Raw genomic sequence first — 60,948 nt, 5'->3', positions numbered from 1 at the left:
GAGCAGTCCCGCCGCCGCTGCGCGCAGACCGGCCGACCACGTGGTTGCAGCCACGCCGCTGCAATCCACCTCTATGCAGAGCTCACGAGGACCTGCGCTGCCACCCCGCGACGCCCGCTACCGCCAGGGACCAAATCCGCGCGGATCTAGCCGGAGGCGTGCCGGCCCGCCACCGCCCGATCTGACCCGCCGCAGCCGCCGCGCCGCGGCCGCCCATCAGGTCGCCGCCAAGGCAGGCCACCCCGACGGAGCGCCGCCGCGCCGCTAGCCCCCGCCATAGGCTAGCGCCCCCGCTCGGGAAGCCGTCCCGCGCCGGCCATGACCATGGGCGGAGGGGAAAGGAAGGCCCCGCCGCCGCCCCGGCCGGCCTGGCTTCGCCCGGCGGCGCCACCGGGCGGCGGCGAGGGAGGTGGGCAGAGGAGGGAGGAGAGAGGCGGCGGCCGGGATGGGTTCCCCTCGGGGCGCCCACGGGAGCGCCGCGAGAGGATGACCCGGAGAATGGAAGTTCTTTTGCGTTGGAGCTAGAAACTCGTAGCTACGCACGGGCTTTTAACTCAGATTCAAAAGCTAAGAAAAAGTAACTCTCACTTCCAGAGCAACCAACGAAGCGCGACGTGTACTACCTGTTACTGCCAGTAAGAGCATCTCCAGTCGTTGCCCCCCCCCCCCCCCGAGGCTTTAAAATCGCCGCCTGGGGGCGAGCCGGCGCTAAAATCGGCTCTGGGGAAGATTGGGTTCCCAGCCGTCGCCCCCAGGCGCCGGTATCGGCCCATTTTTGACGCAAATGTGCCCCCTTTCCGGCCCACGTTCGGCGAAAAACCGGGCCATATTCACCGTGGTTCGGCGCGAATTCAACAAAAGTAATTTATTTATCACATAGTTCATCATAGAAAATCAATAGAAATCAAATAGTTCAACAACAAATAGTTCAATGCAAATTATATAGTTCAACAAATGAAAACTCATATTTCATCACCAGATCCTGCTGCAGTTGTTGATGTACCTGTGAGTCTTGGATCTCCTGGCGCGTATTGAGAAAGGCAGTCCAGACTGCCGGTAGCTGGTGATCAACTTGCGCAAGAGGACCCTGCCTATAATATGATTCAGTGTCAAACACTGGCTCTTCCTGCTCGCTCTCAATGATCATGTTGTGCAAGATGACACAGCAAGTCATGATCTCCTACATTTGATCTTTCACACAGGTCTGAGCAGGGTATCGGACAACAGCAAATCGAGAGTGGAGCACACCAAATGCCCATTCGACATCCTTCCTGCAAACCTCCTGAACCTTCGCAAAGTGGGACTTCTTGCCTCCTGGCACAATGTTTGAGATAGTCTTCACAAACGTAGACCATCTCGAATAGATGCAATCGGCTAGGTAGTATCCCTTGTTGTAGTGCCGCCCATTGACCTCGAAGTTCACCGGAGGATAATGACCTTCAACAAGCTCGGCAAAGACAGGGGAGCACTGCAGCACGTTGATGTCATTGTGAGTTCCTGGCATACCAAAGAAGGAGTGCCAAATCCAGAGGTCATGTGTGGCCACTGCCTCAAGTATCACACTGCAACCGCCTTTGGCGCCTTTGTACATCCCCTGCCAAGCAAATGGATAGTTCTTCCATTTCCAATGTATGCAATAGATGCTTTCAAGCATCCCAGGAAATCCTCTTGCTGCATTTTGTGCTAGGATCCGAGTAGTGTCTTTAGCATTTGGTGATCGCAAGTGTTGCGGTCCAAACATTGCCACCATTACCCTGCCGAACTTGTAGAAACACTCGATGGTCATGGACTCGGCCATGCGCCCATAGTCGTCGAGTGAATCACCGGGAGCTCTGTATGCAAGCATCCTCATAGCTGTTGTGCACTTATGGATTGAGGTGAATCCAAGTTTGCCGGTGCAATCCTTCTTGCACTTGAAGTAGTTGTCGAACTCCTAGATGGAATTCACAATCCTGAGGAAAAGCTTTCGGCTCATCCGATAACGACGTCGGAACACTTTGTCGCCGTGAAGTAGAGCGTCGGCGAAGTAGTCGGAGTAGAGCATGCAATAGCCTTTCAGACGATGTCGGTTCTCTGCTTTCAGCCCCCCGGCGCCGAGCCACCTCGCCGCGGTTTTTCATTGCTCGCGAGCAGGACGGCGAGGGCGGCGAGGACCATGAGATGTTCCTCGTCCTGGACGTCGGCATCGTCTTCCTCTGCCAGCAGCGATGCGAGCGCCTCCTCGTCGTTCGAGTCCATCGCCGAGCAGACAAACCGACGAACACCTGGCGCGCGTGGTGGGCGCACAACCACCGGTGTACCGCCCTGCGCGGCCGGAGCGTCGGAAAACTCGCCCAAATGGTGGTGGAGAGGTTGCCGCGGCGAAACCTTCTCTCTTTTCCGGCGGGGAATGGCCTATCTAGCAGTGCTGGGCGGTGGGCGGCGCCGGGATTGGCACAGTGGTGGCCGAGCGTGCGGGGGTGGGGGGCGAATCTAGACGATTTCCTTGACTTTTCGCCTGGCAGTGTGGCCCAGGCATGTCTTCCCCTTCCGCCGGAGCCCCCGAGCGCCCCCAGTGCGCTGGGTTCGGCCTGCAATCGTCGGGCCCAAAAACAGGCCGAGCCGGCGGATTTCGACGTCTTGAGGGCGCGACTGTTTTTTTTTTCGTCGCCGGCGCGGAAAAAGTCGCCCCGGGGGGCCTGTTGGGGGCGCGACTGGAGATGCTCTAACTACTAATAACCTTACATACGGATTCCCGAATAAAGTGGACATTTTACCGTAACATTCTAATCGCATTTGATTGATCGATATCTAGATGTTGATGCAAAGCAACGAACGAAAATACGTATTTGAATTTTGCGTTCGTACTCGTTTATAGAGAAAAAAACTGAACTGTTTGATTTGTATTCGAACCATTTTTACATCCAACGATTTCCCCCAGGCCCTTATCCCCCACTGGTGACGTCACCGATCGGAGTCGGACCCCCGTCTCCGCCACCACGCGCAGATCCCCTCCCACCCGCCGGCCGGCCGTCGCCGCCCTCCTCTTCCCCACCGCCGTCGCCGCCCTCCTCCTCGCTCGCCCCAGCCTGCCTACCTCCGCGTGCCCGCCTGACCGCGAACCCGACCGCCGCCGTCCCTCCCGCGCGGCAAGCGGCTAGGGTTTCGCCCGCGTCGCCGCCCCGCCCGGGCCGCCATGTTCCAGCTAGGCTCCGCCCCCGGGAAGGCCTTCTGGGCGCGGCACCGGTGGAAGATGCTCCTCTCGCTGGGCGTCGCCGGGGCCGGCTACGCGGCCTACCGCTTCTACGACGCGCACCAGAAGCAGCTCGTCCGGGTGGAGCAGCGCGCCGAGGAGGAGCGCGCCGCCGACGAGATCATCAAGAATCAGTGAGCACACAAACCAAAACCACCGCCAGATTTGTTTTCTGTCTTGCATTTTCTTGCTTACGTGTGTATGTGGCTATGTTCTAAATCGGCGACCGCAGCGGCAGCTATGCAATTGATTCATCTTAGTGCTAGCAAACTACAGTCGGCTCATTGAGTTTATTATGTCTTCGTGGTGATATGGGGCAGTAGTAGTTCTGTGATGCACCACATATTCAGTGAGATGTTGAAATTCATGTAGTAGTATCATAGGCTCCTTCATGACCGTTCTCTGCAACTCTCTGTCAGGTTGCAAGCCCATTTTGAGAAGGTGCAGAGGATCTCGGACACAACCACGCTGCCGTTTGCTATGCACTACCTACGCTCGCGGATAATGGAGGAGCTGGATATTTCGCACCTGACCGAGAGGCTGCTGCAAGGGAAGGGAGAGCTGACGCCAGAGGACAAGTACGAGACCTGGGAGAAGATTAAAATTCTGAGTATGATTCCGTGGTTCATCTCGTCCTCATTCATGGCCTGTTTATTTTCTTCTTCCCTGTCTCATCTGTGATGTCAAAGCATTAGGCTGCTGATTCCATGTCATTTAACTCTTGTTACTTCTTCTCTACCCCCCCTAGGTTTCACAAGGACAGTGTCTTCAATGTGGGCCATGACATTGCTGAGCTTATATGTTAGAGTCCAGGTCACCATATTAGGCAGACATCTCTACTTGGACTTTGCTCGTGGTACAGATGGTGCTCAATTGCAGGTAAATTCGTGATCCATTTTATTCTTGAGTGATTCCCCTATATGCATAAGTTATGGCTGCTTTATTTGGTTTTCCCCTTGTATTGATCATTGCACATGTGACGCGCAAACAATTGTATTATGCTACAACGGTGACTTCACTGGAGACCATACTCTGCTGCCTGACATTGAAATATCTCGCTTCTGTGTAGGCGGAATCTGATACTTTTAGCGGCAATGGACATAAGGACTTTCTTGGAACTGCTGACTACCTTGCAACATATGGTATCACTGCATTGATCAGGCAAATGCAACATGCTGCAACAGAAATTTTGAAAGAGTAAATATTTCTTCCCCTATCCGCATGATTATTCTGTCACCATGTCAGTAAATTATCATATTCAACAGCGTGTTCAGCATCCAATGAGTAGAGACAAATAAAATTTAAAGGCCCCTAGGGAAATTATTGTCGCACTTTTACAAGACAAAATCCCTTTATGGCAGAGTACTGATTCATCAAGAGAATACTTATTTTATCATTTAGAGTAGGGGCCCCTTTGATCATTGTTGCAACCTTACATGACGAAATTAATTATTTTATTATAGCAGAGTTACGTTTCGCCAAGTGTATACTTCCTCATTTTGCTTAAATTACCTCGTACTTTATAACATGTGTGTTTCCTGTACTGATACTACCATGGGAAAAACATGCAGGAAGCAACTGAAAGACCCTATGAGCATGGACCAAGTATCACAAACGATGTTACAGATATCGGAGCAGTTCATGAGTCTGTGTGAAGGCAACTCATGGATAAATTTTATTGTACCTGAAAACGCCAATCGCTATGCACAGTTGATGGCTGTGTCGAGCAGCGGCTTTGATGACTCATCTCTTCTAATGGATGTTGGAAAGCTTGACCAGCTAATGACTGAGACACGCATGGTGTTGGCAAGGTAATGCAGAATATGTATTGTAAATTCACGATATATGCAGGGTTTAGTAATACTGTAATTTGCTCCGCAATGCGTCTGTTGTCTTAGATCTTTCATATGGCTACCAATCATTACATTTTCTTTCAATAATTATCTTTTCAAGATGTTAAATCAACACACTGTAATCCATATACCGTATGTCGTTTCATACATAAGCAACTAGTGTGTTTGTTTGAGTTTTTAAATATTGATGAAATGAAAACAAGGGAAATGTTAATGCAAGGTGGTGCTGCAGTAAATTTTCTTTGTCAGTAACATACTCATACATGATGCATTGTTCTTATGAAGAGGTTACTACTGCAGCAATAACAGTATCTATTTTGGGATTTGGGATTGATTTATATCATGTTCATATCTGGAGGAGACAACAAAAAACAGCTGGTTGCCAGTTGTACCATTCCGTGTTGCTGGGTACTGGTAGTATTGTAGCTCTGGGACTGCTATGTTGTTTTGAGCTATTGTTTTTGCTGATTTAGCTACTAGCCATTTAAATATGTTGTTTGAGAACCAAAGGAAAACAGAGGGGATAATTTGAATTGATAACTGGCAATTCTGAGCCCTAACTGGCAAAAAATAACCTTCATTCAAAATTTGTGCTCCAGTAATAATGCAAAACTGTCTGGTATAAAATTTGATACATGCTAGTATCTGGTTTTGTATTGAATGACCTCATTTTTCTTATAGCATGAACTGTTATTGACACGTTTTGTAGGCCGTTACCAACGAGAAAACAAACATGTTTGATTGTTATAGTGGAGTTGTCGCACTTGCTTACTGTAGATGATAGTTAATTGTCCATGCTTATCGCTGATAATCTGAATTGCTAAACGGTGCCCTGACCAGCAAGAAACTGACGTTATTCAAAATTTGTGTTCCAGTTTATTAGTAGAAACGGTCTGGTATTAATGTTGGTTTTTTGCTAGTGTCTGGGTTTGTATTGAATAATCTCATTTTCTTATAACTTAAACTGTTGTTGACATGATTTGAGGCCGTTAGCTCTATTGCAAAACAAGAACAGACATATTTGATTGTTATAGTGGAGTTAGTGGTATTTGCTTACTGTACAGGATAGTAATTTCCATGTTTGTCGTCGAGAACACATCTATTGTCCAACTCTGTTGGCATCTGCATTTTTCTTCGAAAGAAACTCAATGAGTATCTCACATCATCCTATTGGCACCCTGTGTTTGCAGCGACGATTTCAGAAATATCATGGACATGTCATTGAGGAAGGTAGCTGATTTGGTGATAGAGGATTTGCGTGCACAGGTTGGAGCCGCGCTTCCTCCGTCGGGACTGCCCTTGGCAAAGCTCTTGGCTAGAGTGGCCCAACTGAGCTCAACGCTGCTCGAGGAACCAAGCAAGAACAAGCACATCCAGACCATCCGAAGCATGCCTGAGGTGGGACTCTTCTACACGTTCCTCTACGCGAACATGCCGCCACAAACATGAGTCTTCATCGATGTGGAAAGGAGCATGTTTCTTCCGAATTTTTGGCCCGAAACATCCGAAGTATCAAGTGGTTTATGTGTATGAAATCTCGATCGTTCTGGATTCTGGAAAGTGATACCGGTGGATAATGGTGGAGAATGTTCGTTCGTGAAAAATATACATGTGGAGAGGAGGCTGAGTTTGTGTCCTGTATATGCTGAAGATGTGCTCTTGTTACCTTGGTTCTTCGTTAAATACTTGTTCTTTTTTTTTATCTAGTTAGAGTTCAACAGGCTGTTTCTGCCATCTCGTTTACATATTTTGGTAGCATGCGTGATGGAATTTGTACCTCATGAATCTTCAACTCTACAAATTGGTTTATGAATGAATGTGTGATGTGGGTATACCTATTTGGTTAACCAATTTGTTTACGGTATCAATTCATCAATTTTTGAGTTTGGTGTATGCCATCTAAACTGACCACTGATGAATTTGTTATCACAAAGCAAACATAATGACCAACAAACACAAATTCAAAGGATTTTTCACCATGACCAAAACTTCTTGTTTGTGACACAACAAAATGGAGTTACAGTACAGTTACTAGTAACCAGGGTTCAAATGTTGTGATCTCTTTCACTCATCATCAACTTCAGACTCTTCCTTGTCGGTCCCCTTTCTCTCTCTCTCCATGGCATCGTCGACCTCGGAATCTTCCCCATCACTCCCCTTGTCCTCGGTTTCCATAGCATCATCAACTTCAGAATCTTCCTCATCAGAATCCACGTCCTCGTAGATAAGCGGAGGGCCTCCCTCTTCTTCATCGGATTCATCATCGCAGATCTGGAATATACATGCTTGAATCACACACACACACACACACGCAAGCACGAGGTTGCAATGCGGGTAGACAGGAGAGGAGAACCTACCTCGCTGAAATGATAGTCTAGGCACGTAGACAGTTTGAGCGACGATGCGAAGGTCGATGTTCTTGCGTCAATCAGCTGAAAAGGGGTGCACCAAGTAACATTACAGTCCAGAAACAAGAACTGCTATTAATTGTACCTCATATTAGCACATCTCTACGGCTGTTAATTTGAAGCAAAATGCTCACCTGATAAAGCGAGTTGAGCAGCAGCAGAGAGGAATCCTGAGACACTATGCTGCTCATGTGCCGGCTAAGCAGAGCTTGAAGCCATGGGAGCAAGCAAACCAGCACTGAACCCCTGCCGAGGCGAAAACGAAAAAGCAGACCAGTTATGAAACCTCTATGCAAAATGTGAGGGTACGCAAGCAGAAACAATGTTTGAGACTTTCAGTGGCTCGTGTTAAACCCAGCCAAACGTTTCAACGCAAGAAATTAACTGAATTCAGAAGCTTTCATGCTCGCGGAACGCACGCCACGTAAACGTCCAGCCGTTTTGTTGCTAAATTGGCAGAGTGGCTCGGAAGCATCATCTTACCTAGACTGCATGAGCGATATCAGGGATTTGAGGAACTTCACAGCGTCTGCTGGCGTCAGGAGTGATACCGACTTCACGATAACCTGCATGTAAGACAAGACATTGGGTTAGGAACTATCAGATTTGACGACCTAATTGCATAAAGAACAACTGATACTCAGAGTTTCACAATGTTTAATAGTAACACATAACAGCTGTCTAATAACCAGCAGGTTGCCACAAGGAGAGTAACCGGCTAATCAAACCAAGGCCGTGGCGGTGCTGGAGCACGGGCAATAGCTGTTGGGGGTAATTTCATTTTGGGTTTGGGACAGTATCAGCGGTTCTCGTCATAACTTTGCCGTCTTAACTTCGTGGGATTCGTTGTAAATGGGTAACATACAATCCAACCAAAATAAAACGCGTTCAGTTTCCATCGAGCCGGAACTAAACCTACAAATTGTCTTCCTAAATGTGTGACTAAGCCAAGAGCGATTGGCCATGGGGAGTTCTACAACCATTCCGCCCTAATTTGTGCGACGAACTCGTGCCCGCGCTCATGGAATCCATTGCCCATGTGCAATGCACAACCCTACCAAACAAACACACAGCTCAAATTTTAACTGGGCAGAAGCTCAAAGTGGCTGTCTTCCTGAACTTTGGACCGAGCCAGGGGTGATCGGCCATGGGAGGCTGACAAGCTGCACAAACATCGCTTCCTAATCTGCGCGACGAGCTCGAGGCTCGGACCCTACGAACGAAACTGTAGCCTATGCTGCGCTGACGATGATGCTACCAGCTATCAAAATGCCATTGCACCATGCCACGGATGAGGAGCTCAGATACCTTGGCGTCTCTGTTGTACAGGCAGCCGAGCAGCGCGGCGCGGTCGTCGGCCTGCAGGGCCTGCCTGAGCAGGATGTGGACGGAGTCGGCGCTGGGGGGCACCACGGCGGCGACGCCCGCCGCGTCGGCGGGCGGACTCAGGGCCGCGAGCTTCTCCGCCATGGTCGGCTCGTCGAGGCTGTACTCCGCCGTGTCCGGGGCGCCATCGGAGGGGGCGGCCTCGGCGCGTCTCCGGCGGCGGCGCCGCGGCGTCTGGTCCATCGAGCCGGTGGGAGAGGCGGCGGCGGCGGGGGGGAGAGGAGGCGGCGGCGGGGAGGGAGGAGTGGGAGGGAAAGAGAGGAGGGCAGGGTCGCGGATAGCCCGGCTCGGCCCGGCCCATATATTGCCACAAATGTTATTGTGCTGACGTTCATGCGAACGTTTTTCCAGCGAACACACTGGAGCCGTTGGATTCGGGCGCACGAATCTCAGCGCACGCTCTCCACAACCTCAACTTCTTCGAGCGACCGTTCCATGTGGGAGATCACCAAGCGGACGGGGGAATATAGAGCCCCCCTCCTCACCCAGCCGCGAGCCTCCACTGATGCACGCTGCTGCTCCTACATCGAGCTATCCGCGTCCATAGCTACACCAGTGCCACGAGCCTGCTGCAGCTTCCTCGAGCCCTCCACATCCACAGCCGATAAAATCTACCAAGGATTACCCCATGGAGAAGGTTGTGAAAAATCTACCATAGTGAGTGCTTTGTCCTCGGATACATGTACTCAACCATAATACTAAATAAATATAACATGGGGGGGAGGGGGGCACTCAATTCAATTCAATGTCGTAGTCCGATCTGGCTTCTCCTGTCCGCATTTGGGACAGATTGATACTCGTTTTTGCTGGATTTGAACTTGCTTAAAAAGAAAGGACTTAGCTTCCGCAAAAATGATCGATGGAGAAGCTCAAAAGTCTCAATCCACCACTAGCAATGGCCCCCTATCGAGCCCCATGATATCATTCATACAAATTTGGAATGCACGGTTATGACACTACTACCTCTCATAGGTTATTGTCTAATTCATGCAATATTGTTTTCGTGCATCAAGAGCCTCCTCCATCGATCGGCGGGACACACCTGTAGCTGTCGCAGCCTCCGCGGAATAGCACTACAGTGCGGCTTCCACCCTCGAGCGATGGGACACACTTGTCCCCCCCTCCCCCCCCCCCCCCCCCCCCCCCCCCCCCGCGCGAGAAGCCTCCTCTTCCTCGACCTCTCCACTGTACCAGGAGCTTCTTCCTGGACCTCCGCCTCCACAACCGAAGAAAGCCCTTAAGAATTACGTCAAGGAGAAGATTGTGAAGGCTTTGGAGATCTCCGGGTATGTTACTGTGGGGATTTTTGTCATCTCCCTCGTTGGCTTCATTTCTTCAAGGCGGCGGCCTTTGTCGCTCGTTGCCATGGGGCAGTGCAGATGGCTACCAGGTTGGAGGTGATCGTCGGGCATTGTCTCATCGTCTTGAAGTGGATGTGAGCAAGGCTTGGCTGTCAATGCTAGTGTCAAGCATGGTGGATGACTAATTTGTAATAGTAGCAAGTACCCTACTGGTCTTTTTGTGTCATCTTCATCTTCGATCTTAATTTGTGTTGAACGATCTGATTTTGAATGATTTGTTGTTGGATGTATCATTTTTTATGTTTTCAGTCTTATACTCTTGAATATCCTTTGAAGTCAGGGGATTTGCACTTGCTAAGGGTTAAGCCGTTTGACGAGGTCTTGGTTTGGACTGCAGATGATCCTCTTTCAATTAGGACTTGGTAGTATTGCACATTTTATTATATTTGAGTTGTATGCACAAGAAAATATCATTCTCATAGATTCGGAATACACAATGATGACACTACCACGTTCTCATAGGTTATTGTTTAATTCGTGCATTACTATTTTCATTCTCACATGTTATTGCACAAGCCATGACTTAGGATAATAAAACATCAATTATACATTTGCAATCTAATAATTCAATTACTCTCTTAAACTCTTACATCTATTGTTTGTTTATTATACTTCCTCTAAAAACTAATACATGTACATGGGCTGATGGCTGGGCATCTTAAATGAAGTCGATATGTACTTGAGAGATCAATGTGAGGTGTTGCGCCAGTGGTTTCCCTGTACACCTTGAATGTTGGTAATTAAACCGCGTGGGGTTAACGATTCATTTTTTTCCTTCTTCTTTGGTCAACCGTTGTTCATAGTACGCGTTTCTTTAAGTTCTTTATAGTACTTGTTGGGATTGTAATAGTGCCTCCCCTAGTGGAGACGGTAGGGTTCAGCATATATATGATGTTTTCATTTTTCAAACGTCATATACATGATGTTAGGGGCCTAAGACAATTTAGTTACTAGTCTTATTGAGGAGATATAACATTACTTGAAATAAGAAATGTTAACACGAACATCTATATATGCCGAGCTTTAAAAACTGGATTGCAAGAAACTAATATTACATTTAGGAGCAGCTGGGTTGTGGTCTTCATTACTACACTAAAGCTACTTGATAAGGATGCAAATCATACTAGCAAATTAACATGAATGTGAGTACATCTGCTAGGGCGGGTTGTGATAATGAGCCATTATCAACATCATTATTGTGGGATCAATGGCACACGGGATGTAGGCCAGACATCATCATTGCTGCCGAAAGGCCAGCATTCGTCTAGTCATTGACATAGTAATTTGGATTATTTTCACAACTGCCACTCCCGTCCATCTCCTATGCTCCCACACATAAGATGCTCCCATGATACAATATTTTAAAAAACATATTTAGCTGTTTCAAAAGATTCTGAAAATAATTATGAGTGTTCATAAGACATATGTTGACAACCTGTAAAAAGTTCAACTAAAAAATTCGAAATACACATGCGGAAACAGAAAAGACAAATCTGATCGTAAATATTGTCATTCTGGCTTTTGTCTTTTTTGGCACTATTCATATTGAATTTGTCTTTTTTGTTTCTTGATGTGTGTTTCAAATTTTGATTTGAATTTTGGTTAACACTAATTTCATTGTATGCAGTCGATTGTTTTCATTTATTAAAATAGTTTTGTTGAATCACATCTAGATGAGAAATAAGTATTGCACATCTAAATTCTCTACCATACGATCAACTACTATTGTAAAACAGTATAACACAGCTACCTACAACCCTCCACGGCGATTTGACACTCTTAGCCGTCGGATCGCTCGAACGTAGGATTCAGATTAACTCGGCTGTCACAAGTCGTTACGCACGCTCGCGACACAGTGTTACGGGCCGCTGCTCCGGAGAACGACCTCCTGTTTACCTCCGTCAGCGGGCCATCGAAGGCCCAGGTCTTCTGATTCACTAATAGGCCCGGTCGTCCAGGCCCAGTCGTCCAGTTCCAGCACAAGCCCCCTCACCTCCTCTCCTCCTTCCTCCGCGATGCGCCGCCGCCGTGGGCGAGTTTCTGCCACGCATCCGCGCCGTAGGCATCCATCGCCGGCTGTTGTTCTCCTGCATCCGTATCCATGCCTTGCAGCTGTACCGCGTGTTGGACACTCTCCTCATGAACCTCACAGCCCCTCCCAACAGCAACCAGATCCCCTCCTTTCCCTGCAACCAGATCACAATCTTTCCCGTCGATCGGTGGTAGTCACATCAATCGGCAGGCTACTAGCAGCAGCGGCGGATGGATCGAGAACGGAGAATGGACGGGTGACAGCCAAGGTGTGTGGCTGCAAGCTCCCCTTCCCACTATTCTCCATTCACGATGCAACAGGAGGTGGCTGCATTTTTTTGACAACCAGATCAAGACAACGGCGATAGGGAGCAATTTTGGTACGGTTTTTTTATTTGATCTGAAGCTATTTATGTTTTTTATCTAAAAAATGACAGTTTCAACAGATGGATTCTTAACTATTCATTCTTGAGATACTCATTGCACCACAAAGCATTGAGATAGTGGGATTTGATACTCAAAGCATGCATTAGTCACTACTCAGTTATTTTGAAAACCATTTCAATTTTGAACCATGTCGTTTTCTTTTGAAAACCAAATCAATTATTTACTAACCGGCCTTGCCCATAGCCAGTCATGTGGTAACTAAATTACAGTTAATTCGTAAACTTGAAACACCAATTGACTTGATAATTCATGCTACAAATTTGCTCCACCAGGCATCCAGGCTAACTACGAATTTCAGATCTCTAGCCCACAGAAAAATTGGTATTCTCGTGAATTTAAGATGATGCCATGAAGCGCAATTATAGGGTAAGTAAAGGAAATAGCTTGTGCTAAATGATGGATCACCCTCGGTGCTGCGACCGGCTGCCTGTCCTTCGCCTCGCTGCGCTAAGTAACCTCGAGGTCCTCTTCTCCTCCATGCTCGTGCTCGAGATCTGCTGCTGATGAGCTCAACGCCTCCCTAGCTCTCCTCTCTTACCCTGAACACTACGCCTTTGTTAATCTCGACCTAAATTCCACCTTTTGTATGTATCAGGCTTCATGGTACCTATGAATCCATCAGCAGTCTGGCAACATTGGTCGAAGAGAGGTAAAAATTATTCAGTTAGGTTGCCCTTTTTGTTAAATTATTAGCTCTATTTTGCCACTTTACAGTCTTATAATTACAAAATTAATCAAAATTTTGGTTCTGCACAATGTCTTTAGGTTGCAAGGTAAAGAACTTCTGGTAGAAAGCATTTAGCTTCCAAAACAAGAGTAATATATGGACACAATTGATTAAACAAATTAACAAGAATGACGCTGGAGAGATTTTGTTCAGAGCAGATCGTTTTAAGCCATTGTCGCTTTCAGGAAAGAGAAGGTACATATAGTTGTTATTACAGATAACATATGATAGCTCAATTTGTTCAGAGCAGGGCGTTTCAAGCTACTGCTGTTTTCAAGGTTGATTGCTACTATTTGGAAAAAGAGTTGGAATGAAATAAGACATTAAATAGCACATGGAAGCACCTACAACTACAAGGGGGTCTCACTAGGTACTGTATGCAGGATGCTCTTCCATAATTCGTGCCGGGTGTACTAGGTATTGATCTATTTTGACTTTTTGTATCTTGAATTCTTGCTGTTGTGGGCTCCTGAAATCCAGTTTTTAGATGCACCTCTCAGTCTACAATTTGGGTAGTCCACAAGAAAGTACATGGTACAAATTTCTCAGATATTTCTATGTACACAAATCTTTTGACATATTTCTCTTTCCTACAGTAGATGTCATCAAGATAGGCGGGCGCGGCAACGCGCGCTTCGATGATCTAGTTAGATTCGTGCAATACGTTGTCTTGGCACGTGTTATAGCGTTTTCTTGCTGCCGTTCGCGATTCTGACTCCTGTAGCCCGTCCATGTTTGATTTTTCATGTGCCACATGGGCCGTGCGCTTCTCTTCTCGTTTGTTGATGGCTTCGTTCTTTGTTTTTTCGGGTCTGGTTCTGTTCTTTGTTTATTCAGCCCCATAATATCGTTCTCACAGATTCGGAATTAAGGACAGTATAACCGTAAGCTTAGCATCAGATCATATCACTTAGTTTATTTGTTACAGCTTTCTTCATGTCAAGTATTTGTTTCTTAGACCATGAGATCATGCCACTCCCGAATACCAAAAAAATACTTTGTGGGTTATCAAAAGTCACTTCGTAATTGAGTGATCATAAAGGTGCTCTACAGGTATCTCAGAAAGTGTTTATGGGGTTGCATGGATCGAGACTGAGATTTGTTGCTCCATGTGACGGAGAGATATCTTTGGGCCCTCTCGGTAATACAACATCACAACAAGCTTGCAAGCATGTGACTAATGAGTTTAGTCACGAGGATCTTGTATTACAAAACGAGTGAAGAGACTTGCCGGTAACGAGATTATATTGAACTAGGTATGGCCATATCGATGATCGAATCTCGGGCAAGTAACATATCGCCGGACAAAGGGAATTGTAGACGGGATTAACTGAATCCTCGGCAACGTGGTTCAACCGATAAAGATCTTCATTCAATATGTGGGAGTCAATATGGGCATCCAGGCCCTGCTATTGATTATTGACCGGATAGGAGTCTCCGTCATGTCTACATGTTCTCGAACCCGTAGGGTCACACACTTAAAGTTTCAGTAACGCCAGGGTAGTATTGGGATATTAATAGTGGTGAGACCAAATATTGTTCGGAGCCTCAGATGAGATACAAGATATCACGAGGAGCTCCGGAATGGTCCGGAGGTAAAGATTTATATATGAGAGCTCATATTCAGGTTTCAGAAACAGTTTTGCTAGAACTCATCTAGATGAGATATAGTTTGGTCTCATTCACATCTTATAGCCATTTGATGTGATACTATAAGATGCGTGTATGCTGACATGGGTTGTATTTGTTCTTGATTTCAAAGTGAATGAGACCAAATTATATCTCATCTAGATGAGTTCTAGGTACTCCCTTTAGAAAAGTTCGGGAATTTTCGGTAGAGTATCGGGAAGGTTCTAGAAGGTTTCGGGTGTTCCACCATGGGACCCAACGACCCGGGAAGGGGCCACATGGACCGAGGGGTGAGGCTACAACCCACATGGGCTAGTTGCACCAAGCCCCAATGCCCTTGTCGTTTAAATCTAGAGATAAGATATTATCTCTAAACTTAAAGGGTTGAATCTAGAGATAAGATGTTATCTTCAAATTTAAAGAGATTTCTCCACCGGCCGTAGGAGGGTTTTGGCCGCCCTCTCGTGCCTCCTAAACTATATATAGAGAGGGGAGGCGCATGGGGGCAGCCACCCTTCGACCCTCGGCCGCCGTCTCTCCCAACTTCTCCCATCTCCTCGCAGACGCTTGGTGAAGCCCTGCTGCACCCGTGGTGCTGGCTAGATCCCATCTACCTCTCCACCCTCCCTTGCTAGATCAAGAAGGCTGAGACGTCATCGAGCCGTACGTGTGCACATCTCGGAGGTGTCGTTCGTTCGATGCTGGATCAGATTGGATCGCAAAGGAGTACGACTACGCCAACCACGATTGATTTGCCATGCTTACCAGCGAATGTCGGATTTTTTTTTAACATTTTCCCCATTTCTTGAAAACATTATTGTGCTCATGCTTGCTAAAGAAAATTGTCATCTCAAACAATATAAATTGCCATGAAAAACGCTCAATTTACTATGCTCTCCCTGCGAACATTCTGGTTATCAAAATCCTATTGTTGTCCCCCTTTTCTAGAGGTGCTAACTCAAGAATTCCACCTGGAAAGACACAAATATAAGAGTTACAAACCCCATTAAAACATGAATTTTATGATATACTTTTTGTGACATACATCTCGTATATTATTGATCATATTGATAGTCAAAGTATATCTCGAAATACATATCAGGCTATATATTCGGATGAAGTGAGTACTTCAATCATCCGTACATGGTGAGTGGATACAAGATATAAGGTTATGGGTAGGGGTGCAAGTCTCCTCGAAGACGGTGGGTGCAGAAGGAACACATTATTTCGCGGCGACCACAGTTGGGTGCACAACATCGTCGCCAAAGATGGGGAAGAAAAGTAGGGCAAGCAGTTTAGGGATCCTTGCCATTGGATCAAGATCGTATGGCTAAAACTCTGGCTCGGAAAATTTAAGGGAAGCAGGACTATATATATCATATAAACGGAAGGAAGGCCCCAACAAATTTCATATCATCATCACAATCATCTGCATCACCCAAACACATCTCCACAGAAAATCCACCAAATTTCAATCCATTACCATCCACTGTCCTCTCACAAACCAGATGATGCAGTGAGAGTAGAAATGTTGTTGCATGGGCACAGCACAAGCTTACCAAAAGCTGCCAGTGATAGATAACCTACTTAAACTACAGCTCTGAGCTCTAGAGTCTTAAGATCGTCACCAAGATGACACATTGAGCCGTTGTTTCAAGCTTAAGTAGCAGCAAAATGCCAGCACCACCTGCTGCTACTACTGACTGAGAGCGTCTCTAATCATCCCATCTACGAAAACGCAAAAAAAGGAAGGGCTTCGGTTTCGCGACGCGCAGGCGGGCATCACTTCTTCTTCAGTTCCATCGCCTCCCTGAAAAGAGCAGTCAGTCAGTCAGTCAATTTGACAAGGCAACCATGCTTCTGATGTAGTACATGCATGTTGCACAAACCACCTATATATGGAGTACATTTTTGTCACCTCGACGACAAAAGTGAGTAAACGGTGGGGGTCTCTTCCCTACTTACCAGAACAATTTGTCCATCTCATCGTTCTGAGGGTCCAGCTCGACGCCGCCCGACAGCTCCTCGCAAGCTTTCTCATAGTCCTGGAAGAAATGGAGACACAGAGCTCAGATCGACGGCAGCCCAGATGAAAGCAGTAGTACTTATCAGAATGCAAAAATGCTGCTCTCAAACAAACAAAAAAGAAATGTAAAAATGCTTGCTTTGGTCTCCAAAAAGAAGAAGAAAATGCACCTTTAGAAGCATCAGAGCCTGTCCTCGGCAAAGGCGCACCTCCGCCCACTCCGGGCACCTCCTCTTGCACCTGGTTGCATCCTCCAAAGCCTTCTGTCCGTCGCCAAGCTGAAGCCAGCAGCGGCTCCTGCTCGCCAGCATCTTGCCATCAGATGGATCAACTTTCAGCGCCTGCGCCCAACCAAACAGCATGCATGTGTCAAACATATATACCGACTGAAGTTATAATAGCAAGTTCTCCCAAGAGATAAAATAAATTTGCAAATGGATAGTAAATAAAGGGCAGACGCGTCATCTCAGATTATACGGACCCAGCCACAGCAATGTACTGAATCATCAAAATAACTCTTGAAGATAATATCTACTCAACAGTGGCATGTGCTCTATGCCTCCACTTATCCAAGGCCTATGCAAGAATTCATACTTCATGTCATTTTTTGTCATTGCAACTTCTACAGCGGTTCTCCTGTAAAACAAGTTATTTGCTGGTATTGTGGTTTACACTTCATACAGTAAGCTACATCCAAGGAGATGATGATGCTGATGCTAACCATTTAACAGATTAACTTTATTAAAGGTATCTGCATGTAGAACATTTCACACTTCAAACTTGTACAGATTAACTTTAAAAAAGGTAGACCAACAGAAAACTGTACCTGTGTGTAGAACTCTGATGCACTTGTGTAATCCTGCTTTTCAAATGCTTCATCCCCTTTTCGTTTCAGGTCAGACTTCCTTGTGTTAAGAACATCCTCATCCTGAGCAAATTCAAATAACTTTAGTCATACATTCGAAAATTCCAATGTGTGCGACAATTATATATATAGCGACAGACTGAGGATTTAATGCATTAAAAGGACAATAATACACATCCAAATGTTTTTTTTCGTTGGGGAATGTCACTTATTTTCGCCATGGTGGCATACCTGCAGCTGCATCCTCTCCAGTTTGGCATGATTAATTATCCCATCAGTGCTCCAGTCTGCCACAGTTGAGATTGGGGAGGTGACAGGAAACAGAAGTTCAACGTCTTCCCTTGTACCATACACAGCAGCTAACTCTATCGGGAATCTACCACACTGTCAGAGCAACAGAAGAAAGTTTATTAAGCAATACTGAAGATTAAAAAAAGAAAGACAAGGGAATGGTTCCTTGGTAATCTAGGAATCACCATGCTCGCCAATTGGACGACACAAAAAAGATGCTATAATACAAGCGTTAAAAATGCCTAACAAAGTTAGTAGTACCATTAAGATAGGCCAAGGAAGTATCTTATAATTTTCTGTGTGTATCTGACCACACAAAAAAAATAGATAACAAATGGAAAAGGAAACATAAACAGCCTTTTTTAGGTAAAACTTTAACATGCTTGTGTTAAAAGGCAACTGCTAGTAGTCAAACTAATCATATATACCACAGAGACTGACAAACAAATGCATCTTAATTCAAAACCAGCCCATTCAATTGATTCCCAAATGCTTCAAAACTCAAGCATTTTTGTGTACAAAACTATACTTCACTATCACCTTCGGTTCCCATTACATATAGACTTGTACCACCATATTTTCCAGAAACTAGAAGTACTAGAACTACAAAATCAATCAGCTCACAACGATGTTGTAGAAAACAAGAGACAAGATCACCTCATCAGGACGATTTGGGTCTGCACCAGCCTCCAGCAAGCACTTAACACATTTAGTCAAGCCTTCGCTTGCAGCCCTTGCCAAGCAATTATTGACATCATTCACATCAGCTCCAGCCTACGAAAATGTACATGCGGAAGATCAGTAGATAAACATATAGTCTCTCCATATAAATTGAAGATCAGAACAGATGTGAGCAACCGTAACATCAGTAGTTACTCATAGATAAGCACATCTTGAAAGGGAAAAGCAGATCAGTAGACAATTCCATACCTGAACCAATAACTTCACACAAGGCGTGGAAGCACAAAGCAATGCGGCCTTTAGAGGTGTTACTAGATTAGAAGGCACAACCTTGTTGACCTGTAAAAAACAGGACTGTCATAAACACTCGCATGCCGTAGTAGTGGCAGGTCCTTGAGATAACTACTTTCAAGTAAAGCAAATGCAACATAAGTTGGGTAAACAGATAGAAAAAAAGGGTACAAGCACATTACATCTGCATGGTGTTCCAACAGAACCTCCACAGTGCTCTCATGCCCTTTAACAGCAGCAAGATGGAGTGGTGTCCCGTGTTCTGAGCTGCCGTTAGCGTCGGCTCCTCTAGCAAGCAGCAACTTTACTATTTCACACCTCCCTGAAGACAACAATCAGTATATGGAAAACTGGTGATCACAGTCATAATAGGCAAACAAGCCATCTTTGGCGACCAAGTTTTGAGCAGATACATCACAATAATAATACAAACAAGCTGTTTTGAGCAGATAGAGCAAACCAACAAATTTGAACTGAATAAGAAATCATAGCTAGGAAGAACAATAGAAGGTCTCCGCGAGCAAGTTTGAATGGCCATAATGGCACAATGCAATGCAAGATTTTTGGATAACAAGTTTCATTGGCAGCAATATTTCTGGATGAATAAGTTTGAGTGGCTAGAATAGAAATACAACAAGGTAACAGTTCATGTCATGACAGTGACTAAAGACCCACAAGATATATAGAAGCAAGTAATACAAACAGGCTGATGGCCACGTGTGAAGTCTTTAAAACCAGGCTATGCTTTGATAACTTGACCTATACCAAATGAAAGCTGAAGATCACTCCTCCCTGGAGATCACAGTATATGGGAAACTGAAGATCACAGTTATAACGTACTCCTTCCGTCCGAAAATACTTGTCATCAAAATGGACAAAAAGGGACGTATCTAGAACTAAAATACATCTAGATACATCCACTTTTATTCATTTTGATGACAAGTATTTCCAGACGGAGGGAGTACAAACAAAAGGACTTTTGGCCAATTAAGTATTGAGCAGATAGAGCAACCCAACAATGCTCAGAAATTATAGGAACAACAACAGAAGGTTGTTGAACAAGTTTGAATGGCCATAATAGCACAATGTACTGTAAAATTTCTGGATGAACAAGCTTGGCTAGGATAAAAATAGCACAATGTAACAAGTTTGTTCTGAGTTGGCTCCTCTAGAAAGCAGCAACTTTACAATTTCACACCTCCCTGAAGATTACAAACAGCATGTGGAAAACTGACGATCACACAATATATAATAGACGAACAAGGCGTCCCTGGCAACCAAGTTATGAGCAGAAAGATCACAGTAATATACTTTGATGCAGAGCAGACAGAGCATCTGAATAAGCTTTAACAAATATACGGCTCTGTGCATCAGAATGATGCAGAGGCGGGGGGTGATTCTCCTTTTCTAAATAATAATAATAAGAGCAGACAGAGGAAACCAACAACGTTACACTTGAGAAATCGTAGCTAGGAACAACAACAACAACAACAGCACGATGTAATGCAACATTTTTTGCACGAACAAGTTTCATCAATGGCCACAACGTTTGTAGATGAATAAGCTTCAGCGGCTACAATAAAAACACGACGAGGTAGCAATTGATGTCATGACAGTGACAAGGACCCACAGAATGTGTAGAAGGGAGCAACTAATATGAACAAGCTGATGGACGCGTGTGAAGCGTGCATGGCCAGGCTCTGGTCTGATCTACACCAAATGGAAAACTGAAGATCACAGTGTACGGAAAACTGAAGATCATAGTGATGGTAACACACAAACAGAGGATGTTTGGCCCATCAATTTTTAAGACAAAAAAGAGCAAAACCAAGAATGCTACAGATTAATCAGAAATTGCAGGAACAACAACAGGAGGTTGTTTAACAAGTTTGAACTTTGAACGGCCACTATAGCTTCAATGGCTACAGTGTTGAAGGTAGCAGGGAAGCGTTTGTGGCAGAGTCAGTGGTGGTATGGTACCTTTCCTTGCAGCGTGATGAAGGACAGTGTCGCCGTCGTCCTCTTGCTGGGTGAGGTCGGCGCCATGGTCGAGGAGGTACCTGAGGGCCGGCAGGTTGTTGCCGTCCACGGCGTGCTCCAGCGGCGTCTTCTTGCCTGTCACATCCCATCCCAGCCAACAGCACGCACAGGATCGATTAGGCACATACTACCAGAGTTGATTGACCCCTGGAGATGTGATGGTTGCCGCGTGGATCGATCGATGTTGGGGGCGCGAGGAAGGAAGGAAGGAAGGAAGTGGATTTAGTAGTGGTGCTCACTTGGGGAGGAGTCCCACATGTTGACGTCCATCCCGACGGTGTGGACGAGGTAGCGGCATGCGGCGAGCCTGCCCTGTCCCCCGACGGCGGCGTGGAGCGCGTTCATGCCGCGGTAGGTGGTGACGGCCACCGTGGCCTCCTCCCCCGCCTTCCCCTTGCGGTCCAGCTGCTTCCTGGCGATCTCTGCATGCGACCCAAGAAGAGCAGAGCAGATCAGTTGCTGGTCGGCGCGGGAGGAAGAAACCCAAGAAAAAAAAGGCGCCTTTTTCCACCGGACGGCGCGAATCGAGGAGAGGGGCTGGTCGGAGGGGGTGTCGCGGGCGGAGGGAAGGACGTGCGTGCGTACCCTTGAGGCGGCGGACGTTGCCGTAGTGCGCGGCGACGAGGAAGCGCGCCTCCGGCGGCCAGGCGCCCTCGTCTTCAGGCGGCCGGCGAGCCAGGCGTGAACAGGGAAGGAAGTTAGGAAGGAGGTTTGGGGGCGGCGGCGTACCTTTGCCGAGGATGATGCTTTTTTTTCCCTTCTCGTCGCCTGGACTCCTGCTGCTCTTGACCGAAAGACCACACGCAGAATGCCGCAAGCTCCTTCTCGTCCTGTGCTCCGTTTGAAAATTTTCGAATCCGTCCGTCCGTTCGTTGGCATGTGGTGGTTAATGTGATTAAGGGATTAAGGGATTGATTTGATGATGGTTAATGTTTATCAGTGGTTCGCGTTAGCACTCACGGGGATGTAGCTCAGATGGTAGAGCGCCCGCTTTGCATGCGGGAGGCACGGGGTTCGATCCCCCGCATCTCCATTCCTTCTATCTTTTTTTTTTTGGTTTGTTTATCTCTTGGGACCTGTCACCCTATTTCTCACTGAATCCGCGCTAGTGTCACGCTTGGTGGATGCCTTTACTTATAGGTGCAAGTACAATATGGGTGCTCTGTCCCCAAACATATGGATTCAACTATATCATAAATAAAATTACATAAATATAACATTATTTTGTATTTTATTTTCCACAGTTTACATTATTTTTTCTATCCTTTTTTATGCTTGGGAGATCTTCGGGTACGTTATTCTGGCGCTGACCTATTCTAGCGCAAATTAGTAAACATGGATGGGTGGGCAACATCTTTGAGCTGGCCCACACTGCAGACCGGCATGCCGGTCAACAAAGGTCGACCCGCCGCCACCACCGGAATAGAATGCCACCTATCATCAGCTCGCGCAAAATGCGCCTACCTTTCTTTTTTTCTAACCTAATTGCACGAGCAATTCCCGTCTTTCATCCACTAGAATTCACGCCACACCTGGCTCGAGCAGGCCACGGTTTGGATTTTCGGTGAGGTTACATATATACCACCCCCAACGGGATCAGCTTTTGCTACCAGCTGATAAGGAGACAAACTGAAACATCAGTAAAGAAGCGGATCATCAGGACCGGGTTTCACTATCAAATGTCCGGTTGGCGTTGGCAGCTCCATTTGAATGTTTTTCAACCCATCGATGTGTTGGTGTGCGCAACTGGGCCGGCCCATGAATATAGCGAGCGACAACGCACTGTAGCATACAAAAAATACAACCATCGCGGGAAACCCAAACCAGGACCTCACACTATAACTAACTAACATGGTTCTACCAGTTGATCTAGCACTCGATACTAATTATACAGCAGCGCCAAGCTTTAAAAACAACCTACAGCGCAGATCCAAATTATATCTTGAATTTCAAAACCATTTTTTATTGGAAACACACGAAGGGATCTATGAAACACAATCAAATTGCAAATTCGCGAACAAAATTTTAAAACTGAAATATTTTCGAAAATCAGGATTTTCTTTTGAAACGGGGACATTTTTTGAAATTCCAAGACAGAATTTGAAAACACAAACATATTTTGAAAATTGTGAAAACAAGAACATTTTTTGAAATTTGTGAACAAAAATTCGGAACTAAACAATTTTCAAACTCCTGAAAATGTGCACATCTTTGAAATTTGTGAACAATTTTTTGAAACAGGAACAAGTTTTGAATTGCCGAACATTTTTTGAAATTTGTGATCAAAAATTTGAAACTGGATTTTTTGAAATTCCTGATAGACTAAAACATAACCATCTTTGAAATTTGTGAACAATTTTTGGAAACAGGAACATGTTTTTAACCGCCCAAACATTTTTTGAAACTTGTGAACAAAAAATTGAAACTGAACAATTTCGAAACTACAAAATGAAAACATGCACATTTTTCAATTTTATTGTGCTTTTTAAAAAAACAGGAACCTTTTTTTAAAATTTCCGAGCATTTTCTATTCGTGAAAAAAAAACTCTTTTTGAATTTGCAAGCAAATTTTGAACCATGATTTTATTTTTGAATTTTTGAACAAATTTTGAAAACGTTAACATATTTCTTAAACCGAACATTTTTTAGTTTGTGAAAAAATTTAAAAGACGGATACTTTTTGAAAATAAGCGAACAATTTTTGAATTTCTAAACTTTTATGAAATTTCCGAACAAAAATTTGAAAATAGGAACATTTCGGAAAAACCACAAAAATCTGAGAAATTCACTTTTTAAAAAAAAACCGAAAACATTAGTTGAAAATAGTAAAAAAACTCAAAAAGAAAAAACCAGTTCAAGAACCTTCTAGAAGGTTGCCAAAACCGAAAAACCGGTTAGAAACATTCATAGAAGGTTCCCATAACCGGTATAGTTGGAATGCTTAACAGGCCGACCCAGGCGCGACCGCTCGGTCGATAGCCCTATGCGGAACCCTTATCCGGCGGCCCCACTTGCAGCGGCCCAAAGTTTGCTGCGTGCAGCGCGTGCCCAAAATTTTACAGCGCGCGCACAATTTTACACCGTCCGTTAGAGCTCCTCGACGCCCAAAAAACGAATAATTTAGCGCGTGGAGCATTTTTTGGGCGGCTGTTAGAGATGCTTTAAGAAATAATTTAGCGCATGGAGCATTTTTTGGCCGGCAGTTAGAGATGATTTTTCAAACCGTGACAGTGATAGGGCTCGGTCCTCAGCTAGCCGTCTCGATCATGCGACGGTACATTCATACACACACACACACGCACCGGCCTGGAAATTCGTGGCCGTGCCGGCGAGCGTATCGATGTGACCATGGCCGGTCCGGCGGCTATAATAATAATTACGCAATAACTATATACTCCCTCCGTCCAGAAATACTTGTCATCAAAATGGATAAAAGGGGATGTATCTAGACGTATTTCAGTTTGAGATACATCTCTCTTTATCCATTTTGATGACAAGTATTTTCGAACAGAGAGAGTAGTACTTTCCATGCGAGAACACAAATCAAGAGGGTGTGGGACGGGCCAGCATCTTTGACTTTGACTTGACCCATCGTGCGCACTGGCCGGTCAGCAACGTCGACCAGAATGGAATGCCGCCGGCCAGTCTCTGCGTGTGCGCCGGGCAAGCGACGGCTACACTGCTGCTCCGTGCTAGTACTACATGGCTAGTAGTTCTTCTTTAACACTCACTTTGTAAGAGATGACGTAACGAGAAGACCATTGAATTTCATATTCATAGCGCCGGTGCTTAAAAAAACCTTATTTATTGCCCTAAGCATCTCGTTACAGTGCCTTGCATTGTACAAGGCCTACGTGTCTTATCGGCTAAGAAAATATTCACAAACCTAACATGAATTCGTAGACGTCGAGGTCCCCCTCCGTGAAAAAAGCATCGGGAACAAGAACACGCCAGCTCAAGATGAGCGAGGAAGACCAGCAACATCGGGGGATGCCATCGCCAAGATACTACGGACACCGACACGTCGTCACATCCAACCAAATCCATCTCCGAGGAAGGCCACAACCTACTCGCCTGAATCGAAAGGCGCCGCACCGTCGCAAGATGGATAGCTTTTCCCAAGCTATGTTGAGTCCGGGCTGCTCCTCAAGGCGTGAGCATCCAGGGCGCAATGCATATCACTGATGACCCTTCCTCCATGGCTTCTCCCTGTGGTCCGGTCTTGCAACCCCACTTGACGATCCTCTAGGCGCTTGAGGTGGGAGACGTGTTGGTCCCGCCTATCTTGGAGTCGTGACCACACAGGTTTCTAGGTTGGTCGTGATGCACTCTAGAGGTTGTGTATCTCATCTTTTTGTGTTTCCGGCCGGAGTTCGAGCTAGGAGAGTTTTGTGCAGTGTTGCACTCCTTTATGATCTGTGGTGCCCCTGCCTTCTCTCATGTATGTTACCGTTGTTTCTCTCCTTTTATGAATGAAATGATACACAAACTTTTTGTATTCGTGAAAAGAAAATGAAAAAGGAGGAAAAAAAATAATAGAGGTCTTGTTCATCGCAAGCGCACTCCCCTTTCATCCTTGGTAATTACATCATGTGTGGCTGCTAAGTTACAAAGGGAGCAAACGAGCATGATGTTTGTGTACACTTAAAACTAAGGCAATATTAAACGAGTTTTTACTCGCTGCTTTGCAGTTCACGCGCCTAGCCTGTCCTAGAAAGCAAGGATGTACATGCAAGAGCAGCGGCCGGGAGGATGAGCTGTGTCCTATATTAGGTGGTGGCCGTCGAGGCCGGGGTGCATGCACGCCGCCGGGCCCATGAGCGGGAACGAGCACCAGGGCACGTACATCTGCCCGGCCGCGGCCGGGCCGTCCTCGACACCGCCGGGGCGCACGGGCACGGGCTGCGTCGGCGCGCGCGGCAGCAGCTGCTGCTGGCCGTGCTGGTGCTGCCTGGCCATGGCCGCGGCGGGCGCGCCGGTGAGCCTCTGCACGAGGTCGCGGAACTCCCGGGGCTCCACGCGGTACACCTTGGGCGGCGTCGGCGCCGGCGTCAAGCCGCCGCCCGCGCGCCACGGCTTGGCCGGCGGCTTCTGGACGGCCCTCAGCGCCGCCTCGTGGCCGGAGACGGTCACGGACGGCCTCCTCATCTCGTGCCCATGGTGCAGCAGATGATCCATCGACGTCCCTGCTCGTGCTCGGTCGATCCTCGGCGCTTGCTTGAATGAATGATCGGTCAAGAAGTCTGTTGCATGCGCAGCGAGCGGCAGGAAGAAGAAGCAGAAGCAGAGGAGAGCAGAGTATATGGAGCATGGAGATGAGGGCGGGGGCATGGGAGGTATATATAGCGGGCGTCCGCGCGTGCGCGAGGGGGTGAGACCGTGAGAGGCGGAAGCAAGCGGGAGGCGGACTGCCCGCGTGGCCGGCGTGGCGGCGCCGGCGACGCAACACGTGGATGGGGACGGGCGCCCGCCTGCCATGCAGCGATCGGCCGACCGGACAGCCATGCATGCCATGCGAGTATCTCCCGGCAGAGTATTTTATTGTAGAGTTTTCGTGACTTGCGGAGCTCAGCGTGAGCTGCTTGTTGGAGGCATCGGCGGTGCCGAGGTTGGTGCCATCGACGGCTGGCTGGCTGGCCGCCTGGCTTATCCGGCGTGCGTGCATCACCATCCTCCTCTAGATCGATCCATCTCTTCAACTTCTTGTTCCTATCTGAATTACGCCTACGTATCTGCAGCCACGGCTGACACGTACGTACGTACGAATCACCATATAATGTTAACCTCTTCATCCACCCACAAATGTACATATCCCTCCATGAGAATCAAGGCTCCACATAAATTACATGAATGTACACGGTGTTGCTAAATCTCAGCCGATTTAACGAGCAAGAGCTTAACGAGCCGAACAACTCATTAATCTACCCGGCGCATCAAAAAAAAACCTCCCGTCCTGCGCGTTTTCGGCCAGCGTCTTTCCAGAGCGTCAGCGCGGGCATTCATGCCCGGTTAGAGCAGACGCAACCGCTCACTGGCGCCGGTCGAGAGAGCGCCGCACGCGTCGCTTCCCGGTGCAACCACGAAGCCGGCACATCCGAGGGCGCCACCAGTAGCGAGGAAGAGTAATGCACAGTAGGTTGCTGCCGCTCCTGTCCCAGAAAGGCCACAACTCCTTCCCTCCCGTCGACGCCAAGCTTGGTGGGCTCACCATCTTCGGCCGATTAGTCGCTTGGCTGCGATGTGGAGACGGACATGTTCACTTCCCGGGCCTCCGAAGGCGGAGGTTACGAAGGCGCCGGCAACCATTTAGATAGGTATTAATTATACCTCTAGAGCCGTACTACCACCGCCTTGTTGTACTTGTAATGAAATATGTTATGTTTGTATAAAATCCGGACATGTGTATATGAAATCCAGTCTTGTTTGAACAAATTTCATCCGATTCGTTGAAAAAGAGTTTGAAATGTATGTGGCTAGGGTTGGATGGCGTCCTCTCGCACCCATGTTTGCGGACTAGTTTCCCCTGTCTGCAGACGGATGCCAGAGAAAATTTACAAGTTGCGGTTGGAGATGCACTTAATCTCATTAGATTGAGACCTGTCCACATCTGAAACATATGATCACCCTCAACAAACATATAATACTCCTAAATGAAAAGAGACAAATATTCCCTTTAATAAATGAAAAGAGACAAATCTTCTGCTTCCTCTTCTACTACCACTTAAAGGAAAAATAAAGATTACTGGTAGCACTATTACATGTTGCGGGTGCATAGAGAATACAAAGCAGAGTAAAGCAAAGAACTGGCATCCTACTGCATCCCCAAGCACCATGGACACATCAGGGCGATGGCGTTTACCGGAAAGAGAGCGAGAAAACTTTCAATCTATTCATCATCAATCATAATAGTACAATGAAACCCTGTAAAAAAATGATAATACAATGAAGACCAGAAAATTAGGAATATAAAAACTGCATAAAGAATACTGAACCCTGAACACCCCTGCTATTTGGTGTTTAAAAAACACTAGTTAGCGTGAACGTGCAACACACGTCTCAAGGAGCAAACAAAGGAAAAATATCATAAGCTCTGTTTATTCAGAAAAACAAGGAACTACGAGTTGCAAAAATATTTGTCCTTATACTGGCAGAAACAAGCATACTCGCAGAGTAGCACAAAAGCAATAAAGCCAAAAAATACAAACACTCTCCGTTGCAAAAATATTTGTCCTTATACTCCAAAGAAGTAATCCAGCATAAGAATACTCCCGATCCATGCTAATAAAGCAAGTATAGCATTAGTAAGCATGAATTGTAATACTGACATGAGAAATCAGAGATAACATTAGTTTGACTATATATGGTTGTTAGGATTGACTCTATACATAAATGAGTAAATGACTGAACAGTCAGCATGATTAGTAATATTGAGAAAATAAATGATAGATAACATTAGATTGGGCTATATATGATTGTTAGGAATAGATGTATACATAGATGACTAATCAGAAAAGGTGCTAGCCTCTCTCTCTCAACCTCAGTGGCAGACTTAAATCCAGACCTCAGATAAGCGTGAGATATTACAGTGATATTAATATTAATAAACTAAATGGCATTAAACCATTCCGTGCACACCTATCATAACTTATAAAGACAAAAGTTGTACTACCTCCTTTTCAGTTTATAAGTCCTACGCGTATACCTAGGTCGTCAATTTTATACATGAGCAAGGCGTATGATCGAGTTGAGTGGGACTCCTTGGAGAAGCTGATGTTGGAAATATGCCCTAGAGGCAATAATAAAAGGGTTATTATTATATTTCCTTGTTCATGATAATTGTCTTTTATTCATGCTATAACTGTATTATCCGGAAATCGTAATACACGTGTGAATACATAGACCATAACGTGTCCCTAGTGAGCCTCTAGTTGACTAGCTCGTTGGTCGACAGATAGTCATGGTTTCTGACTATGGACATTAGATGTCATTGACAACGGGATCACATCATTAGGAGAATGATGTGATGGACGAGACCCAATCCTAAGCATAGCACAAGATCGTATAGTTCGTTTTGCTAGAGCTTTTCCAATGTCAAGTATCTCTTCCTTAGACCATGAGATCGTGTAACTCCCGGATACCGTAAGAGTGCTTTGGGTGTACCAAACGTCACAACGTAACTGGGTGACTATAAAGGTGCACTACAGGTATCTCCGAAAGTGTCTGTTGGGTTGACACGGATCGAGACTGGGATTTGTCACTCCGTATGACGGAGAGGTATCTCTGGGCCCACTCGGTAATGCATCATCACAATGAGCTCAAAGTGACCAAGTGTTTGGTCACGGGATCATGCATTACGGTACGAGTAAAGTGACTTGCCGGTAACGAGACTGAACGAGGTATTGGGATACCGACGATCGAGTCTCGGGCATGTAACGTACCGAATGACAAAGGGAATTGTATACGGGGTTGTTCTAATCCTCGACATTGTGGTTCATCCGATGAGATCATCGAGGAGCATGTGGGAGCCAACATGGGTATCCAGATCCCGCTATTGGTTATTGCCCGAGAGCCGTCTCGGTCATGACTACGTGTCTCCCGAACCCGTAGGGTCTACACACTTAAGGTTCGGTGACGCTAGGGTTGTATGAATATGAGTATGCAGTATACCGAATGTTGTTCAGAGTCCCGGATGAGATCCTGGACGTCACGAGGAGTTTCGGAATGGTCCGGAGGTAAAGAATTATATATAGGAAGTGGTATTTCGGCCATCGGGAAAGTTTCGGGGTCACCCGGTATTGTACCGGGACCACCGGAAGGGTCCCGGGGGTCCACCGGGTGGGGCCACCCATCCCGGAGGGCCCCATGGGCTGAAGTGGGAGGGGAACCAGCCCATAGTGGGCTGGTGCGCCCTCCTAGGCCCACCCCCTGCGCCTAGGGTTGAAACCCTAGGGTGGGGGGGGGGCGCACCACATGCCTTGGGGGGCACTCCTCCCCCCTTGGCCGCCGCCCCCTTGGGAGATTGAATCTCCCAGGGCCGGCGCCCCCCCCTGGGGGCCTATATAAAGGGAGGGGGGAGAGGGGCAGCCGCACCCTGAAGTCCTGGCGCCCCCTCCCCCTGCTACACCTCTTCCTCCTCCGTCACGTGCTTGGCGAAGCCCTGCCGGAGTGCTGCTGTTCCACCACCACCACGCCGTTGTGCTGCTGCTGGAGCCATCATCATCAACCTCTCCTTCCCCCTTGCTGGATCAAGAAGGAGGAGACGTCACACGCTCCGTACGTGTGTTGAACGCGGAGGTGCCGTCCGTTCGGCGCTAGGATCTCCGGTGATCTGAATCACGGCGAGTACGACTCCATCATCACCGCTCCCTCTAACGCTTCCGTATGCGATCTACAAGTGGTATGTAGATGCAAACTCACTCCCTTGACTCGTTGCTTAGATGAACTCATAGATGGATCTTGGTGAAACCGTAGGAAATTTTTTAATTTTCTGCAACGTTCCCCAACAGTGGCATCATGAGCTAGGTCTATGCGTAGTTCTCTATTGTACGAGTAGAACGCAATTTTGTTGTGGGCGTAGATCTTGTCAACTTGCTTGCCGCTACTAGTCTTATCTTGCTTCAGCGGTATTGTGGGATGAAGCGGCCCGGACCAACCTTACACGTACGCTTACGTGAGACCGGTTCCACCGACTAACATGCACTAGTTGCATAAGGTGGCTGGCGGGTGTCTGTCTCTCCCACTTTAGTTGGAGCGGATTCGATGAAAAGGGTCCTTATGAAGGGTAAATAGAAGTTGACAAAATCACGTTGTGGTTATTCGTAGGTAAGAAAACGTTCTTGCTAGAACCCAATTGCAGCCACGTAAAAGATGCAACAACAATTAGAGAACGTCTAACTTGTTTTTGCAGCAATTGTCATGTGATGTGATATGGCCAGAAGTTGTGATGAATGATGAATGATATATTGTGATGTATGAGATCATGTTCTTGTAATACGAATCACGACTTGCATGTCGATGAGTATGACAACCGGCAGGAGCCATAGGAGTTGTCTTTATTTTTTGTATGACCTGCGTGTCATTGAAGAACGCCATGTAAACTACTTTACTTTATTGCTAAACGCGTTAGTCATAGAAGTAGAAGTAGTCGTTGACGTGACAACTTCATGAAGACATGATGATGGAGATCATGATGATGGAGATCATGGTGTCATGCCGGTGACAAGATGATCATGGAGCCCCGAAGATGAAGATCAAAGGAGCTATATGATATTGGCCATATCATGTCACCACTTTATATAATTGCATGTGATGTTTATTATGTTTTATGCATCTTGTTTACTTAGAACGACGGTAGTAAATAAGATGATCCCTTGCAACAATTTCAAGAAGTGTTCTCCCCTAACTGTGCACCGTTGCTAAAGTTCGTCGTTTCGAAGCACCACGTGATGATCGGGTGTGATAGATACTTACGTTCACATACAACGGGTGTAAGACAGTTTTATACATGCAAAACACTTAGGGTTAACTTGACGAGCCTAGCATGTACAGACATGGCCTCGGAACACGGAGACCGAAAGGTCGAACACGAGTCGTATGGAAGATACGATCAACATGAGAATGTTTACCGACGATGACTAGTCCGTCTCACGTGATGATCGGACACGGCCTAGTCAACTCGGATCGTGTAACACTTAGATGACTAAGGGGATGTCAAATCTGAGTGGGAGTTCATTAAATAATTTGATTGGATGAACTTAATTATCATGAACTTAGTCTAAAATCTTTGCAAAATATGTCTTGTAGATCATATGGCCAACGCTCATGTCAAGATGAACTTCAATGCGTCCCTAGAGAAAACCAAGCTGAAAGATGATGGCAACAACTATACGGACTGGGTCCGGAACCTTAGGATCATCCCCATAGCTGCCAAGAAATCATATGTCCTTGAAGCACCGTTAGGTGACCCACCTTCTCTCCCAGCACTGCAAGACGATTTGAACGTTTGGCAGACACGTGCTGATGATTACTACCTCGTTCAGTGCGGCATGCTTTACAGCTTAGAACCGGGGCTCCAAAAGCGTTTTGAGCAATACGGAGCATATGAGATGTTCGAGGAGCTGAAACTAGTTTTCCAAGCTCATGCCCGGGTCGAGAGATATGAAGTCTCCGACAAGTTCTATAGTTGTAAGATGGAGGAAAATAGTTCTGTCAGTGAGCATATACTCAAAATGTCTGGGTTGCACAGCCGCCTGTCCCAGCTGGACATTAACCTCCCGGATGAGGCGGTCGTTGACAGAATCCTTCAGTCGCTCCCACCAAGCTACAAGAGCTTTGTGATGAACTATAATATGCAGGGGATGGTGAAGACCATTCCTGAAGTATTTTCAATGCTGAAGTCGGCAGAGGTTGAAATCAAGAAAGAACATCAAGTGTTGATGGTCAATAAGACCACTAAGTTCAAGAAGGGCAAGGGTAAGAAGAACTTCAAGAAGGACGGAAAAGATGTTGCCGCGCCCGGTAAGCTAGTTGCCGGGAAGAAGTCAAAGAATGGACCCAAGCCTGAGACTGAGTGCTTTTATTGAAAGGGGAAGGGTCACTGGAAGCGGAACTGCCCCAAATACTTAGCGGATAAGAAGGCCGACAACACTAAAGGTATATTTGATATACATGTAATTGATGTGTACCTTACCAGTACCCATAGTAACTCCTGGGTATTTGATACCGGTGCCGTTGCTCATATTTGTAACTCACAGCAGGAGCTGCGGAATAAGCGGAGATTGTCAAAGGACGAGGTGACGATGCGCATCGGGAATGGTTCCAGAGTCGATGTGATCGCCGTCGGCACGCTACCTCTACATTTACCTACCGGATTAGTTTTGAACCTTAATAATTGTTATTTGGTGCCAAGTTTGAGCATGAACATTGTATCTGGATCTCGTTTGATACGAGATGGCTACTCATTTAAATCCGAGAATAATGGTTGTTCTATTTATATGAGATATGTTTTATGGTCATGCTCCGATGGTCAATGGTTTATTCTTAATGAATCTCGAATGTAATGTTACACATATTCATAGCGTGAATACCAAAAGATGTAAAGTTGATAACGATAGTCCCACATACTTGTGGCACTGCCGCCTTGGTCACATTGGTGTCAAGCGCATGAAGAAGCTCCATGCTGATGGACTTTTAGAGTCTCTTGATTATGAATCATTTGACACATGCGAACCATGCCTCATGGGCAAAATGACCAAGACTCCGTTCTCCGGAACAATGGAGTGAGCAACCAACTTGTTAGAAATCATACATACCGATGTGTGCGGTCCAATGAGTGTTGAGGCTCGCGGAGGATATCGTTATGTTCTCACTCTCACAGATGACTTGAGTAGATATGGGTATGTCTACTTGATGAAACACAAGTTTGAGACCTTTGAAAAGTTCAAGGAATTTCAGAATAAAGTAGAGAATCAACGTGACCGAAAGATAAAATTCTTACGATCGGATCGTGGAGGAGAATATTTAAGTCACGAATTTGGTACACACTTAAGAAAATGTGGAATCATTTCACAACTCACGCCGCCTGGAACACCTCAGCGAAATGGTGTGTCCGAACATCGTAATCGCACTCTATTGGATATAGTGCGGTCTATGATGTCTCTTACCAATTTACCGCTATCATTTTGGGGATACACTCTAGATACAGCTACATTCACTTTAAATAGGGCACCGTCTAAATCCGTTGAGACGACACCGTATGAATTATGGTTTGGGAAGAAACCTAAGCTGTCGTTTCTAAAAGTTTGGGGATGCGATGCTTATGTCAAGAAACTTCAACCTGAAAAGCTCGAACCCAAGTCGGAAAAATGCGTCTTCATAGGATACCCTAAAGAAACCATTGGGTATACCTTCTACTTAAGATCCGAGGGCAAGATCTTTGTTGCCAAGAACGGATCCTTTCTGGAAAAAGAGTTTCTCTCGAAAGAAGTAAGTGGGAGGAAAGTAGAACTCGATGAAGTACTACCTCTTGAACGGGAAAGTAGTGCAGCTCAAGAAAATGTTCCTGTGATGCCTACACCAACTGAAGAGGAAAATAATGATGATGATCAAGGTACTTCGGATCAAGTTGCTACTGAACTTCGTAGGTCCACAAGGACACGTTCCGCACCAGAGTGGTACGGCAACCCTGTCCTGGAAATCATGTTGTTAGACAATGGTGAACCTTCGAACTATGAAGAAGCGATGGCGGGCCCAGATTCCAACAAATGGCTAGAAGCCATGAAATCCGAGATAGAATCCATGTATGAAAACAAAGTATGGACTTTGACTGACTTGCCCGATGATCGGCGAGCGATAGAAAACAAATGGATCTTTAAGAAGAAGACGGACGCGGATGGTAATGTCACCATCTATAAAGCTCGACTTGTCGCTAAGGGTTATCGGCAAGTTCAAGGGATTGACTACGATGAGACTTTCTCTCCCGTAGCGAAGCTTAAGTCCGTCCGAATCATGTTAGCAACTGCCGCATACTATGATTATGAGATATGGCAGATGGACGTCAAAACGGCATTCCTTAACGGGCATCTTAAGGAAGAACTGTATATGATGCAGCCGGAGGGTTTTGTCGATCCTAAGAATGCTAACAAAGTATGCAAGCTCCAACGATCCATTTATGGGCTGGTGCAAGCATCTCGGAGTTGGAACATTCGCTTTGATGAAATGATCAAAGCGTTTGGGTTTATGCAGACTTATGGAGAAGCCTGCGTTTACAAGAAAGTGAGTGGGAGCTCTGTAGCATTTCTCATATTATATGTAGATTAGCATTTCTCATATTATATGTAGATGACATACTTTTGATGGGAAATAATATAGAATTCTTGGACAGTATTAAGGCCTACTTGAATAAGTGTTTTTCAATGAAGGATCTTGGAGAAGCTGCTTACATATTAGGCATCAAGATCTATAGGGATAGATCAAGACGCCTCATAGGTCTTTCACAAAGCACATACCTTGATAAGATTTTGAAGAAGTTCAAAATGGATCAGTCCAAGAAAGGGTTCTTGCCTGTATTGCAAGGTGTGAGATTGAGCTCGGCTCAATGCCCGACCACGGCAAAAGATAAAGAAGAGATGAGCGTCATCCCCTATGCCTCAGCCATAGGATCTATTATGTATGCCATGCTGTGTACCAGACCTGATGTAAACCTTGCCGTAAGTTTGGTAGGAAGGTACCAAAGTAATCCCGGCAAGGAACACTGGACAGCAGTCAAGAATATCCTGAAGTACCTGAAAAGGACAAAGGACATGTTTCTCGTTTATGGAGGTGACGAAGAGCTCGTCGTGATGGGTTACGTCGACGCTAGCTTCGACACAGATCTGGATGACTCTAAGTCACAAACCAGATACGTGTATATGTTGAATGGTGGAGCAGTAAGCTGGTGCAGCTGCAAGCAAAGCGTCGTGGCGGGATCTACATGTGAAGCGGAGTACATGGCAGCCTTGGAGGCAGCGCATGAAGCTATTTGGGTGAAGGAGTTCATCACCGACCTAGGAGTCATACCCAATGCGTCGGGGCCGATCAAACTCTTCTGTGACAACACTGGAGCTATTGCCCTTGCCAAGGAGCCCAAGTTTCACAAGAAGACCAGGCACATCAAGCGTCGTTTCAACTCCATCCGAGAAAATGTTCAAGATGGAGACATAGATATTTGCAAAGTACATACGGATCTGAATGTCGCAGATCCGTTGACTAAACCTCTCTCGCGAGCAAAACATGATCAACACTAGAACTCTATGGGTGTTCGATTCATCACAATGTAACTAGATTATTGACTCTAGTGCAAGTGGGAGACTGTTGGAAATATGCCCTAGAGGCAATAATAAAAGGGTTATTATTATATTTCCTTGTTCACGATAATTGTCTTTTATTCATGCTATAACTGTATTATCTGGAAATTGTAATACACGTGTGAATACATAGACCATAACGTGTCCCTAGTGAGCCTCTAGTTGACTAGCTCGTTGGTCGACAGATAGTCATGGTTTCTGACTATGGACATTAGATGTCATTGACAATGGGATCACATCATTAGGAGAATGATGTGATGGATGAGACCCAATCCTAAGCATAGCACAAGATCGTAGAGTTCGTTTTGCTAGAGCTTTTCCAATGTCAAGTATCTCTTCCTTAGACCATGAGATCGTGTAACTCCCGGATACCGTAAGAGTGCTTTGGGTGTACCAAACGTCACAACGTAACTGGGTGACTATAAAGGTGCACTACAGGTATCTCCGAAAGTGTCTGTTGGGTTGACACGGATTGAGACTGGGATTTGTCATGTGCTTGGAGAAGCCCTGCCGGAGTGCTATTGTTCCACCACCACCACGCCGTTGTGCTGCTGCTGGAGCCATCATCATCAACCTCTCCTTCCCCCTTGCTGGATCAAGAAGGAGGAGACGTCACACGCTCCGTACGTGTGTTGAACGCGGAGGTGCCGTCCGTTCGGCGCTAGGATCTCCGGTGATCTGAATCACGGCGAGTACGACTCCATCATCACCGCTCCCTCTAACGCTTCCGTACGCGATCTACAAGTGGTATGTAGATGCAAACTCACTCCCTTGACTTGTTGCTTAGATGAACTCATAGATGGATCTTGGTGAAACCGTAGGAAAAAATTTAATTTTCTGCAACGTTCCCCAACAGCTGATGCATAAGATGGGCTTCGCTGCCGGTTGGGTTAGTTTGATCATGAAGTGTGTAAGATATGTTTCCTACCGTGTCAAGTTTAACCGAACACCGACCGAGGTTGTCCTTCCCCAGAGAGGCTTGCGGCAAGGTGACTCATTATCGCCATATTTGTTCATCCTTTGTGCGGAAGCTTTCTCCATCTTGCTGCAGCGAGCTGAGCTAGATCGCTCCATTGAGGGGGTTCAGATCTGTCCAGGGGCTCCTAGTATCAACCATCTTTTCTTCGCGGACGATTCCTTGATTATTATGAAGGCTACCAGTGAAAGTGCAACTCGACTGCAAGAGATTCTGGATGTCTACGAAAAACAGCCTGGCCAGAAAATCAATAGGGACAAGTCCTCCGCTTTCTTCAGCAAGAAAACGAGCAATCATAACAAGCAACAAGTTCTGCAGGTCCTTGGTATCTGTACTGAAACACAAAATGAGCGCTATCTTGGTCTATCGGTACATCTAGGAGCAGCAAAAAGTAAGGAGTTCGAGTACATCAAGGAAAGCATCTGGAGGAGAATCCAGGGTTGGATTGAGAAACTCTTGTCCAAGATGGGGAAGGAGACTCTGATAAAAGCCGTGGCGCAAGCCATCGCAACCTATGCAATGTCCTGTTTTGACCTAACCAAGAGCCTGTGCGAAGAAATTAGCTCAATGATTTGTCGTTACTGGTGGAGTCAGCAAGGCGGACTGCATAAGTGTCACTGGATCGGGTGGGAAAGACTCACGAAGGTGAAGAAGGACGATGGGCTGGGTTTCCGCGACCTTCATATCTTTAACATGGCCATGCTCGCTCGTCAAAGCTGGAGGTTGATCCAAAACCTGGAATCGCTATGCGCGGTGGTGTTGAAGGCGAAGTACCACCCTGATTGCTCAATTCTAGAGGCCGGTGAGCATAGGGGTATGTCCTACACCTGCCGCAACATTCTTTGAGGCCGCGACCTGCTTAAGGAGGGCATTGTTTGGCGAATTAGGGATGGCATTCAAGTAAACTGTTGGATGGATCCATGGCTGCCGAGGGGGGTGACAAGGAGACCTGTTGCTCACCAAGGGAGGTCCATTGTTTCGAAGGTGTATGAGTTGATCAATCCAATTACTGAAAACTGGGATGAAGAGCTTCTGAGGGAGCTATTTACCCAGAACGATGCTCGGATTATTCTGGCCATACCATTGAAATCGGACATGGAAGATGCAGTCTCTTGGCATTTTGACAAGAAGGTTTTTTTTCCAGTGAAGTCTGCCTACCAACTGGGAGTGAACCTGAAGGAAGCTAATAAGCAACAAAACTCTGGTCCCTCCAGTGAGCAAGGTAAGTCCCTGGACAAGTGGCAGCATATTTGGAAGCTTCAACTCCCCGGTAAGGTTCACATGTTCCTGTGGAGACTAACACACAACAGCCTGCCTACTCTGCTCAATATCAAAAGGAAACACATTGAGCTAGATACTAGATGTCCCAAGTGCCAGAGGCTGGACGAAGATGGTGGTCATTTGTTCTTGAAATGTAAAAAAGTGAAGGCGATTTGGAGGGAACAAAATTTGGAGGATGTTCGTGTGGCGTTATGTGAGTGGCCTGATGCTTTTGATGTTATGAGGCATATATATTTGCTCGCTTCCGACTGGTGGACGACAAGGAATAAAACTTACGCGGGCGAAAAGCAGCGATCGGCGGGTGAGGTCAGTGCTTTCATCACCAAACACCTGATGGATTTTGCGTGTCTGCAAACCAAATCTCCTCCTACATCTACAGTCAAATATTCATGGACGCCTCCAGCTGCAGGACTCATAAAAATAAACACGGATGCGGCGTTTCATGAAGAGTCTTAAGCAGAGGCATGGGGTTTTGTTGCACGCGATGAGCATGGCTCTTTTCTGGTGGCGGCGGCTGGCAAGATGCAACATGTGCGCAGCCCTCTTCAGGCCGAGATGATTGCGCGTATGAAAGCAATTGAGGGCGTTTCTGAATTAGGGGCACAACGCATTGTCTTTGAATCTGACTGCCTGAATATGGTCACGGCGCTGAAAGGGCGAGCCTATGATGCTGCGGAGCTTGGAGTCTTGTTCAGAGAGGCTAGGAGCTTGTGTCGCTCTTCCTTTGAATTCTCAGATTTTCTCTTTTGCCACCGGGAATGTAATATGGTTGCACATGCTTTGGCGATGTATGCTTGGGGCGCTCTGGACCCTCTATTCATGTGGGCAACTGATGCTCCAGACTTTGTATCAGGGTTGGTGATCTCCGATATGGGGCACCATGATTAAGTGGAATACACCTGTTATTCCTTTAAAAAAACAATCAAACATGCATAGCCCTCTTTTCCAAGTCAACCAATTAGCCAAACAAAGCATCTTTTTGACCAAACCAAGTCGTCGGTGGCAGTCCACCTCATTCCATCCAGTCTCACAACAAGAAAAATAATCGGAGGAGGAGGAGAGGGGTCAGCTGAGCACTCAGCACACGGTTTTGATCGCTTTGACTCGAGCCAGCCAACAGGGTATGCACGGGCTGGGCTAGCATACTTGAGCACTCGCGGCCCAAGTAGCAAACAATACATCCATGCCACACAGGGTACATAGTGCTAACATTTCAGTTTTTTTTTCTTTGATGGATGCACTATGGCATTTTTTTGTTTGTTTGCGAATGAAGTTTAGAAATAATGAGATGGTAGACCAAAAGGGAAATTCAAGTGTATCCTTCCAAGCTAGGAAAAGTAGAAAACCGTGGTCTCGTGGCTCTCTAGCGATGTGGCTCTCTACACGAACTTGACACTCAATGAACAAACATCAGTTGATGCTATGCAATCTGGTGTCAAGTTATCTCCTTCACACGGTGAGAATTGATTGACCAATACAACAGCAGAGAAGCTTGCCGCCAATGGCCGGCGCGGCTATTTAAGCCGGTCGGCGTCACCTCGCGCGGCAACATGGGACTAAAATTTGGATGCATCGATGAGTGAGGAAGGATTTTCTGTGGCTGCAGATGGGACCGCTACGACCTGCAGCAGGGTCGGCTGACGCGCCCGGGCGTTCCATATCTGCACCATATTTGGACTGGATATGAGCAGTACCAATCAATCGTGCGTCTGAGTCCCGTTTGGGCCAAATTTTTGTGGCCGGTCAGTGATTGAACCGTACGGGCGTTTGAGGCGAGTTTGGGGTGCCCGGCTGTAGAGGCTCTAAGAGCATGTATAGATCATTAATCCTTGTTATACTCCCTCCGTCTAGAAATACTTGTCATCAAAATGGATGATGTATCTAAATGTATTTTAGTTCTATATACATTCATTTTCATCCATTTTGATGACAAGTAATTCGGGACGGAGGGAGTATAACCTAAGAATGCTGAACCCTAAACACCCCTGCTATTTGCCGTCTAAAAATCACTTATAATCAAAGACCTATAGCCATACAGTTTTTCTTTTTCAAGTGATCCGATTAAGCAAACGAAGCATCTTTTTGACCAGCAGAAAAACAGTCTACTAAGCATTCGTCGAAAAGAAAGAGGAAATCTCCGTCACAGCTGCTTGTTGGACGCATCGACGAGGGCACACCGCGCACGTACCTGGACCTATCTAGCTAGCCCAATTGGAGCGGCGTACACGAGGTGGCTGGTGCCATCGCCAATGCCAATCCTATATATCCGGCGGCCTCAGATCACATGCGTCATCGTCGCCGCCTAGATCAATCTCCTCTTCTTCAATTCAGAAAGACCGATCTCTTCTTCTTGTTCCTATCTATATATCTATCTATCTATAAATCTGCAACGAGGCTGGCTCTCGTTTTCTATCCATCAGCAAACAAGGGGTACGGATGGGACAGTAAACTGCTCCAACGTACTCCCTCCGTTCCGAATTACTTGTCTTGCATTTGTCTAGATACAGATTTATCTAGACTTATTTTAGTGCTAGATACATCCGTATCTAGACAAATTCAAGACAAGTACTCCCTCCGTTCCGAATTACTTGTCGCACTTATGGATGTATCTAGATGTATTTTAGTTCTAGATACATCCATTTCAGCGACGAGTAATTTGGAACGAAGGGAGTACTACGTACACAGCGAGTACGTACGTCTCTCGAGTCAATTTTTTTTACATGACTAGCAGTGCCATTGCCCATGCGCGCGTACGTACGTCCTGCATGGGACTAGGACTGTGTCCAAGCAAGCAAGAGAAGCGAGCTTGCACTGGGGGCTGCCCGCCACCACGTATAAATTACGTCAGTCAGCCAGTCAAACTTGTACGCACGAACGACAGGAGCGATTCAATGGGAATATGCACGTAAATTCTCTCACAGTCCCAGTCCTCGGTCCTCCCTCCTGTGATGAGACTTGGACTTGTGGAGCTGGTGCCAATTTCTTACTAGTAAATAATAATTATATATATATATATACATATGTTCTTCCTCCGTTCTTAAATATAACTAGCAAAAGAGCCCGTGCGTTGCAACGGGGTAACAAAATCATGTTTCGTCACTTATCACAATTGCTCCGTCTCGTCATTGTCATCAACCTATTCATCCTTCCGTCCTTTTGCAAGTTTCTTTCCGCTCTTTTGCAAGTTTTATTATGTACACGGCCTTGTGGCTTTCAGGGTAAATACCTGTATCGAGTTTTTGGGGAAGCTGCCTAAAAATATCTAAGTTTTGGAGGAAGCTTCAGAAAACCTTTGTGTTGTAATTTCTTTCTTGTGAAAATTGTTTTGTCCGCGAGAACCGAGGTCGAGATTGGTCGTGCTGAGCCGTAAGGTTCAAAACCTTCTATTCCGTGTCTATCGCGTGCGCGGGCGAGAGGTTGTTGCTACTGAAGGTGGAGTGGCGTGAAAGATCGGGCCGCAACAATAGTTCGGATCTCGCCGTCGAGGTTCGGTCCTCTCGTCACCTGCCAATGTAATTCCTGGCCTCATTTTAGCGTAGTGTCAGCATTACCGGTCATGTCTTTTTTTAATACCAGATCAAACATGCTTCCCTTCCCTTTTTCAGGTCAACCAATCAGACAAACAAAGCGTCTTTTTGACTAATAATAAGGAAAATAAGAGGGAAGTGAGTGTAGTTGTCGGTGGCAGTCCACCTCATTTCTTGGTCTGACAAGAAACAAGAGTGGATTTATACGAGAATGAGGATGTAGTTGAGGTTGTGTTCCTCGACTGCTCCGTCTCCGGCCAGCGGTGTAGCACTCTGGAAACGTACGTGCGCAGAGTACAAATTCTACAAGCAGTCGCCGTATACAACAGCCAGGCAGCCAGCCGGTCAACGAAGCGCTGCAGAACGTCGATGTATGCCGTCACAAATCTTGTTGCACTTGCTGTCCACGCCGCGTTCGTCGACCATTTTTTTTTTTTTTTGGTTTTGTGCATGCATAAAAACACGCGTTGTCTCTCTATCTCTGTCGGTCGACATGTCAACCTGCATGTGGGCCCCACCCGCCTTTGCATGGAGCAACGCACGGAGCGACCACTCATCAACTGGTAACTGAAGCCCAAGAAGGTAAACTGAAGCATCTTGCGCCTTGTGTGGCCTCCGGAGCCCTCCGTCTTTCTTCAAATCACAGACTGCTGCTATTACTAGCACGTATTGTTATTTCCCCCCTTAAACAACATCTTTTCTTCTACCTTGCACTATAAACCACATTGAAGCCCAACATATCACAAACCCTCGAGCACCAGACACATGGTTTCCGTGCGTGTGCTACCGCTAGGTTTGATTTGGTGTTTAAAACAAGCCTTTCACCTCCGGTCACGCTTCTGTCTCCCACCTTTGGTTGGTTGTTCTGGTGCCGGGAGGCGAGCGCCGCGCAAGAGAATGCACATCTATGTGTTGGTTGTGTTGTGTTGGTTTTGATGTCATGCCTTTAGAATTTTACGTCCGGCAATGATGTTGCTATACATGACGGTGAAAAGCGGCAACACAACAAATAAGAGTCGTCTGGGTCCGAACCATCCGTTGTGGGAGCAGCAACCACATAGTGCAATGATTTTGTTCCTTCTCTTACCATGGACCAAGTAGCTATGGCGACGGCACTATGTTCCGTCCGAAGAAGTGATGAAGATGAGGAGTGTTGAATCGATCAATTTTTATTTTATTTTTTTTGTCTATGACGACGACGAAAATTATGAAATATACACCAAGTTTTATATAAAATTAGCACGCGGCGTTTTGTTGGGCAATGCTGGGGAAATCATGGGTTAGATGCCAAAACCAAACATACCATCCATCTCTTCTTATACTATCCTCAATCGTCTGAACGATTGGCTCTTGTAGCCGTATGCATCGTTCTGATGCAGAGGCCGGGAAATCCCTCCTTTTCGAAAAAAAAGAAAACGGAAAAACAAAAAAAAGAGGACCAGAACGGCAAAGGCTAAAGTCCCGGGGGGGCATCGAAAAGGGAAACCGCCAGCCAACAGGAGGATGCTCCCTCCATTCATGGCTCTCTGCTGCTCCCCTGCTCCTAGTACTCTCTTTTGTTCTCCTCCCTCCCTCCAAATTTTCCAATTTCTTTCTTTAGCACATGGGAGAGGTGGATAGGATTGGATAGGAGGATCTTACCAACACAACACACTACCTGCGTCAGTCAGTTAATCAGTTTGTTTGTTGCTTCTGCCTGATTGATTGATTTGTTTCGGACAAGACGACACCTCCTCACCTCTGCCTGCTGCTGCCGGAAGCTCCTCCCCCAGCCGGGTGCAAGCTGAAGCAAATCCAAGCAGCGCCGATCATCCAAAGGTCTCCAACTCATCCTTCTCCATGAACTAATTCAGGAGCGTGTATCCCCTCGATTAATTCCCGGAGATTGAAACCATCCTTATTATCAGCAGTACATATCTTCCTTCCTTATTCTTAGGCAGTGTATAACTATAGTATTTATGACTTTCCTCTTTTGTTTTACAGTATTTTATTACTACTGTCGATTGTGTTCTTGGCTGGGTACATAGTAAAAGACTGCAGCGAATTGATCTTCTTTATGCGTTTCGTTCCCTGCGTGCCAAGGAAGGCATCAAATCTCCATCCCCCTCCCCATCCTTGGCCAGTTACAATTACAAAACACTTCCCTCAGAATCCTCGCCGTCGCCGCCTCTTTCCTTCCTTCCTTTCTTCCTCCGGCTAAGATTTGATTTGATCGACTAGTGGTAACCGCCGCCGCCCGTATGCATCCCCACTTCATTCCGAATTGAATTTTAGTTACATGTTTGATCAATCCATCCATCCATCCATCCATCCATCCACAACATGAGCGACGAGGAGCTGCTCTGGGCGGTGTCCTTCGAGCCGCGCGCGCAGCCGCACCGGCGGGGGAGGACGCCGAGGAAGGTGACCTTTGGTCGGTAGTTTTGGTGATGGAAGGCAAGCGCAATAGAATGTACATCCATGTGTTGCTTGTGCTGGTTTTGATACCATGCCCTTAGAATTTTATATGTCCGGCAATGGTGTCGCGATATACGGCAGTGAAAGCGACAACACAATAACGGAGTGCGACGATTTTGTTCCTTGTCTCGTTATGGATCAAGTAGCTAGCGATGGCAACGACACTATGCTCCATCGGAAGAACGGTGAAGAAGAGGACCGTTGAGTCGACCGTGACTGTGGCGAGAACATAACCCTATCAATTTTTATTCTTTTGGCTATGACGATGAAAATTACGGAACATACACCAACATTTTTGAAATGTTAGCACATTTTTTTTTGGCAATGCTGGGGAAATCATGGGTTAGCAAAAGCTTTGGGCCAAAACCAAACCGAAACATACCGTCCATCGCTTCTTATACTATCATCAGTCGTGTGAAGAACGATTGGCTCTTGTCATGAAACGGAAAAACAAGAGAAGAGGACCAGAACGGTAAAAGCCAATGTTCCAAGGGGGCAGCACGGAAAAAAACTTGCATCGAAAAGGGAAACCGCCAGCCAACAGGATGATGCTCCCTCCCTCCGATGGCTCTCTGCTCTCCCCTGCCTCCTCCCTCCAATTTTCCAATTTCTTTAGCACATCGGAGAGGTGGATCGGATCATAGGCAGGAGGATCTTACCAACACAACACCTGCGTCAGTTAATCAGTTTGCTTGATTGACTGATCTGGGTTGGACAAGAGCAAGACGACACCACCTCACCTCCGCCTGCTGCAACCCGATCGAAGCTCCCCCACCTGTGCAAGCTGAAGCAAATCCAACCAGCGTCGATCATCCATCCAAAGGTCTCGACCTTAACCTTCTCCATCAACTACTAATTCAGATTCAGGAGTGTGTGCATCCCCTCGATTAATTCCGGGAGATTGAAACCTTAATCATCAGCAGTAGTAGTACATATCTTCCTTCCTTATTCTTAGGCAGTGTATAACTACTCCCTCCGTTTGGAATTACTCGTCGAAGAAATGAATGTATCTGGATGTATTTTAGTTGTAGATACATTCATTTTTGTGACAAGTAATTCCGAACGGAGGGAGTAGTATTTATGGCTTTCCTCTTCTGTTCAACAGTATTTTATTAGTAGTGTAGTATTTCTGTCGATTGTGTTCTTGGCTGGGTGCAGCGAATTGATCTTCTTCTTTATGCGTTTCGTTTCCTGCGTGCCCTCCTTGTCAAGGAAGGCATCAAAATCCCCCTCCTCCTTGGCCAGTTACAGTTACAAAACATTTCCCTCACAATCCTCGCCCCTCGCCGGCTCTTCCCTTTCTTCCTCCGGCCAAGATTTGATTTGATCCAGTAGCGGTAACCGCCGCTGCTGCCCGTACCCATCCCCACTTCATTCCGAATTGAATTTTAGCTACATGTTTGATCCATCCATCCATCCATCCACCACGGTCTGAAGAATCTCTGCTTTTTTGGTTTCGTTTCTCTTCTCGATCAGGGCGGCATGCCGGGAGGAGGAGGAGGAGCAGCAGCGGTCGTCGTGGTGGGGGAAGGCAAGGACGGGCACGCGGCGCCGGCGAGGGCGGCGCCCAGGAGCTTCCCGCCGAAGCTCCTCAGGCCGGCGCTGCTCTCCGCGGTGCTCGCCACGGCCTTCCTCGCCGCCGCCCTGCTCATCTTCTTCGGCGGCGCCTCCTCCTACTACCGCCTCCCCAGGCTCGCCGTGCCGGACGCCCTGCTCCCCGCGCCCCCGGCGTGCGACCACCAGAAGCAGGGCGGGGCGCCGGGGCGGTGGTGGGCGCGGCCGCCGGCGAGGAGCGCGTGGCACAACATGAGCGACGAGGAGCTGCTCTGGGCGGCGTCCTTCGAGCCGCGCGCGCAGCCGCACCGGCGGGGGAGGACGCCGAGGAAGGTGGCCTTCTTGTTCCTCACCCGCGGCCCGCTGCCGCTGGCGCCGCTCTGGGAGCGCTTCTTCAACGGCACCGGCACCGGGGGCGCGAAAGGAGGCAGGGAGCTCTTCTCCGTGTACGTGCACACCACGCCGGGGTACCGCCTCGACGTCCCGCCGTCGTCGCCGTTCCACCGCCGGCAGGTGCCCAGCAAGGTACGCACGCCACGCCACGGCACCTTCCTTTCCGGCAGTTGCCATCAAATTTCGCCACTTTCGCCGTCGGCCGTTTGGATGGTTCCTCCGGCCACCGTCCGATCAGCATCGCGCGGCCCGGATCACGAGATCCAAGCGTGCGACGTGGCCTCTTTGGTCCTCTCTGGTTTCAACGACGACACCTAGACAAATGACGAGTGTGACACGATCGATCACGACTTCACGAGTGGAGAAAGAGACGCTGAAAGTGATGACCATCATGGCACGGCATGGCCTCATGGAGGAGCAGTACCCAAAAGTCTTCTCTTATCAATCAAAGATGCCATGGCCAATAATCTTCTTCCTTCATGAAAAAATAAATATCTTCTTCACATGACTTTCTACAACCTGGATTTTTGATTCTGGTAGTAATAAAGCTAGCATTCTCACCACCACTATAATCTGTACTGTATCCCCAATTGACTTTCCACAATGTGCATTCCTATTTTCTTATTTCGAAATGCAAAAAAGATGTAATTCATTTTTGGTGCATTGTTGCAGCCGACGCGGTGGGGCAACGTGAATGTCGTGGACGCGGAGCGGCGGCTGCTAGCCAACGCGCTCCTCGACCTCAGCAACGAGCGCTTCGTGCTCGTCTCCGAGTCCTGCATCCCGCTCTACCCGCTCCCGGTGGTGCATGCCTACCTGACCCGCTCTCGGCACAGCTTCGTCGGCGCCTTCGATGACCCGAGCCCGCACGGCCGGGGCCGGTACCGCGTCGGGCTGGCCCCGGACGTGACTCTCTCCCAGTGGCGCAAGGGCGCGCAGTGGTTCGAGATGGACCGGCGCCTCGCCGTGTTCGTGATTGCCGACGAGCGGTACTACCCACGTTTTCGGACCGAGTGTCGGGCACCGTGCTATGTGGACGAGCACTACCTTCCCACCGTGCTCTCCATCGAGGCTCCGGAGCGCATCGCCAACCGGAGCATCACCTTGGTCGACTGGTCCCGCGGCGGCGCCCACCCGGCCACCTTCGGCGCCGCCGACGTGACTGAGGACTTCCTGGGGACGCTGGTGGGGAAGAAGGGGAATGCTGAGCGGTGCATGTACAACGGGCAGCCGGTCGAGGTGTGCTTCCTCTTTGCGAGGAAGTTCGCCCCTGCCGCTTTGCCGCAGTTGCTCAGCCTTTCCTCCAAGATCCTTGGGTACTAGCTATGCCTTTTACTAAATCGATTTTGGTCTTTTTATGTATAGCTCATACTCACTGGAGTGGAATAGAGGAATACAATTCTTTTTTTCATGTGTCACAAAGAACAAAAGGATGAATGATCGAGTGGGTGGTTTTTCTTGACCATTCATATTTCTGATTCCTTAGGGCTCCTTTGATTCAAAGGAATTTCATAGAATTTCTGAAGGATTGAAATTCTTAGGATTTTTTTCTATGTTGGCCATTTGAATCATAGGATTGGATCGCATAGGAGTTTTTCCTATGAAAATATTTTGTACTACATTTCATAGGAAATCTAACATCTACTCGAACCTCCTTTTACAATTCCTTCGTTTTTATTGTGGCATCAAACACTCATTGCTAATCTTATAGAATTCAAGTGGGCATTGCCACTCTAAACCTATACTTTTCCTACTCCTACGTTTTCAAAATTCTACGAATCAAAGAGGCCCTTAGAGTTTCCTTTTTGAATCAATACCTTAGAGCACATATCTATATCTATACATACTACTAAAGGGAATGAGTATTCTTGGTCCGTCACATATATTTGCTGAAAAGTCCCTATACTTTTTAAGAATTAACTCGCAATCTAGGAAAACAAATCATTCCCGAAGTTTGTCTGCCCACGGGTGGGCTACACGCTCAGCTTCTTCACATGGGCCAAATTGGGCCGCCTTTGCTATTGTTTTGTCAACAGCAAGCAGCGAAAAATATGTATACTTATGAAAGGTTCGAACTCCAGACCTCAACTTTAACCCAATAGTACCAACCAACTCACCTAGCCTATGATTTGTGCCAAAAGAAAGGTCGTTTCCTAATTTAATAGTCTCACCTCGCTGTTTTGTGCCAAATTTCACCCATTTTTATATCTCCATGAATTGCCTAGAAAATAAGCAAGCCGCCCAAAAATAAAGTCTGTAAAATGTGTCTTTGCCTGCACTTTAAAGAGAGACCAAATAAAGGAAGGGGGCATTATGCTAATTTAAGTGTCGGCACAAAGCAAAGGAATGAGCGCTCCAGGTTTATTAGGCCCCCTTTTATTTTGCACCAAAGTTTGCCCATGAATTTGAACTTATTAAATATGTATTATATTTCATAATAATTATACCATGGAAAACCTCTCCGAAATACAAATCCATCAATCTAGTTTTTATAGCATATCATTTATATATTTTTAGTCAAATAGATGGTTAAATTTGGGCCCAAAATATAAGGGGTCTAATAAACCCGGATGGAGGGAGTACTAATTTGAATGACATGATTGTGGGTTGCATTGTTCCTAATCTAAAAGACTCGTGGAATGGCGCTTATTTATTATGGCCTTGAAACACAGGAATTAAATCTGGAAATAAAGGTAATTGTGGGCAACAAAGGCATTATATCTCCCGTGAGCTAGGAAAATAAAATTGTAGTTATCCTTACGACCCTATATATATAAAAGTTGATGTTTAGGACACGCGCGGTTTTTCTTTTTGAGCAAGATGAGCAGGGTATTTAACAAAGGACACTAATGGGCGCCAATCCTATTCGGGGACCTCCTATTTAAGCGTCGCAGAAGCGAACTGGCACTCACACGCAACACCTAGTGGGCCGGTCCATGAACGCTCATCGCACCGAAGTATTGTAGCGCGAAAACCCATAAAAACTGGCTGTCACGGGGAATCGAACTAAGGTCGCAACATTCCTGAAAGAGGTTGGCTACCACCGTACCATCTCTGCTAGTGACTAAGTGCAACGTGCATGCTTTAATAACATTTGTAGGCATGCTATTTGAATCAAACTCGCATATTCAAAAAAAATTATTAAAATTTTAAAAAAGTTCACTAATTTAAGCAAAAGTACAATAATTAAAAAATTTATAGTGAGTTTTAAAAAAGTTCATCGATTTTGAAAAGTTATAGTGAGTTTGGAAAAAGGCCCTCAATTTTGGAAAAAACTACATCTATTTTTCAAAAAATCACACATTTAGAAAAAGTTCATCAATTTGAAAAGAAGTTCACAACATTGAAAAAAGTTTAAGATTTTGAAAAGGTTCATTGGTTTTGACAAAAGTTCATAAATGTTGGAAAAAAGTCCATCGATTTTGAAAAAAGTTTAAAAATGTTCATTGATTTTGAAAACAATCATCGGTTCTAAAACAATCGGCCAATAGAATATTTTCCATCGATTTAGGAAAAAAGTTCACAAAAAACTAGAAAAGTTCATCACTTTTAAAAAAAAGTTCATCCAATTTGATAACAATTATGCAATTTAGAAATTTCTTAATGAACTTGAATAATAATTCATCAATTTTGAAAAAAGCTTACAAATTTGAAAACTAAACCTCTTATTAAAGAAAACATAAAAATGAAAAACAAAAACAAATAAAAAATGTCCATAAAATGAATAGCGAGCCCGAAAAAACCCTGTGAACTGAAGAAAGAAAGAAAAAAAGAGAAAAAAAAGCAAATGTACATGAGAGGGTAAGATAGCCTAGTGGTTGCTGCAGTACCCTTAGAAAATAGAGCTTGTGAGTTCGAACCCGACGATCGCACCAGTTCTGATTTTTAAAAGAGGGTAAAAAGAAGGTATATGGGCGGCCCAAAGCGGAGCGACGGTGTACGCAATAGGAATAGGAATAGGAATTGCCCTTATTCGGTGCCTATGGTTACACGCAAATTTGCAAACCGGCGCACACCCTGTTTCCTGCTATTGTTTCTCTTGGCCTGGGCCATATATGAACAAACGTTTCTGAGAAGCTCCCAACAGGTTTAGGGAAGCCTCTTAGTTTTGGTTTTTAGGCCTGGTTTTTGTCCAGTTTTTCATTCTTTTCTTTTCTTTATTTGTTTTTCTTTTCTTTTTTATTTCATATTCAAATGCATTAAAAATTCCCAATTTGTGGACTTCTCATTTTTGTGAACTTTTATTAATTTAGATTAATATTTTCCTCAAAATCAATAAAAAATATATTCAAACTTGTTAATTTTTTCTCAAATTCATGAATTTTCTTCCAAATTATATTTTTTTAAATACTGATGAACTTTTTTTGAACTTCTGAACTATTTTTCAAAATCAATGATTTTTTAAATTAGTGTTCTTCTTTCAAAATTTGATGAAATTAATTTTTAAAATTGATTATTTTTTCAAATCCTCGATTTTCCTAAATCCATGGAATTTTGTAAAATTTGAGATTTTTTTGGAATTTATTTTTGATTTTGCTAACTTTTTTTTAGATTTTTCGCTTTTTGTAAAGTCAACGGTTGGCCGGTCAAGTAGTGAACCATGGCGCATGAGTTGTTTGTTTGATTTTTAGGGAAGTCAGTGATTTTTAGTTTTTTTTTTGGCGGTAGCGATCGTTTTTCTTTTCTTTTTTGCGATTGTTTGGTGAGCGAGCGAGCTGTCCAGCACGCTGGTGATCGTGTGAGCGCCGGATCGTTAATTGGCGGAAAGAGCGCCAATTAGGAGCTCCCTCTTGCTTGCCAGCCTGTTTTGTTGGAGTTGATCAGGTTGAGTCAAATCCATTCTTTCTTTTTCCTCAGAATGAGGTTGATTGCCACTGATGACTTGAATGCATTTTCTTTTCTTTTCTTTTCCTTAGTCGAAAAATACGTCTTTAGTTTTTTCTTGACTGAATAAAAGATGCTTTGTTAGTTTGAAGGGTTGACTCGGAAAAGAGAAACATTTGGTGGGAGCACCCTAGGGCGGAGGGAGACGAAGAATTAAACATCCAAGGTCATTTTTTCTGTTAAATTCTCGGCCGTTTGTCCGCGTGGCAATCCAGGCCTACGTGGCTCAGCCAATCCTGCCGGTAACAACTTACTAAGAATTGTTTGCAATAATAATAATAATTAGGACTCCGTTTTGCATTACAGAACTTTTACTTATGTGACTGGATTGAGAATGCATGAATTGATCTATTGAGTTGGTAGCTTTTGCTTGACCTTGCAAGTTTGATTGATCACCAAAATGGTGCGCGACTAGGTTATGCCAGGTGGCGGACCTTGTCTTTCATGGAGTGTGATTATTGAGTTATGTGTTCTACAAACCATATTCAAATTGCTTGTCATCATTAATATTCAGGATTACTTTAACTGTTTAGAGATTACCTGATTTGTGGAATCATACACACATTTTTGTGGAAAGGAATTATTATTTTCTTGATTATACTTAGGTTTTCCATGATTAAGGAAGTTGTGTCGATTATCATTGCAATAGAATATACTTTGTATCTATATTGGCAATCGAAAGAAACTAGATAATATATTAGGTTACAACACTAATAACGACACAAGAGATTAGACGAAATTAGGCATGGTCATGACGTATTGCTCACATGTGTGTGTTTAAGGGACTACAGTTAGAATGCTTTCAAAGATGAACTATATCATGGTTGTGGTTTTATCTGGACTTTATCTGAAAACTAGTTCTTATATGTATAAGAGATGAACTCTTTGAAAAAACCAGTCTAACAAGATGATCCTTTAAAAATGACCATCCCCATAAATACTTTGTATTATTTCATTTTAATGAATAGATAACGATGTTGCTATGTTAACCCCTAAAAATATCAGTAATCAACATCATTTGCCTCCTTAGTTTGGTGGCCTTTATCCTTACCCTTTTTACGGTAAAAAACATCCAATCTATTCATCTTCAATCATGAGAGTACAATGAACATCAAAAATAATGAAAATTTCATCCAGATCCATAGACCAACCATCGATACCTTGCCGGCGGTGACAGCAACCTCTGTCTCCATCTCCATGCCGTGCTCCGGTGCTTCAGTAGCGCCGGCGTCGCCACTCCCTCCGATGGGGCGCTTCAGCGGCATCCTCATACACTAACGGCTTTGAGGACCGAGAGCGGCGTCGAGGATGCAAGCGGAGAGAGAGGATTGTGTGCGTGGCAAGGATGGGGGGTGATGGAGTCCTGGATTAAGGGGTCCTCGAACGGCCGGACTATGTAGCATGGGCCGGACTGTTGGGCCGTGAAGATACAAGATAGAAGACTCTCTCCCATGTCCGGATGGGACTCTCCTTGGCGTGGAAGGCAAGCTTGGCGCCCGGATATGAAGATTCCTTTCTCTGTAACCGATTTTATACAACCCTAGTCCCCTTCGGTGTCTATATAAACCGAAGGGCTTAGTCCGTAGAGGCAATCATAATCATACATGCTAGACTTCTAGGGTTTTAGCCATTACGATCTCGTGGTAGATCAACTCTTGTAATACTCATATTCATCAAGATCAATTAAGCAGGAAGTAGGGTATTACCTCCATAGAGAGGGCCCGAACCTAGGTAAACATCGTGTCCCCCGCCTCATGTTACCATCAAACTTAGACACACAGTTCGGGACCTCCTACCCGAGATCCACCGGTTTTGACACCGACATTGGTGCTTTCATTGAGAGTTCCGCTGCATCGTCACCAAAAGGTTTGATGGCACCGTCAATCATCTATAACCATGCAGTCCAGGGGGAGGTTTTCCTCCCCGAACAGATCTTTGTTCGGCGGCTTCGCTCTACGGGCCAACTCGCTTGGCCATCTAGTGCAGATTGACAGCTACGCCCCTGGCCATCAGATCAGGTTTGGAAGCTTGAGTTACGTTGCCGATATCCGCGAAGACTTGATCTTCGACGGATTCGAGCCCATGGCAGCCGCTCCCCGCCACCATGATGAACATGACCTAAATCTATCATCGGACCGTGCCCAGGAGATAGCGCCTGTAACTGCTCTGGCCCTGGATCCGGAGCAGATTGCGCCGTCCGAGGACGGGAAGCTCAACCCCGTCGTAGAAGCCGCAAACTCAGCGGCGTTAGAGCCGCACGCAGATCCAACCTCGAGCGGGGCCTGTGTCACCGGAACCTCGGATTCGTCTCAGGCCATAGGTTCCGAACCGCGTGCATCCGTGCCCATCGAACCTGATCAGGCACCGACCGTTGAATTCAACTCCGCGGACATCTTCCGGCACTCACCTTTATGCGATGTGCTAAACTCATTAAAAGCCCTCTCCTTATCAGGGGACTCTCACCCGAATTATATCCGGTTTGGATTGGAAGCTGATGATGGAGAATTCCGCTTCCCACCCACCACCCACTTCATAGCCACTGTCAAAGACTTAACCGACATGCTCGATTACGGCTCCGAAGACATCGACGGTATGGACGGCGATGCCGGAGAGGAGCAGGCACAAAAACCACCGTTTATAGGGCGCTGGACAGCCACCTCCTCGTATGACGTATACATGATGGATACACCCAAAGAGAACAACAGCGACAATGAAAATGATACACTCGAGGATAAGCCTCCTGAGATACAGCCAAAGCACCGACATCAGCGGCGCCGCTCTAAACCACGTCGTGGAAAAAACAGAAATACCGGCGCAGGAGAAAATAATACTCCGGACGATGTCGAAGACAACAAACACCCCGTTGAGCCAACTTCCGAACATGATGAACGGGAGGATGGGCGAGTCAGCCCTAATGAACAGGCCATTAACGAAGACTCGTAGGACAGTAACTACCTTCCTCTCTCTGAGGACGAGGTGAGCCTCGGCAACGAGGATTTTATCATGCGTGAGGAACCTCTCAAGTAGGAGCTCTTTAAGCGCTAGCTAATAGCCACTACAAGGAGCCTGAAAAAGAAGCAGATACAATAGATGGACTAATGTCCTAGCAGTCGAAGAATATGGCCTCGAGCGCCCAACCAAAAGTTACCCGAAGCGCAAATTGTTACCCCAATTCGATGACAAGGCGCCGGAGCCCGTCCTACCAGCGCATAATGCGGCTGACCGACCACCACGTGGCCGGGACAAAGCGACAACTCAAGCTGAACACCAGCCCGTACCACCTCGCGGTAAGGGCAGAGACATAACAGCTCGGGGTCATACATATGACCTGCGGCAGGACCTAGACAACAGAGCAGGTCAGACCAGATCGATCTATAGATCACGGGGACGTGCCCGGATGCGCAACTACGGCCATCTAGCCGAACGTGACAAGCACAACCATGCCTGGGCCAAGCACCGCAGACGAACTCCATCCGAGCTACGTCGCGACATGGCCCGACATAGAGGCGCCACACCCCCCCCGTTTGCTTCACTGATGAAGTAATGGAACACGAATCCCCGAAAGGGTTTAAACCCATGAATATCGAATCATACGATGGAAGAACAAACCCCGCAGTATGGATTGAAGATTTCCGCCTCCATATCCACATGGCCCGTGGTGATGACCTCCACGCCATCAAATACCTCCCACTAAAACCAAAGGGGCCAGCGCGGCACTGGCTGAACAGCCTCCCTGAGAACTCCATCGACAACTGGGAAGACTTGGAAGACGCCTTTCGCAATAACTTCCAAGGTACATATGTTCGGCCTCCGGACGCTGCTGACTTAAGTCACATCATCCAACAGCCCGGTGAGTCTGCCAAGAAGCTCTGGACTAGGTTCTTAATCAAAAAGAACCAAATTATCGATTGTCCGGACGCCGAAGCCCTCGCGGCCTTCAAACATAGCGTCAGATATGAGTGGCTCGCCCGCCACCTCGGTCAAGAAAAACCAAGATCCATGGCTGCCCTTACCACTCCGATGACCCATTTTTGCATGGGAGAAGACAACTGGCTCACTCATAGAAGCAACATCACCGTTTATCCGGGTACTTCCGAAGTTCGAGACGGCAACGACAAACCACGACACAATAAACACAAGCGTCGCAATAACAATGAAGGAACGCAAGACATGGCGATCAATGCCGGATTCAGTGGTTCCAAACCCGGTCAACGAAAAAAGCCATTCGAAGCAAACAGAGGCGGACCATCCAATTTAGACAAGATACTGGATCGGCCCTGCCAGATTCATGGTTCCCCTGTTAAACCAGCCAATCATACCAACAGGAGTTGTTGGGTTTTTAAACAAGTCGGCAAGCTTAATGCCGAACACAAGGTGAAGGGGCCGCGCAGTGATAGAGATGACAAAGAGACTCACCAACCGAACACCGGGGGTCAGAAGCAATTCCCCCCAAAGTAAAGACAGTGAACATGGTATACGTGACGCACATCCCTACAGGGGACTGCAAGCGCGTACTACGGGACGCCAGCGTCATAGAGCCAGCCGCCCCAAAATTAAGCCAATGGGCGGCCCGCCCGATCACTTTTGATCGCAAGGACCACCCAACCAGTATCCTTCACGAAGGTCTGGCAGCTCTCATCCTCGATCCAATTATCGATGGGTTCCATCTCATGAAAGTCCTTATGGACAGCGACAGTAGCCTTAATCTACTCTACCAAGACACTGTCCACAAAGTGGGCATTGATCCTTCAAGAATCAGGCCCACCACAACTGCCTTCAGGGGAACAATATCCGGCGTAGAAGCTCACTGCACGGGCTCGATTACATTGGAAGTCATTTTCGGCTCGCCGATCAACTTTCGAAGCGAAGGCTTGACCTTCGATATTGTCCCACTCCGTAGTAGCTGCCATGCACTACTCGGGCGTACCGCTTTTGCTCGCTTTAATACGGTACCACTTTACACCTATCTCCAACTTAATATGCCCGGTCCACGCGACACCATCACGATAAACGGAAATACGGAATGCTCCCTCCGTACATAGGAGCATACTACGGCTACCGCGGCCGAAGTACAAAGTGGCCTTATCAAGCTGCGCATTTCGTCGACCATCAAGCCGCTAGTCTCCGTTAGTCAGGACCAATCAATTTCAGAGCTGGATTAGTAGTTCGGCTTCCGCCGTCCGCCCCATATAGCCGCGAAGTCTGTCCCGCGCACATAATTATACACTTAAAATACCCTGGTCACTGGCGAAGGTACAATGCATACAGACCTATAACACTATCCGCACTCTCATAGTCTTTTTCTTTTTCTAACCATTTTTTATCTTTTACCACAGGTGACTATATTTGCTGAGAAGTCCTTTAACCAAGGCAAGGCAGCGCAAACGTGCGAAAGGAGGTCCAAATGTTTTTTGTAGACCACGCTCTTTATTTCAAACCTGTAAAGTGCCCTTTTTCTCAGCTTTCGACCCCCGGCATGTCAAATAGCCTTGGTAGTAGCATTATAATCTGTAAACATAACCCGTATTCAGTATTCGCTTTTCTCAAAGAACTGAATTTTGCTTCTATGGTTATTTCACGCACGCACCTTGGCATATATTGCTAGGGGCTTGATGTGGCAACGTATGAGTTGGCGACAAGTCTGAACAGCTTTATAGCACACTTCGGCGTCACGTGTTTGGCCTTATATGCATCAGCTCCGAATCATGTCTTTGGTCAATAGTTGGGTTGCCCGGCTCCTGTGCTTACTACCTTACGTTCCGCTCTATCGGCTAGGGTAGTAAAGGGAGAACTACTGCGATTGTGTCCTGATTTGTCCGGATGAGAACCTCAGTAGAGAAAGCCAAAAACTGACTGTCATGATGCGGCGAGAGCTGGTCAACCACTCGATGACTCATCGGAATCTTCGCGATTCCTTCCATATTACATGAAGGACCGTCCTTCTGGTCACGTATGTAAAAGCACCGTATTCGGATAACCGCGTACATACCAGGGGCTATATCGTAGACCCACCGTCAAACTCCTATGGCTAAGTGAAAATGTTAAAGCCCTATAGTCCAACTGCCTGGTTCACCGCATTGACACCTCCTTAATGGACCAAGACGTTGGGTCAAGAGTGATCAAGTGCTTTTCTGAACACCACCGCGTTATATGCGAGGGGGCCGAAGCCGACGACTGGTAAACTTTCAGATTATACAAAAAACGGTCGCACAGGAGGCACCAAAAACTTTTTAGGCAAAAGTATATAAAACATAGCCCTAATATATCATAATATTGTTTTTACAATTTTGGTACATTTCAATCGAACATAATATCTTTCGAGCACTGACCCTCTATCAAGCGGGCACCCTCTAGGATATCCTCAAAATAATGCTCTGGCATGTGATGGTCCTTGCCCTTGGTTGGACTTTTCGCTGCAATATCGGTGGCCTTCATCTTCACCCAGTACATCTTGACGCGGGCAAAGGCCATCCGTGCACCTTCTATGCACGTTGACCGCTTAACAGTGTCGATACGCGGCGCTGCATCAACAAGTCGCTGCACCAAATCGAAATAACTATTCGGAATTGGCTCATTTGGCCACAGCCGGACCAAGACGTTCTTCATGGCAGATCCGGATATCTCGTGGAGCTCGGCTCACTGGGCCATTTGTTCGTTCAACAACAGCGGACGCTTTGGCATGCTGAATTGCGACCAGAAAAGCTTTTCCGTCGCATGTCCTTCTTGCGCTTGGAAAAACTGCATCGCATCAAAGACACTGTTCGGCAAGTCCAAAAATGCGTCCGGAGAACTCCACATTTGATTAAGCAGGGCATACCTCGGATCGCTGAATTTAGTTTGTAATAAGAAGGGATTACCAACTGCGATCTCCCCAGCTTGTCGGATCTCCTCCCGAGCCGCTCTAGACTCGGATCGTGCTTCCCTCGCCTATTGTAAGGCCTTGTCAAGATCATCTGCTCTGGTTTTGTTATCTTTCTCGAGAAATTCGCATCGGCTAGTGGCATACTTTAGCTAAAGCGCCATAGTAGATATTCTCTCCTCGCACTAGCGCCGAGCAGCCTGTTCGGCCTTTAATTCAGCAGCTTCCTTTTTGGCAGCCGCACTGCTTATCCTGGCTTGCTCCTTGGCCCAGGCAAGCTCAGCCCGAAGGGTCTCAACTACGGCGGCACTATCTGCAGTTATGCATATCTCAGTATACAATTCTCAGCGTCATGCTCATATTATAGTACTTGCATATACTGACTGCCCCAAAGACATACCTTGCGCCTCGTCGAGCCGCCTGTTAATAAGCATGATGTCATCATCCGCCACATCAAGTTTCTGCTTCAGATCTGCAACCTCTGTAGCTTGGGCAGTCGCCAGGGATGCACTAGTGCAGAACCGGGCAATAGCACCAGTTCGTAAGGCCCTTTAGTGCCGGTTTCATAACCGGCACTAAAGTGTGGGCACTACAGGCCCCCCCCTTTAGTACCGGTTCAGCACGAACCAGTGCTAAAGGGCAACCACGTGGCACGAGCCAGCTCCGGGGGCCTGGAGCCCTTTAGTACCGGTTGGTAAGACCAACCGGTACTATAAGTTTTTTTTTTAGTTTTATGATTTCTTTTTCATTTAATTTTGTGATTCCATTTTAATTCTTTTTCGTTTGCTGGTATTTTACGATACTACACATTGTACACGTTATGCATATATACATACATACACACACACACACATATATATATATATATATATATATATATATATATATATATTACATACTACACGTACATACTCTCGGTTTTGATAGTTACCACCACTTGCGTTTTGTATGTTGTATGTAGTATCTATCAAAACCGAGAGTATGTACGTGTAGTATGTAGTATATAACAATGATTAGGTAGTATATATACAAATTTTTAGGTAGTATGTATCATTTTTTGTGTATGCTCTTTTTTACGTATAAATATGTACGTATTTCACAAATATAACAAAAACTATGGGCTCATATGCAATTTTTTCATGTAACTTGCTTTGAAATATTTTAGATATATTATATAAACATATTTAAAATAATAAAATAATATATATATAGTACCACATGGTAGTATATGAGATATGTGGGGTAACTACCACCGGGTGGTAGGATGGATTTTCCCTATATATATATATATAAATAGAATTTCTAGTAGAACCAATCATGCATATATATATCATCAATGTCTCACAAACCACCATATTAATTAATTCACACATACACACATGTATAGCTATATACAATTTCTCCTACATATGCATGTTGCCTTCGGAGCCAGTGGCATTAGCCTATTTGGTGCCTTCGGAGCACGATGACAATTGGAAGTGGTTTTCATGGGGGCGGTAGCGGGTAATAGTATTCTCCCTTCGGATTTATGACCTGGTCGAGCAAAAATCCCGCTATTTACTCTTGAAGTGCTTCTATGCGCTCCGTTTCTAGGAGCTTCTCCCGCACCTCTCTGAACTGTTAAGAAGGAGATCAATATGCATGTGTATTAGTTGTGTGACTAGATATCGATAATGGTGTAAAAATTGTGAATAGTGTTCTGACAAGCGTACCCATTCCTGTCTTTGAGATCTGCTCCTTTCGGATGCCATCATGCAAATGTTCTCGCAAACGCAGAATGCACACAGATCAGTCCCCTGCGCCTGCTTCAGGGCCTTTACAAGAATTGAATTTGATCAGATAATAATTAATCAAGCATGATAATTAAAGAGATGGCAGCTAGCTAGCTAGCTAGTACTACTTAATTACTTACCTTGGGTCGAAACCATTTAAGCTTTTTTTTCCATTCGCCTTCCGTGACGCTGATGAACCTTGCCCAAGCCCTGCCCGCCGACAAAGAAAATGAATAAAGCGGTTATTAAATAGTTCATATCATGAAATGACGAACTAAATAGGCCGAGATATATAGTTAATAATGATTGAAATTACCTGTTGACTATCCCAAACAAGATGTTATAGTCAGTATTTTTGTTTGAGTAGTGAGTCCAGTATTTCAACTATTCCGGCGTCAACTTTAATGATACACAAGATCCAGTGAAATTTGCATGCACACACGTTTGCATGTCTTAATTAAGCGGGCATATGTAAGCAAAAACATGTAGCTAGCTAGTAGGCAAAAAATAGAGAATTTGTAGTACAAGACAGTGTGACTCACTGAAAGTTGTAAGGAAGTAGTATATCTTCATTGTATTTGAGGCGCTTCAAGAACTCTAGCATGTTGTCCTCTACGGCCTTTTCATGATGTGGATTTATTAGCCATGTGTATTCATTAACGGTATTTGGGTCAATGAACCCAATGCCAAAGCGTCCATCTTTTCTCATTTCATACATCTTCATCCTGCATAATACCACAGAAAAGAATATAGTGAGGATAATTACAGGTAATGATTGATCAAAAGGATCACTACAGCTAGCTTGAGACTTAAATTACAGAAATAAATCACTTACAGACAATAGCAACTGACGATAGATTTGTCGAGTGCGTCTTGATTGTATAACTGAAACAGTTCAGAATACTCAACAGACAGAGCTTTCTCATGGAAGTAATGCTCCTCCTTGACATTCACCATGAGGGACAATCGATAGGAAATCTTGGTAATGTTCATGTACCATTGATGCAATTCATACATTCTCATTGGGAGGTTCTTGACCTTGTCTGGCTCGACCAAAGATTGGCCCCGGACATATTTCCGTTTTATTTCATCCTCTGTAAGCACAGGCATGGGCTCGATCTCGAGGAGTTGTCC

The 60,948-nt window shown here is 46.1% G+C and overlaps 5 protein-coding genes, 1 long non-coding RNA gene and 1 other non-coding gene across 10 annotated transcripts; 4 read left to right on the top strand and 3 right to left on the bottom strand.

Moving 5' to 3' along the window:
- The first annotated feature begins 2,921 nt into the window (after nt 1-2,921).
- On the top strand, nt 2,922-6,932 carry LOC123110094 (peroxisome biogenesis protein 3-2). Its single transcript, XM_044530526.1, has 6 exons — nt 2,922-3,366; nt 3,652-3,842; nt 3,981-4,111; nt 4,302-4,429; nt 4,804-5,043; nt 6,276-6,932. The coding sequence occupies exons 1-6, from the start codon at nt 3,176-3,178 to the stop codon at nt 6,532-6,534; spliced, it is 1,140 nt and encodes a 379-aa protein (XP_044386461.1). The 5' UTR covers nt 2,922-3,175; the 3' UTR covers nt 6,535-6,932.
- A 96-nt stretch (nt 6,933-7,028) lies between these two features.
- LOC123110095 (WD repeat-containing protein 43) lies at nt 7,029-9,152 on the bottom strand. Its single transcript, XM_044530527.1, has 5 exons — nt 8,802-9,152; nt 7,977-8,059; nt 7,628-7,739; nt 7,443-7,517; nt 7,029-7,356 (listed from the first exon to the last, which is right to left on the bottom strand). The coding sequence occupies exons 1-5, from the start codon at nt 9,060-9,062 to the stop codon at nt 7,150-7,152; spliced, it is 738 nt and encodes a 245-aa protein (XP_044386462.1). The 5' UTR covers nt 9,063-9,152; the 3' UTR covers nt 7,029-7,149.
- A 3,070-nt stretch (nt 9,153-12,222) lies between these two features.
- LOC123110093 (uncharacterized) lies at nt 12,223-14,025 on the top strand. Of its 2 annotated transcripts, XR_006453157.1 has the most exons (3): nt 12,223-12,651; nt 12,991-13,367; nt 13,484-14,025. It is a non-coding gene; the product is annotated as an uncharacterized lncRNA (long non-coding RNA). The 2 variants fall into 2 exon arrangements; XR_006453156.1 differs by having other exon boundaries at nt 12,223-13,367.
- Nucleotides 14,026-16,531: 2,506 nt separating this feature from the next.
- Nucleotides 16,532-22,154, bottom strand: LOC123115422 (protein TANC1; the record flags this gene model as incomplete). Its single annotated transcript, XM_044536581.1, has 11 exons — nt 16,532-16,884; nt 17,040-17,119; nt 17,271-17,441; nt 17,927-18,028; nt 18,197-18,349; nt 18,914-19,030; nt 19,187-19,276; nt 19,411-19,550; nt 21,209-21,343; nt 21,508-21,690; nt 21,854-22,154. Coding segments are annotated over 11 exons (1,500 nt in total), but the record flags the coding sequence as incomplete, so codon positions are not given.
- A 74-nt stretch (nt 22,155-22,228) lies between these two features.
- On the top strand, nt 22,229-22,301 carry TRNAA-UGC (transfer RNA alanine (anticodon UGC)). Its single transcript has one exon. It is a non-coding gene; the product is annotated as a tRNA-Ala (tRNA).
- Nucleotides 22,302-25,567: 3,266 nt separating this feature from the next.
- LOC123115421 (uncharacterized) lies at nt 25,568-26,809 on the bottom strand. Its single transcript, XM_044536580.1, has one exon. The coding sequence runs from the start codon at nt 26,780-26,782 to the stop codon at nt 26,033-26,035; it is 750 nt and encodes a 249-aa protein (XP_044392515.1). The 5' UTR covers nt 26,783-26,809; the 3' UTR covers nt 25,568-26,032.
- A 16,612-nt stretch (nt 26,810-43,421) lies between these two features.
- LOC123110092 (glycosyltransferase BC10) lies at nt 43,422-47,780 on the top strand. Of its 3 annotated transcripts, none has more exons than XM_044530525.1 (3): nt 43,422-43,713; nt 45,829-46,431; nt 46,972-47,780. In XM_044530525.1, the coding sequence occupies exons 2-3, from the start codon at nt 45,835-45,837 to the stop codon at nt 47,620-47,622; spliced, it is 1,248 nt and encodes a 415-aa protein (XP_044386460.1). In that variant the 5' UTR covers nt 43,422-43,713; nt 45,829-45,834; the 3' UTR covers nt 47,623-47,780. The 3 variants fall into 3 exon arrangements, with proteins under 3 accessions (XP_044386460.1, XP_044386458.1, XP_044386459.1); XM_044530523.1 differs by lacking the exon at nt 43,422-43,713 and adding an exon at nt 44,787-45,175; XM_044530524.1 differs by lacking the exon at nt 43,422-43,713 and adding an exon at nt 45,236-45,689.
- The last annotated feature ends 13,168 nt before the right edge of the window (nt 47,781-60,948 follow it).

This window comes from Triticum aestivum, chromosome 5B, assembly GCF_018294505.1.
Source record: "Triticum aestivum cultivar Chinese Spring chromosome 5B, IWGSC CS RefSeq v2.1, whole genome shotgun sequence".
In the NCBI taxonomy this organism is placed as follows: Eukaryota; Viridiplantae; Streptophyta; class Magnoliopsida; order Poales; family Poaceae; genus Triticum; species Triticum aestivum.
Note: the sequence above shows the minus strand (reverse complement) of the source record. Positions and strands in the feature narration are given on the sequence as shown.

What these genes read in the sequence shown, in the direction of transcription:
- LOC123110095 (XM_044530527.1), bottom strand. Translation starts at nt 9,062, where the DNA reads ATGGACCAGACGCCGCGGCGCCGCCGCCGGAGACGCGCCGAGGCCGCC. An exon ending in TGTACAACAGAGACGCCAAG is followed by an intron (nt 8,060 to 8,801) that starts GTATCTGAGCTC and finishes TCTTACATGCAG; the next exon opens with GTTATCGTGAAGTCGGTATC. An exon ending in ATATCGCTCATGCAGTCTAG is followed by an intron (nt 7,740 to 7,976) that starts GTAAGATGATGC and finishes TCGCCTCGGCAG; the next exon opens with GGGTTCAGTGCTGGTTTGCT.
- LOC123115421 (XM_044536580.1), bottom strand. Translation starts at nt 26,782, where the DNA reads ATGGCATGCATGGCTGTCCGGTCGGCCGATCGCTGCATGGCAGGCGGG.
- LOC123110092 (XM_044530525.1), top strand. Translation starts at nt 45,835, where the DNA reads ATGCCGGGAGGAGGAGGAGGAGCAGCAGCGGTCGTCGTGGTGGGGGAA. An exon ending in GCCGGCAGGTGCCCAGCAAG is followed by an intron (nt 46,432 to 46,971) that starts GTACGCACGCCA and finishes GCATTGTTGCAG; the next exon opens with CCGACGCGGTGGGGCAACGT.
- LOC123110094 (XM_044530526.1), top strand. Translation starts at nt 3,176, where the DNA reads ATGTTCCAGCTAGGCTCCGCCCCCGGGAAGGCCTTCTGGGCGCGGCAC. An exon ending in CAGATGGTGCTCAATTGCAG is followed by an intron (nt 4,112 to 4,301) that starts GTAAATTCGTGA and finishes GCTTCTGTGTAG; the next exon opens with GCGGAATCTGATACTTTTAG. An exon ending in GCAACAGAAATTTTGAAAGA is followed by an intron (nt 4,430 to 4,803) that starts GTAAATATTTCT and finishes AAAAACATGCAG; the next exon opens with GAAGCAACTGAAAGACCCTA.